The sequence below is a fragment of the Maniola jurtina genome, chromosome 7 (genome assembly GCF_905333055.1).
Source record: "Maniola jurtina chromosome 7, ilManJurt1.1, whole genome shotgun sequence".
NCBI classification, from domain to species: Eukaryota; Metazoa; Arthropoda; class Insecta; order Lepidoptera; family Nymphalidae; genus Maniola; species Maniola jurtina.
The window spans coordinates 5,746,696-5,818,784 of NC_060035.1; the positions used below are offsets into that span (position 1 = coordinate 5,746,696).

At 36.8% G+C, this 72,089-nt stretch overlaps 2 protein-coding genes, 3 long non-coding RNA genes and 1 pseudogene across 6 annotated transcripts; 4 read left to right on the top strand and 2 right to left on the bottom strand.

The window, feature by feature from the left end:
* Window positions 1–7,073: 7,073 nt before the first annotated feature.
* Window positions 7,074–38,257, bottom strand: LOC123867036 (annotated as a pseudogene).
* LOC123867038 lies at window positions 23,625–25,319 on the top strand. The gene is made up of 2 exons (XR_006796314.1): window positions 23,625–24,439; window positions 25,181–25,319. It is a non-coding gene; the product is annotated as an uncharacterized LOC123867038 (long non-coding RNA).
* LOC123867033 (mpv17-like protein 2) lies at window positions 31,429–33,471 on the top strand. 2 transcript variants are annotated; one of them, XM_045908873.1, is made up of 4 exons: window positions 31,429–31,585; window positions 31,890–32,125; window positions 32,549–32,787; window positions 33,256–33,471. In XM_045908873.1, exons 2-4 carry the CDS (start codon window positions 31,900–31,902, stop codon window positions 33,406–33,408), a joined length of 618 nt encoding a protein of 205 aa, XP_045764829.1. In that variant the 5' UTR covers window positions 31,429–31,585; window positions 31,890–31,899; the 3' UTR covers window positions 33,409–33,471. The 2 variants fall into 2 exon arrangements, with proteins under 2 accessions (XP_045764829.1, XP_045764830.1); XM_045908874.1 differs by having other exon boundaries at window positions 31,446–31,589.
* Window positions 36,527–49,883, top strand: LOC123867040. The gene is made up of 3 exons (XR_006796316.1): window positions 36,527–36,543; window positions 48,082–48,086; window positions 49,577–49,883. It is a non-coding gene; the product is annotated as an uncharacterized LOC123867040 (long non-coding RNA).
* On the top strand, window positions 38,787–41,729 carry LOC123867032 (GTPase Era, mitochondrial). Its single transcript, XM_045908872.1, has 5 exons — window positions 38,787–39,066; window positions 39,305–39,429; window positions 39,899–40,073; window positions 40,425–40,610; window positions 41,261–41,729. Exons 1-5 carry the CDS (start codon window positions 38,881–38,883, stop codon window positions 41,645–41,647), a joined length of 1,059 nt encoding a protein of 352 aa, XP_045764828.1. The 5' UTR covers window positions 38,787–38,880; the 3' UTR covers window positions 41,648–41,729.
* LOC123867039 lies at window positions 39,560–57,817 on the bottom strand. Its single transcript, XR_006796315.1, has 3 exons — window positions 57,559–57,817; window positions 47,403–47,412; window positions 39,560–39,569 (listed from the first exon to the last, which is right to left on the bottom strand). It is a non-coding gene; the product is annotated as an uncharacterized LOC123867039 (long non-coding RNA).
* Window positions 57,818–72,089: the final 14,272 nt, after the last annotated feature.

Genomic DNA, 72,089 nt, shown 5'->3' on the forward strand with positions numbered 1-72,089 from the left:
ACTAGCAATTTTGACATGTCATGACCCTCTATTGACAATTAATCAAGCAGACATTTCAATCTGCGAAATTTACGCGGACTTTTAGTATTTTGACGTAGGAGGGTAAAAGATCCAGTACATGAACGAATAAGGATTACCCTGACTTTCACCTAAAATTAAGATATATGAGAATTGTTCTATATATAATTTTTATTTTTTGTGTATCTGTACACAGTATATCAAAAAATCAAATAAAATGCGTGGTATTAATTATTATAAATTATTTTATTTAACAAAAGGATAAATTGCCAGTAAATGAACTGGAAATTTCAGTGAATGAACGAACTCTATCTAGTGCATAAACTCTCGATTCCTATTAATAAATTCTTAAGTATATTTTCGGCTTGGAATTTAAAAAAAAATGTCAGATTTTCAGTTTTTGACTTATTGTATATTTTTTTCTACATTTTGCGCGATAAATCAAAAACTCTTTTACATAATAATAATAAATAAAACCTGTTTTAGAATGTATAATAGAGCCCTTTCATATGATATTATCCCCTTTGGTATAGTTATCTCAGTTTGAAAGTCACCTAAATTTTCTGGAAAACAGTCCAAATGACTACAGAGAAAATGAAACTTAACGCCCTTGTTGCATCCAAGTCGCTGGAAGTGCAACATCAGCTACTGAATGTGTTAAGAGTAGTGAGAATAATATACCGTAACACAAGTGTCTGATGTTATCAGATTTGTTCCTTTGAGCCGAGAAGCCACATGTTCTGATGCTTTTTAGACAATCTAAGATCTCTCATTAAGTGATCCAAATAATTTTGATTGAATGGTCTAAGTTGAGATGTAAAAAAGTCACTACATCGTCACTACCTTCTGAAAGTTCTTGAAATGGTAGATTAGAGGTACTGGGTTGGGGCTGAGGTACAGATTTATCACCAGAAGTCAGAATCGTTCAAATTGCAGACTGCAAGTTACAATAGAGCCGCTTGGAACAATTTTTTTGCTGTTTCTTCTGGTAATATTCACAACGCAGAAATAATAATCATCATGGTGTTTAGATGGTTCGCGCCAAATAATAAAATTTTTTTTTAGTAAAAGTAGTTAACTATTCTTATTTGCTCATAAACGCAACGAGGAAATACAGCTTCCACATATAAAAATTGGAGTCCAGGCCTTGCTGTTAGCTGCTAATGGGTTCTCAAAGTAGCCCGAGTATGCTTGTTTTACTGGGCACAAAAGGAAAGAATGAAAGGAGCTTACCCAGTACATCTTAAAAGATCCGTTATAGATACATGCATCCTGCCATGCCTTACCTATGCCAGCCAAACATGGGTCCAGACAAAGAATATAAAAAGAAATAGTAACTTGCTAAAGGGCGATGGCAAGTTGCATAAATTAAGCAAAAAATATTCAAAGTGAGAATTGAAGACATAAGAAAGAAGACAAAGCCTACAGACACCTTGAGACATGCCCTAAAACTGCAATGCAAATGGTCATATTGTATCGATTTTTACAGATGAAAGAAGGACAGGTAGGTAGACCGAAGACGCGTTGGTCTAATGCTATTGTGCAAATCGCGAGAGAAAATTAGCTTGATAGTACCAAAGACAGAGAGAAATGGGGATACCCAAGAGGGATCCATATCCAAGAAAGAAGAATACCAGAATAAATATAAAAAAAATTCAAAAGAAAAATAAAACCGATTTCAAAATCACAAACACTAAAAAGTAAAAAATAATTTAAGTTATTGTGGTTTTTGAAGTCGGTTTTATTTTTCTTTTGAAAATTATTTATTTCAAAATTTTTAGTGGCCCCACTGTACTATAATAATATGCCATGCCCAGCTAAAACCCTACTGTTTACTAAGCAATTACACTGATCGCGAGCAATTTGCTCTTATCCATTGAGGAGTTCTGTTCTCCATCTCAGAAGATATTCATCAGAACTTCATCAAATTTATATGGGACCACCTGCAAAGTATACCTAGCTTTTCAAAAAAAAATAATTTCCAAATCGGTCCAGGCGTCTTTGAGCAATCGGTGAACATACATTAAAAAAAAATTGAATTTGCTCTTATCCATTGAGGAGTTCTGTTCTCCATCTTCAAAGATATTCATCAGATCTTTACCAAATTTATATGGGACCACTTGCAAAGTATACCCTATCAAACAAAAAAAAAAATCCAAATCAGTCCAGGCGTCTTTGAGTAATCGGGGAACATACATAAAAAAAAAAGATACCGACGAATTCAGAATCTCTTCCTTTTTTTAAAGTCGGTTAAAAATATACTAAGATTTACTAACATGGTGTTATACCACAGAGTAGCAAACAGAGGCAAAGCTTCTAAGAAGCGAGCAAATTTTATAACTATTTTGGTAGGGTTGGCACTGGAGGATACAATTTAATTAACAATAGTTATTTGTTCAACAAGATGGTAAAGTTTGTTTTTGTTGTGATTGCCTAGTTTAAATATCGATCAATAGATCTAAATATCGATTTTGAACGAAATCAGTCAATTTAGAAAGAATTATAAATGGTGCCAACTTTTTTAAATTTTGGTTACAGTTTCCTATTTTGTGATCCCAGGGAGCTCTAAATATCGATTTTGAACGAAATCGGTCAATTAACAAAGAATTTCAAAATGGCGTCGACTTTTTTAAATTTTGGTAACAGTTTCTTATTTTGTGATCCCAGGGAGCTCTAAATATCGATTTTGAACGAAATCGGTCAATTAACAAAGCATTTCAAAATGGCGTCGACTTTTTTAAATTTTGGTAACAGTTTCTTATTTCGTGATCCCAGGGAGCTCTAAATATCGATTTTGAACGAAATCGGTCAATTAACAAAGAATTTCAAAATGGCGTCGACTTTTTCTAATTGTGGTAACAGTTTCTTATTTTGTGATCCCAGGGAGCTCTAAATATCGATTTTGAACGAAATCGGTCAATTAACAAAGAATTTCAAAATGGCGTCGACTTTTTAAATTTTGGTAACAGTTTCTTATTTTGTGATCCCAGGGAGCTCTAAATATCGATTTTGAACGAAATCGGTCAATTAACAAAGAATTTCAAAATGGCGTCGACTTTTTTAAATTTTGGTAACAGTTTCTTATTTTGTGATTGCAGGGAGCTCTAAATATCGATTTTGAACGAAATCGGTCAATTAACAAAGAATTTCAAAATGGCGTCGACTTTTTTAAAGTTTGGTAACAGTTTCTTATTTCGTGATCCCAGGGAGCTCTAAATATCGATTTTGAACGAAATCGGTCAATTAACGAAGAATTTCAAAATGGCGTCGACTTTTTTAAATTTTGGTAACAGTTTCTTATTTTGTGATCCCAGGGAGCTCTAAATATCGATTTTGAACGAAATCGGTCAATTAACAAAGAATTTCAAAATGGCGTCGACTTTTTTAAATTTTGGTAACAGTTTCTTATTTTGTGATCCCAGGGAGCTCTAAATATCGATTTTGAACGAAATCGGTCAATTAACAAAGAATTTCAAAATGGCGTCGATTTTTTTAAATTTTGGTAACAATTTCCTGTTTTGTGATCCTAGGGATCCTCAGATATTGATTTTGAACAAAATCTATGACAGTTCAAGAAAATAGATTTTAAACACTATTTAAATTATTATCATTAACATTAAATTAAATGAAAACACGACGCGCGACGTGTACTGCAGCCCCTGAACTTGAGCACAGGCCGAGCCGGTATAAACCGATTTCTCTCCGTACGCGACGTAGCGCCTGTGCTCACGCACACACGCGCCTCAAGCTTGTAGTAGTGTACCTATCGTAGCGCGCTTGTATGAAGCTTTGACTCTGTTCGCTACTCATGTGGTTATACAACGCAATACCACACTCACAAACACTCGTACAAACATACAACACACTCACACACACACATGGACGCACGCACACGCACTTTTGAACGGTTTGAACGGAACACGGTTTTGAAATTGAAATTGAAAAAAGTGTAAGAATTTGTAAGAAAATATTTAAAAAAGGTGTATCAGCCGGTTTTTTATTCCAGCTCTTAATACATGTAAAAACGTCCAATCTGTTCATTTACTCGAGCCTTTACCCTAGTACCTAATTATATCGACCGCCCCATATCAAAACAAAGTAAATGTCATTTTTCCGAAAATCGTTTTATGTCATAAGCCTAACTTTCATAGTATGTCCCGTTGTATTGTAAGGACACCCACATTAAAGTAAAATTAAAAGCTAGTAAGTCGCTTTGACCATTTTAAAACATAGTAAGTCTTTGAACTGGCTAGGTTTTTATAGATTAATGCGCCTTACTAAGTTTTTAAAAGGAATTAGATTAAATAAAATAAATATCACCCATTATCTAAATACCATGTCAAAACAGTAAATACTTAATAATGCATTAAAACTTAAAAGTAAGATAGGAAAAGTCAATGACCTCTACATGTCAACTGTTAAAATATGGTTTGCAAGGGAAATACTTTGCATACTTACATAATGTTTTTAGGGTTCCATATCTCAAAAGGAAACACGGGACCCTTATAGGATCACTTTGTTGTCTGTCTTTCTGTCCGTCTGTCCGTCTGTCGTGTCTGTCAAGAAAACTGATAGGGTATTTCCCGTTAACCTAGAATTATGGGCAGGTAGATAGGTCTCAACTCTCATAGCCCAAGTAAAGGAATAAATCCGAGAACAAATTTCGTGATTCTAGATCAACGGGAAGTACTGTATAGGTTTTCTTGACGGACGGACGGACAAATGGACAGACAGCAAAGTGGTCCTTTAAGAGCTCCGTTTTTCATTTTGAGGTACAGAACCCTAAAAAAGAAAATGATGCACATGTAATGAATAAATGTGTTGGCCAGTCTTCACACTAAAATATTTAAACCCCTTTAATTTAAGAACTGTCATAGCCTAGTGGTTAGAACGTCCGCCTCCTAATCGAAGGTCGGGGGTTCGATCCCGGAATCACGCACTACTAACTTTTCAGTTATGTGCGTTTTAAGCAATTTAATATCACTTGCTTTAACGGCGAAGGAAAAGATCGTGAGGAAACCTGCATACCTGCAAGTTTTCCATGTTTTCAAAGGTGTGTGAAGTATGCCATTCCGCATTGGACCAGAAAGAACTACGGCCTAAACTTCTTTTGAATTTAAACCACTTACTAGGTTTTGATCTGAGAAAGAAATTTGACATTAATTGACAATATTGAGAGACCTAAGCTTGTATAAGAACACGGAAGTGTCATAATTCGTGTTCACTTTGCCTAACGTCTCTCAGAGAGCAGAGAGAGATTTAAACTGTTTCTTATAATCACTGGCCATATTTCAAATGCGAAAGTGTGTTTGTTGGTTTAATATTCAATCACGCTGCAACGGAGCAACCAGTCGACGTGGTTTTTTGCATGGATACATTTAAAGACCTTGAGAGTGACATCTCTCTCCGCATCGTATTCTTTATTGCTGAGGGTTGTGACCTCTTTCCATTATTCCTACATCTAATGGTAGGTTTTCTTGGGATAATAATGCAGTGGGTTCAAAGAGCCTACGGAACTCGACTAGAAAAACGAGATTTTGACACTTAGGTTTAACGGTTATGAATTAGTTATTAAGATAAAATTGATTAGGGCTGTCAGGTAAAATGACATTTATCTCGGAAAATCAAAGAGTGTCCACGAGATTTTTTTCCAAGTTTGCGCTACTAACTACATATATTATGAAGAGGAAAGGTTTGTTTGTTTGTTATCGATAAACTCTGAAACTACTGAACTACTTGCACTAAAGACATAATCATCAACATCAACCGACAGACGTCCACAGTGAACATAGGTCTTTAATAGGGTCTTCCACATGCTACGGGTTTGCGCCGCCTGAATCTTTGCGCTTGCGCTTGACGACAATCATGCTTTAAAGAAAGCAATGATGAGGTCCAAGTTGGAGCACGCTTACCTAGAAGATGCCTATTCACTCTTGGCTTGCAGGTATCTAAGGTATATATGGCAGGAAACACGGCCGCCGAAATGGCGTTCCAACCTTTAGGCTCTCCCCATTGCCCGCAGCATGAATCTGAGCTTTCTTATGAGACCCATGGTTATATTATGTACATATAATATCTCATAAGAAAGCTCTAACACACAATCCAGCTAAGTAAGTCCAATTTCGAAAAAAGCTAGCTAGCCGACAAATCTAACTCAGGCAGCCTTCGGGAACCTTCGAGATGTCTCTGTCCAAAATTCCTCAATGCTTGAAGAACAGTCTTTGAATAGTGCATATTGTCAGTGATGAAATATGGATCCGAAATATAGGTCTTTTTTTTGTACACAGGAAATGCCTGACGCATACCCCTCCGTCATGTGGGGCTTGCACCAAACTTGCACTACTACGAAATCCATTTCGGAACACGGCACCCGGAACGAGGCGCGCTATCTCCTAACATAGGTATAATACCTATTTAGAACACTTACTATCTGTCATCATAATCTATGACAACCTCCGAGTATTTACCTGGTAAAACCGTAACTTTAGAATAAAATTTAGTATATAAGCAGGCTTCATTTAGAAATGAAAAAATCCCTATTTTATTTTTCAACGATTATAAACACAACTTTCATTCAAAAATAATAAGCTTAAATTCATTTTAAATAATATTTTGCGACGAAATGACGCGCACAGTCCTTCCGCCATGACAGTCCAGTGGACACTGAATTCCATAGAGCGCCTGCAAGAAAATAAATAGCACAGGAAGTTTTTTGGTTAGTTTTAGATTATTTAAGAAACGAAAAACATTTAGTATAAAACTAACAGTTAAAATTGATTGCTAAACCTAAACATATCATTTTCTGGAGGTTGGCTTCAAAGTATCAAGATGTTAAAGAAAACTTTTACAGAACAAGTTGCGAACAGCAATGTTTTCAACTTGGTTTTTTTTTTTATTGGGATAATGTATACTAAATAAAAAGAGGCCCTTATAATCTTCACAAACTGAAGTTTTTAATTGCATGTATTTAATAGCTGTTAATGCTTTAGAAAAATAAACAATTTACTTCAAAGTACAGCATTTTTGCGATTTGTCAAATAGCAATTACCTTAAAGAGAATAATTTTATTATACAAGCAGAATGTAGAACTTCCAGGTGGTTTTCACAAAACAATTTTTAGAATGGCACAGAATCACTGTTAATACATAATATACAAGAAATATTTGCGCGTCGCAATGTTGCTCCCTAATGTAACAGCTCCTAATAATAATACAAAAATCGCCAGGCTTTTACTGTATTTTCTAATAATGACGACTTCCAGTATCTAGTAGTACTTAATTATAGTCAAATAACAATTATTATTACTATTACTTAGTGATAATTTGTTTATTAACATATTAAATAATAAATGTAACGGTTAATTAAATACATACGATTGTAAAAAAATTGCAATTTTAAACAAAAAAATAATCTTTACTAATATCGGTAGACGACGGACGGGACGATAAATAGCGAGCATTGCCGATTTTTATTATATTTTATGGTTCGCGATCTCCCGAGTCCGGAATTGTGTTATCAGTTATATAACGATCTTATATAAATATACAGCATTACTATTGATACTAGTAATAGTTGTTATTTGACTTTAACAATAAATAATAATTATTATCTAGACACTTATTTGCATTGAATATGAAATGCACACACTATGGCTTAACAAATATTTGTCGAGTAAAATAACAAAACTTCTAAAAAAATTTAAAGAACTACTTATCACAAACAAAAATAAATTCGTTGAAAACCTTGTACACGTCTCCATCAATGATAGATCAGAATAATTATACGATAACGCTACTAAATGTTTTATAAAAATAACATTATATTTTTTCAACATACATATTTATATTATAAAATAAGCTAATTCACCTATATATCACAATAAATATATATATTAATAGCAAGCATTTAGTAGACGGAGTATGTTTGTCAAAGATAAAAAAATAAATAATAAAAATGGATATTTAACAAACTATATTTAGCAAACTTTAAAAACAATTGAAAATATAGTATGCAGCTATATTATCTCCGGACGGCAATAAGGCATGTCTAAGATACATAAATCGCTAACAAAAAACATCTAACAGCATTGACTAGTTTAATAAAACGTTAGTAAAGTAACAGTACCTATATAAAACGTTACCATCTACTTGCACAAAACAACTAAGAGTAAAATTACTAGGTACTACACATAAGGGTCCAAACGCATTTGCGCTGCGCTGCGCAACGCGGCAGCACCTTGTTCCATACAAACTCATATAAAACTACATTTTGCCGCGCCGCGTCGCTTAAGTGCGCTATGCTCCGTACAACTCATATTTAAACTAGAATAGCCGCGTCGCGCAGAGCATCTCAAGTGCGTTGACACCTTAAACATTAAATAAATTACCCTAAAATACAAGTTACAACGAAGTGTGCTAAAACAAATATATGGGTTATGACAACATAAATATTAAAGAGCTGTCATAACCCGAAATATTTGTTTATTTATTATTTTAAGTACCTACATATCTGCTGAATATAGTGTCATGGTCATGTATCACGCACATGTATGTATAAGGACAAAATTTTATAATAATAAATAAATTACCATATTACAGGTACACATACATAACTTGTTTTAAAAGAATAATCGACACATTTGACCAAGTTTACTAAAGCTATGCCCAGATTTGCAAACTATACTGATAATAATACACATGAAGATAAAGTTAGCAGAATTATAAAAGGACATTAATGAAGTCCCACAAAATGTCAGCAGACTTTTCGAATGTTTGTGTTCAGTCATGTAGAGAACGTTGTTTTCTCATCAATAGCAGACTTTAGACGGCTGAAGTCGGCTGTTGTTTTAGATCCATTTTATTAGTATACACAACTTGCCATAAAAATTCAGAATTTTTCAAAAGTTCGCATTGTAGAGCAAATAAAGCATCTGACTGACGTTATATTAACGAATGTTACGTAGATATAGGTGTTGCGGGGTCAATGACGCCTCGTAAGCGGGGCATTGGCCCAGACATTACGGGTTTGAAAAATACTAAATAACGAAAACTATAAGGCAAGAGGTTATTGGTATTGGATTGACTATAAGGCAAAAGGTTATTGGTATTGGATTGTGATAGGTAGGTATGGGTAGTATAATAATAGTGCTAAGTTTTCGATAACGTTCTAATCACACCCTGTCTAATGAGCCACTAATTTGCAACATTTTGCGCGATAAGTACACAGTTAAAAAGTATATCTGCATGTAAAATACTGAAAAGGATGTAGTTTTAATCCTCCTATCATAATAAGCTTATCGAAGTTTCTTAAAAGAAAGAGTATTAATTGTTAAGTGAGCCACTGTAGCCACAAGTAGAGCATTATAGGTGTAGTAAAAAGGTTCACTCATTATTTCTATTGAAATGCCTATTTTCGCACGTGAGATGTTATAATAGGCAAAACTAACTATAAATTGACACGAATATTACTCGTTCTTCAAAACGAGCTATTTAAATAGTGGAAAAACGTTACGTAGTATAGCCTCAAAACGCTACTAAGTATAGCGATTAAAAAATCTCATAATTCTTCACAAATGTGACCTCAGTTTCACATCTTTGACACTAACTTATATTCGCGTTCTTTCCTCCATTTTATTTTTATTAAGTCCCACGTTATACTTTGGGCAAATGTTAAAAAGAGAAAAGGTTCCTTTATTGAATATTACTTGAAGTTCAACCCCAAGTATCTAATATTTCGCTACACATATTCAAATAGAACTTAGGTGACAATATTTCACTGTACTGAGCACAATCGTTCGAATACATGATCGCCGCCGCCATAGTATTCGCGTTGGTCTCCATATATTTGCGCAAGACCGCTTCCAAATCCTCAACGACCAAATTGTTTTCCAAATAAAAATCTTTCGCAAAACGGAAACAGGATTCCCACAGCGCGCTATCGACGGGGAAAATACTAATGCATTTATCTATGGTCTGTGCCGCTTTTGAAGACAGATTGGCTTCTGTAATATTCGGTACAGATTTCGGGATGATTCGTTTAGTTGTATACTTGAGTTCGTCGCAACAACACGGCAAGGATTGGAATACGTTCGGGTCTATCAGTGGATAGGCTTCCTCGTTCAGAATCGTCATAGATATATCCTTGATACGTTTGGACATAACATTAGTTATGATTATCTTGAGCTCGTCTTTCTTTCGTGAAACGTTAGCGTCGTCTAGATCGGCATGATGGGTCACATAGAACTGGTCCTCTTGAACCCCACGTTTCAGGTTATCGAGCATGAACCTCAGGCAATCCGCGTACATTTTTCTGTGGTAAGCCAACTTGGCGGCCATGTTTGGATTGTGGTAGAGGGTCTCCTCGTTGATCCAGGGTTTCAGGAGTAGAATGACATCGTCGGCCCAGGATTTCTTCTTGAAATCGGCGAGACAGGTCAGTGGGTTCAGCCTAGGTTCGATCGGCTTTCGTTGGATGTCATCGATGTCGAATGGGAACATGATGTCGATCCAATCGACCGCTTGGAACAGGAATTTGTTGTTGCTCCGACTGGCCGGGATTTTTATGACCCGTTTTGTTGTCTTCATCATTATTACGCGGTTGTTCGGTTTCTCCTTTTCGCTAGTACCCTATAACAAACAATAATAATTAGTTAATATGAAATGAAATCTGTAACTGTTAACGTGTTATCAATACAAAGATAAAGTACGAAACCAAAATAATCGGTCAAGTGCGAGTCGGACTCGCAAACGAAGGGTTCCCTACAATCGTATAAGAAATAACAATTTCAAATATTTTTTAATTTTCATGGCGGCCACTTTGATATGTTTACATATTTTATTTTGTTGTTATAGCGGCAATAGAAATACACATTTTGTGAAAATTTCCACTGTCTAGCTATTACGGTTCACGAGATACAGCTCGCTGACAGACAGATAGACGGACATCAGAGGCTTAGTAATCCATACTAATATTATAAATGCGAAAGTGTGTCTGTCTGTCTGCTACGTTTTCACGGCCCAACCGCTGAACCGATTTGGATGAAATTTGGTACAGACATGGGCTACATCCCGGGGAAGGACATAGGCTACTTTTTATCCCGGAAAATCAAAGAGTTCCTGCGGGATTTAAAAAACCGAAATCCAGGCGGGCGAAGCCGCGGGCATCCTCTAGTTAATAATACTTTTGAGATTGTGACCAACCGAAAGTCGATTTTTGGCCATGGCCAATACCTTCCCCCTTTAGGTTTAATAACCCTAAGAAATTCAGGTGTAGATTCGTTAAAAGTGAACCAAAACATGCCTTACAACATGACAATGCATTATTATTTAAAACTAAAAAATATGTCTTACTTGCAAATGCATATTCCCAGTAGCATACACCCGTCCGTCGTCATCTATGAATATGGTGAAGTCTCCGCCACACGCGACGAGCGCCTTGGACCTGGCGTCGGGGTGCTCCTTGTCGGGCGACTTGTTGGGCCGGACACCGTCGGGCTGCGTGTCGGTACGGATCTTCACCTCCGTCGGTATTTGTACTTGTTTGCGATCTCCACTGCCTATAAAATGATTTTATTGGTTTTATTGATTTTACTATAGTGGTTTTAGATATTGAAAGAGAAATAGAAAGGTTTAAAAAAAAATGGGTGTCAGTGGGAAACGCCGGCAGAAGTCATAGCATAACTATGAAATAAGGCTAGTGATTTTTTGGATTTCAAAATTAATTGTGGGGTCAAAAATTATAGGTATAAAATTATTTATGGTACAGTAGTGCGTAAATTTGAACAAGTGTAAATTAAAAATTTATAACACCCCCGACGATCCAAAGTATTTGAGTTTTCCAAAACATCATTTTCAAATAAATAATTATGTATTTAGGCAACGTCCATCTTGATAGCTTGACATTTGTCTATTGACATAATATTATGAACCTAACGGTTATCTAACCTTCTTTTCTACAAGAAAACTAGAAAAGAGCTGATAACTCTTAAACGGCTGAACTAATTTTTTTAGATTATAGCTAAGAACACTCTCGATCAAGCCACCTTTCAAACAAAAAAAACTAAATTAAAATCGGTTCATTCGTTTAGGCGCTACGATGCCACAGACAGATACACAGATACACAGATACACAGATACACACGTGAAACTTATAACACCCCTCTTTTTGGGTCGGGGGTTAAAAAGGACTCGCCATGTTTGCTCTGTGTCAACTGTCATGTCAAAAGGTAGTCTAATGTACAGCGAACCGTATTTTCTCAAGTTTTATGCATTTATTTATAATATGTCAGAAAACTTTCAACGATAACTGTAGAAAGTTTTATCGCAATCAAGAGACAAACAAACAAAACAAGATGATTAAACTTAAAACTTACCAAGTTGGCCATCAAAGTTAAGACCCCAGGAGTATATCGTGCCAACGTTATTTACTATACATGAGTGATGCCATCCTGCTGCCATCTGTAAGAAAAATATTACAAGTGTACATTTTAAATGATTGTAAGTATATATGTATGTAAAGATCATCACTTGAGAATGGCTCGACTAATATGGTCTCCCTGGCACAGTAGTAAGCACTAGTCTTATTCTCTATCTGTACAATATGCCCGTGTTAATAGTACAATGTTTCCTGTGAGAGAGTGAACTCTACCTGTACAATGTTACTTGTGAGAGAGTGTAACTGCTATGCTATGTTCCCTGTGAGAGAGTAAACTGTACCTGTACAATGTTACCCGTGAGACAGTGGAACTGTACCTATGCTATGTTCCCTGTGAGAGAGTAAACTGTACCTGTACAATGTTACCCGCGTGAGAGAGTAGAACTGTACCTAAGCTACGGTCCCTGTTGGAGAGTAAACTGAACTTGTACAATGTTTCCCGTGAGAGAGTGGAACTGTACTTACGCTATGTTCCCTGTGCGACAGTAAACTGTACCTGTACAATGTTTCCCGTGAGAGAGTGAATTGTACTTGTACAATGTTACCCGTGAGAGAGTGGAGCTGTGCCTAAGCTATGTTTCCTGTGAGAGAGTAAACAGTACCTGCACAATGGTTCCCGCAACGTTAGTGGTGTCCACCAGCTGCGGCACCAGGTGCGGGTCGGGCGCGAGCGTGGCGGCGGGCGGCGCGTGCGCAGCGCCGGGGCTGGCCGAGCGCCGCGCCTGCGTGGCGCGCACTTGCTGCGGACTCGCGCCCCAGCACCACAGCTGGCCTTTGCTCGACAACGCCAACTGTGACACACAGCGTTACCCTATATTATCACACTAATATAATAAAGGCGAAAGTTTGTATGTACGTGAGTGTATGTTTGTTACTCTTTCACGAAAAAATTACTGGACGGGTTTGAATGAAATTTGGGATGCAGATAGATTATACCCTGGATTAACACATAGGCTACTTTTATCCCGGAAAATCAATGAGTTCCTAAGGGGTTTTTAAAAACCTGAACTAAGTCTTAAAAACTTCGTATCAAACGCTGAAGTTCTGAAAAGAGCTAAGTGTAACGCAAGGCTAATGACAACCGTTGCACAGAGCGCACGACCGTTGCACAGAGCGCACAGTTGCGCTTTTCGGGCATCTTCAAAAAGGAATCCCTATTCGAGTTTTCAAAGTTGATCTTGGAAGGGAAAATTCTCTTAGCTACCCAAACAGGCCCGTGCCGTTATTCATCACTATAAGCTCACATTATGGAAATAGCCCACGGCGATGGTGTCGATGGGGTCTGCAAGGCGCACGCGCAGCGGCACGGCGCTCTTGTCGCGCGCGCCGCTGCCCAGCTGCCCGAACACGCCCGCGCCGCTCGCCCACACCTCGCCATTCTTCATCAGCACCACCGTGTGGCAAGCACCACAACCGACATTCAGTACCTAAAAGTTCAAGCACTAGTAAATTAAAAAAAAAATCTAGCCGCCACTGTGAATTAATTTTTTCAAAATCGAACATCTAGGGATCCCTGTGAGGGAATTTCGTGTTCGCAATTTTGTTCTTTTACTTTCACTGAAAAATGCGTATGAGCTTCGCTTCTGACGGGCGTTCCCAGCCCCACACCTGGTTTTTTTAACATTATAATTTTGACTGACCTAATCCAGCCAACATGTTACAATTACGATAATTTACTAGTTCATTAAATAAAAAACATATGGTACTTATAAAATAAAATTCCAACTGGAAACTTGCCAACTTTCAGCTGATGACCAATAGACCAGATAAGCACACATAAAAAGTGCATTTTTGAAAATTTTCAGTAGTGAATGATTTCTATTTTTGAAGAAAAAGACAAACTTGTGACTTACCTTCCGTCCTTGAAACTTAGTAACCAACTGAGGCGTAAACTGATCACTAATGTTGCCCAAACACAACTGCCCGTGCACTCCCCAACTGCAGACAAAAGCACTGCTATAAAATGGTTGTTCTGGTTTCTAGCTCTCTAGTCGTGTTCAGCCTGTCCATTTAGGCTCGGATTTAAGCTGCCCCCCCCCCCCCCCCCCCATAGTCTTTTTGATAACGTTTTTCTCAAATGGTAATTAATAGCTGATGCCCGCGACTTCGTTCCCGTGGATATAGGGTTTTAAAAATCCCGTGGGTACTTATCGATTTTCCCGGGATATCCAGGGTATAATCTATCTCCATTCCAAATTTACGCCAAATCCGTCCAGTAGTTTTTGCGTGAAAGAGTAATAAACATCCATACATACAAACTTTCGCGTTTATAATATTAGTACTCATACTTCCCCACACTCATTTATGCCTTCCCATGCTCCTCACCTCCTCACAGTCTCACCGTGAGCATTTAGCCCCCTTTTCCCCTTTTTAAGTAATCACTTTTCCCCTAACTAGGTATATTCCACCCCCAAACTGTCACTTGCCCCTCAAATAATTTATTCCTCCCCATGTAGTCACTCACCCCCAGGTATAAAGCCTCCCGCCGACATCCACAGCAGCGGAGTGGTAATGCCCGGCCGCCACAACGGCGAGCGGCGCGGTCCACTCAAACTCCACGTGCAACAACGCACCAGAGGGACTTGCCGAATCCCCTATAGCGCCTGGCCAGCTGCTACCCACGCCTAGCTGCCCGAATGTGTTATCCCCGGCGGCATATATCTGTTAAAATGGTAAGTTATACATTATCGATGTGGAGTCAGATAGAATCCAATGTTTCACCATCTAACACAGCCATCAACCTCTTACATAGTGGTTTTAAATAAAAGCAGGGACCACATTTGTTCCCTTATCCTGTAGACCAATCAATATCGACGATAACTAAAAATTCAACAACATACACAGCACAATTAATGACTTTTTTTACATTGTTTTTTTAAACAGCAACAGTTTATACAAAAAATTGTTGAGCAAACCTTTTCAATTCATCCAAATTAATTGGCAAACAGTTTGCTATAAAATTTAACAACATTATTGATTTGATATAAAAAGATTTTGAGATTTTCGCCATAACATTGAAGATTAAGTACTTTCATTTGTAAATAACTCGGTAGATACATTCTTAATTATCAATATCACATGAAAATGGGTTGGGGTAAAAATCTTCAATCTTTCACATTTCAATTTTGAGCAAAATTAAAATAGTTCAGAATGATAAGAATTTACGAAACAGCGGCGGACCGTAAGGTGATACAAACTTACTCCATTTTCCGTCAGCAAAAGCGTATGGTGCCTCCCACACGCCACATCCACGACCATTCCAATCAACTCAGTATTGACGGGCGTATTCGCCACCATTATTTTCGCGTTTCCGTCATCAGCTACCGCCCAGTGGCCCAGACCACAAGACACAGACCTTCTGGGTGTGAATTGATTCTTCCACGTTTCCGGCTCTTGGGTTATGTCTGTGTGGATGTCTAGGCAGGGGTTACGAGATTCTATGACGCATGCCACGTGCATGAATGTTGATATCAGTTGGAGCATTCGCGTAGCCTGTAACGTGTAAATAGCTTTTAGATATACACGCGCGCAGACTATCTTATTAACAGGGAACTGAGGAATTACTGTGTTAAATATATACACTATACTTTATCCATGGAGAGAAGTTAATATAGAGTGCTCTCTGTTGCGTAATCCGATACAAATGACAAATACAAAGAAGTAAATGGGCGTTAACCATTTTGAGTGACCAACCAATCACAAACGAACCTATGTTTTCTGTACTACCCTTTTAGAGAATCTATATTTTCAAAAACATTCAAAATTCAATTCGAAAACTTCTCTCCGTGGAACCGTCGCTCCTTGAATCTTTTCCATCAGATGGGTTAAGTTATGAAAATGAAGTAATTTAGTCAGTTTTAGACTTAGCAATGCACATCCCTGCTAAAAAAGGAGCCTAAAATGTCTTCAGAGCCACCAAATTGCAATAAAGTAAAACCCATAACTATAGATCACACGATAAAATCAATACAATGGCATCACAAATCTTTTGACCTTGTTCATTCTTACACTTCATTAACTTACATAAATGGAAGTAATTCCTTGTTTCAAGTCGCGTAATATGGGTCGCAGTTGATCTTGTAACGGATTTAACCATAAACATAGTCTCTGAAACCATAATTAATGTATAAATACACAAATCATTATTCATTTATCTTAATAATTATTTTTTTGACCATGAATACCACCAGTGTGACTAGTTCTGTTGTGCACAATCTATAAACCATTGAAAAATCTAAATCTAGTGCTATCCTTTTCTGCAGGAAGGATTATGAAAGAGATAGCGATATATTTAGACCTGTCATTTTAGTTTAATTGGTTGAATTAACGCTATTCTTGCTACAATAGTGCATGATATCTAATAGCAAGAAAGATGATTGCAATCATCACTCTATAGCTATCAAACTTTGCTGTTGCGCTGTCTCATCTTACCTTTAGTATGATTGTGTCAAACTTATTACATTTTTCAGTGATGAAATCAAACAACCACTGTCCGTTTTCCTCCAACAATATTGGGACGAGACATTTCTGTTTCAGCAGGCAAACTATGGCGCCTCTGCAAATATCATTCCTGAATTTTATGGCATTCAACAGCAAATTCGGATGCCCTCTGTGGATGCTAAATATTGGAACCAACTCCCACAGTCCTATTGCAGCTGCTATGGAAGTCAGCTCTTGCAGCTCCAAGGGATTTAATGTTGTGAATTTGACATCCCTGAAAAGATTTATCATATAATTTATAAAATATATGAACGTTCATCTTTTTAATTGTAATAAGAATTCCTAAAATTTATGTTTGAAGCATTCTTATTACAATTACTAGCTGATGCTCACGACTTTATCCGTGTAGATTTAGGTTTTGAAAAATCCTGTGAGACTTTGATTTTCCAGTTAGGTAAAAAGCTATGTCACTCTCTATATCTATGAACTATATCTATGCATAAAAATCACGTCGATCTGTTGCTATCTTCACCACGTAAAGCACTTCTTACCCAAATGGCAAATTCGCGGTAATTCCTTCCTCCTTTTCAAAATTCCTTCTCGGTAGAAATTGGTGCTTTTCATTGTGGATATAGAAGTCAATATTGTCCGTACATTTGAAAAAATTCGCTTCAGTTCGCTGCTAATGTAAATCGACCCTTACAATAATCTGATTATGTATATGATTTACAGCATAAGAGAATTGTATAATACTAACACATCAAAGTTTTCCTCGCTATTAGTGCCTATTTTCAGCAACAGAGCCAGTAGCTTGGCCGTAATGGCGGCATTGCCAAGGCTGCCGGTATTGCCTACTTGCTTGTACATGGACAGCTCGTGCAGGCGCCCGAACACGCCCAGCCGCGCAACCCAGCCGTCCGGCTGACTCTACGACAACACAGAACATTTTTTTTTAAATAATAAAAAAGCGAGAAAACGAGCAGGCGGGTCCACCTGATGTTAAGTAATCACTTCCGCCAATGAACATTTGAAGCACCAGAGGTACCACCGATGCGTTGCCGGCCTTTCCATACGTTGTAATGTAGTGGGAACACCGCCGATGGGAGTTGATTCCAGTTTGCTTGTGCTTGGAAAAAGGATCTGGTAGAACGCGCGGTCGAACTGCACCAGGCCACCCAGGTGGTGAAGGGCAGCAACATTTGAATTATTCCATTTATCCACTTTTTTTATTAGTATATCGTGTCACATTATGCATAATGTCATCTGCGGCCTTAATAAAGTTTTGTGCGATCAAGGGTTCACCTGTGATAGGGAGTAGAGGTACTGCGCGGCGGCGATCTTGCCTCGCGACATGAGCATGTCGGCCGACGCGCGCAGCAGCACGGGCACGGGCGCGCCCAGCGCCGCCGCCGACAGCTCTGCGCCCGCGCCGCCGCGCATGATCAGGCTCACCAGCCACTCGCAGGGCTCACACCTGAACACATTGTAAATTAAATACATATCCATCCATACTAATCCTACTTAATATTATAAACGTGGAAGTTTGTGAATATGTATGGATGGATGTTCACGCAATAACTACACGACGGATTGTGCTGAAAGTAACGGAGATAGATTATACCCTGAATTAACACATAGGCTAGTTTTTATACCGGAAAATCAAAGAGTTCCCACGGGATTTTTAAAAACCTATATCCACGCAAACAAAGTCGTGGGCATTAGCTAGTATTATAAATGCGAAAGTATGTATATCTGTCTTTCTGGAACTGATTCCACTAGCTGATGCCTGCGTCTTTATTTGTGTGGATATAGGTTTTTAAAAATCCTGTGGAAACTCATTGATTTTCCGGGATGAAAAGTAGCCTATGTGTTAATCCAGGATATAATCTATCTCCAAATTTCAGCCAAATCTCTCCAGTAGTTTTTGCGTGAAAGAGTAACAAACATACACACAAACTATCTCCTTTATAATATGAGTGTGATTATGAAACTTACACAGTATTTAACACATAAGCGCCGCGGGAGGTGACAATCAGGCAGGGCTCGAGTATGAACCGCGGTAGCTGCAAGTCGCACATGAACGTGGGTTCCTTCCATCCTCCACCCGCTGAAGGCGGCTCTTTCGCGGACATGAGGTAGGCTCTTTGGACGTCACCTATTAACTCCGCAGACCAAAGTTCCGAGAAGTCTCTCTTTGTTCCCAGTAAAGTCTCATTCTAGAAAAAAAAGGTCAAGTGCGTGTCGAACTCGCATACGAAGGATTCCGTACCATCGTACAAAATATTTCAATATTTTTATGTGCAACACAGCAAGTTAATGAAAACAGCGCCATGTGATTTAGTAAATAAATTTTTTTGTTAATTTTTTTTGTGATGTAACCACATATTCTGTTTTCGAATTTATTTCTTTACTGGTGCTATAAGACCCACTTTCTTACTTTTCGTGATTCTAAGTCAACGGGAAGTATCCTATAGGTTTTTTTTGACAGACACAACAGACGGACGGACGTACAGACAGACAGACACACAGATAATAAAGTGATCCTATAAGGGTTCCGTTTTTCCTTTTAAAGTGTGGAACTTTAAAAACCAATCATATCATATATTTTTACCACATAGTCTCATAGACATAGTGGAGAAAGATAGAGGTTACCTGTGACCCAAATGTACTAATGTGCTTAGATGAACTGGTTTACAAGAGCATCATAAGATCTACGCAAAGAACAAAGCCATTCCGCCAAACAATTTAGCATTCCAGTATGATGCCATGTAGAAACCAAAGGAGATATGGGTTAAATAAAAACTACCATTCCTCTTCCAGGTTAGCCGGTTTCCATCTTAACTGCATAGTCACTTACCACCAGGTGAGATTGCAGTCAAGAGCTAACTTGTATCTGAATTTTAAAAAAAGCAATATGGAAGTGACTTAGCAAGAAAGTGGACCCTAGCGTAAGCTGGGATAAACGCCAGGAAGAAGATAATTCATAGCTGGGTTCCAGCTTTTCACTATCATATGATCACAGTAGGTAAAGGCTGCAAAAGGCTTTGGTAGACCTAGCTTCAGCAGACTGCAGATTAGTTTCACTTTATATTTACCTGAAACTGTGAGAACTGAACACTGTGTATTTCCAATTCATTATTTCGTAATAAATAAACCAATCTCTGCGACCATAGACCCTGTGTATACAGGCCATCTTTCTTAATTTGGGGTCTCAGTGTTCTTGTTGGTGTCACTTCTGCAGGGCTTTCAAGCTTAAATAAACCAAAAAATCAGTCCATATAAGAAATAACTTTTTTTTCTTTTTTCTGTCATGGCAGCTATTTTGAATGTTTTATTATTTGTTGTTGTAGCAGTAATAGAAATAAATACAACTTGTGAAATTTCAACTTTCTAACTATTACAGTTCACGAGATGCATCCTGTTGACAAATAGACAGATGGACGGACGGATAAACGGAGCGTGGAGGCTTAGTAATAGCATCCCGTTGGCACTCTTCGGGTACAGTGCTTTAAGAATTATATTACGTGTTGACCATAAACTGACAAAATTGAGGTAATTTTAAAAATGTTTTGGGATGAAGGAAAAAGCTTGTTTCCTTTAGCTAATTATTATTAGTGATCTTGACAGACGGACAAACAGATATGAGAACAAACGAAAAAGGGTTCTGTTTTTCCTCTTGAGCTACGGAACCCTAAAAACTGTAACAGCTAGCACAGCAGCTCAATCTGCTGGATCTATAAAATTGATGTGTATTTGTTATACTTAATAGGTTCTCTCTAAGAAATTTCAAAATAAATTAAAAACTTAAATCCACACGGACAAAGTAACAGAAACTAGCTAGTTATGACTAGCTTTCTGTTTCTGTTACTTTGTCCGTTATTTATGAATAATATAGTCAGTTCAAATCAAATGTGTAATCCTAAATTACAAAATGAAGTGTGTATTTTTTATTTATGGAAACTTACAGTAACAATGCCTTCATTAAGTTCAAAAGCAGTCAAGAAGTGTCTTCCATTGACATACTGTGCAGTCAGCGCCCAGCTGTTTGAGTTCTTACGATAATTGGGCAAATACTCTGTTGGCTTCAACACATATTCCACTGTTTGAGGTTTTTCATCTAAAAAAAAAGTGTTTTCAAAATATTTTTGGACACAGATGAAACTGTGCAGATCTGGTCTAGACTTTGATCTAGCATTTATATTGCAAATCACAAGCAAAATTGCAGTTGCATTGCAGTTTTATTACAGTTGAAATAACTGCATTACAACTGTTGACCTACTGTGCAATCCAAATGAAGACCATCTGTCTTGACTTAAGCTTAATAAACATAATATATTTAGACTAACATACTGTGCAACATTTGATTGGTTGAATAGAACCCAAGTCTATGTTTTTTATATTTTAATTTGGTATTGGCAAAACCTTGACTGCAGTTTCTCCTGGTAGCGTAAGTCCAAGATGGAAACAGACTAACTTGGAATGTGTGTGGCACTTGCACTACTATGCTAAATACCCTGTATAACCTGTAGACTGGTGTAAGTGTGGCACAGCTTTCAAAAATAAACGTTTTTTTCTTTCTTTTCTTTTTTTCTAAATTGCTTGGTGATTGTGGTGGTTTTTTGCCAGTAGTGACTGAAAGTGGGTGGTTATGTGCCATAGCTAAACCTTACTTCTAGAGAGATTAACCCCAATTTCATGCAGCAAGAAGCCTTAAAAAATCATTTTTGCATAACACATGTGTAAACTAATAAACCAACAAACAATTACAGTATCTGTAGGGTAGTAGAAGTTATCAAACTAACCTTTGGATCCGCTCTGTGTGAAGAATGTGATTTTATCCTTGGACAATTGTTTTATATAGGACATGAAACCATCTTTCTTCTCTTTATCCGTTTGAGCTCGCATTTGTTGAAGCCAATTATAACCAAATGATCTATGTTCTAATACTAACTTCCATTGTTGAGTAGGGCCTTTTGATATCTAAAATATTCAAATAATAGTGAACTTAAGTAAGGTTATGAAAAAATTATCGAATTTTTCAGATTTAAGTAATAGTAAAAAGAGTTTTGCTATATTAAACTTGTGAAAGTATGTTTGTAAAACTGCTACCTTTTCATGACCAATGGTCTAACCAATTTTAACGTTTAGTATCCAGGAAGCCTGCATATCCAGGATGGACAGGCTTTTTTTCATCTCAAAAATTAGTTTCCACTGAATTTATACTTACTAGAAGGGCTAGTAGATCTAGAGAGTCATCAAAACAAATCTGCAAATCAACTATTTCCTCAGAAACTTTTGTCTCACCAACAACACTCTGAGTCTCCAAAGAGTAAAATATTATTGTTCCTGACTGAAATAAATATGAAGTACATTTTAGAAAACACTTGCTTTCAATTTTCATAGGAAGTAGGGCTATATTTTTCTTTATCATTTTCAATAGTTAGCTGATCCACTGCCTCTTGCTGGGGTGGAATTTCTTGAATTTCTTAGAGGGCTTCTAGATTATAGAGAAAACCTACATGCAATACCTTAAGTTTCTAGATCCAGCAGTTTGAATTGTCTGTTGATGTCAATCAATATGTCCTTTTATTTATATTTATACTAGCTTATGCCCACAACTTCATCCGCATAGACTACACTATTTTCGAACCCTATTGTACCCCCTTAGGGGCAGAATTTTTAAAAATCCTTTTTTAGCATCTACACCATAATAGCTAGCTAGCTGTATGCCAAATTTCACCTCAACCCATCCAGTAGTTTGAGCTGCACAGTGGTAGTTAGTGTTTTTCTTTTAGATATATGTATAGATAGATAATTCTTAAATTAGGTATTCTTATAGATTAAACTGGGTTCTTTTTGAGAACTTACAGACCTTGGAGGCTATGATGATTATATTTTCAGACTCTTTTGTCAGCCACCACACAACCGATGTAGGCTGTGGCAAGTCAATGAGAGGCAAAACTGTAACACTTGACAGGGACCACTTGCAATCAAATGTATCTTGTGGGATGAATCTTGGCAAAAACGGCACAAGTAGTACTTTTTGGTCACTGACTATTAGAACCCAGGTCCCGCTCGGCTCAAAACACATACAATACACCGGGTTGTCCACGAAATCCCAATCGTAAACATTATCGAATCGTTCCGATTGAGAATTTATGTAAAGAAACACCAATTCCTTGTCACTTGAAAGTGATAAAAACTTCTTCAGACCCACTTCATAAAAACTGTGATTCACAATTTCGTGCTGAACAAGAACATCTAATTTAAATAAACCAGAGAAATCTAAATTTTCACCCTGTTGAGACATTTTAATTTTTGCGACGTAATTTAAATAAAAGTTTTATTTCATTCATTTAGGTTTGATTCATGAAACGGATTTTGCTTGTTTTAAAGTAAGTAAATTGGGTACTTTTCTAATTGTTTTTAAACTGATAAATTAGCTGTTTATTAAAAAAAAGATACTTGTAATTTTAATATTTGATCACCCATCAAAAAAACAACATACGTCCAATCCAGGGCCGGCTATCCTATGGTATTTCAAATATGCTTAGGTACATTGCAAGTACATGTCTTCTATCTCACATAATTAGTATGGGTAGACATTAAGCTTCTCGCTTCACTACCACAGCTATATTTTACGCACACGTTTGAAATTTTTTATTACTATATGTATTATAGTTATATGGAATGGTCGCACAAGGAGTGTGACCAGCTAAGGGTTTTACCCTAAAGGTGGAAGAAAAACGAGCTTAGATTTTTATAGAAAAAAGTATAATATTTTATTGGATTTAACTTTAAATTTCATGTTGCCAAAATTAAAGGTTTTTAAGAATCATAGAGCAAATTTAAGTAAAATAATATATTTAGGTTTGAAATTACAGTGATATAACATGATAACCATTTTTTGAATAAAGTAATATAAAACAGAGTAGCAGTAACATACAAAATATAAAAATGTTCAATGTCGTTCATTGGATTTCTCATTTCAATAGGTACGATTAAAAATCTGAATTTGGGGGAAATAAAATCAAATGTCGACAACACTGTAAAAATGGCGTAACGTAGAAATCAATAAAATACGAAAACTTTTTAGCCAATTTAAATCACTGTTTCATATGTTTTTCTTAGAAATTTATCGTCTTTTTTTCTTAAATTGAGTATACTTGTTTTGTATACACTCGTATAAAGAATCAGTGAGCGCTAATAACCATAACCGCGATTGAGAAATGTATTCCTTGGTTTGGACTTGCATTTTGCGTTTTCACGAAGATCAAAGGAAGGTGGCCCACATCTAGCGAATGCCGAAGATGCACCAAACATCTTCTGGGGGTTCTGGGGACTTCTGGGGGTGTTCTTACTGTGAAGGCGATAAGGGTATGTAAAACAACCTCCAAGTGCAAGCTGCTGGAAAAACTACCTCAGGAGAGTGGCTGGACGAGAACGACTGGATGGAAAAGGCTAAAGGGACTCTCATACATGCATGCAGTATCATAACTATATAAGACTGCAATTACGGAGGTGGAAAGCATAGTTTTGTCATCACAGAGTAAGTATTACTAGATGATGCCCGCGACTTTGTTCGCGTGACTTAGATTTTTTAAATCCCATGGGAACTCTTTCATTTTCTGGGATGAAAATTAGTATCCTATGTCTCCTCCAGGATGCAAGCTATTTCAGTGCCAAATAGATGATGCCTGTGACTTCATCCACGTGGAATTAGATTTTTAAGAACTCTTTCATTTCATGGAACAAGAAATAGCCTGCATCCATCTCCGAGATGCAAGCTATCACCACAAAATTTCGTCAAAATTGGTTAAATGGATAGGCTGTGAAAAGTTACAGTTACACTTTCACGTTCATAATATTGGTATGGATTAATTTCAGATGAATTTCTTCATTAAACATGCCAAATCCAAATATATCCATTATACCAAATAAACAGGGATATTCTCACTGATGAGTGGCTAAAAATGTTCATTATGTTGTTCATTGTGAAGTATGAACTCTTTAATACACTTCAAAGCTTCCTATAAAATAAACACTTTGATACTCATGACTTTGTTTCGGTTTTTCAAAATTCCTATCTATGAGATGGATACTCTTTAATTTTCTAGGATAAAAAGCATGGCTCTTAAAATGCCTATCTTTGTCTCCAGATGCAAGCTGTTTCTCTGTGGGATTTCTCCAAAACTGGTTCTTTTGTTGAGCTAAAAAAAGAAAATTTACTCTATTAATGAATGATAATATAATTTACCATTTACTTTATGTTTCTGCCTTAACTTTCCAGAATAAGGAGTTGATCATCTGAATTTGTGTTTACACTGGGAACACAGTGAAATCCTGCACCTGAGGTGCTGTGTGAGAAGCAACAAAACTGATAAAGAAACATGTTGGAACTATACCTGCATTCCTATGAACAAATTGAGGCAAGTAAAACAGTGGTTTATTAAATATCATACCATATATCTATACATATAAAAATCACTGACTGACTGACTTACCAATGCACAGCTCAAACTACTTGACGGATGGGGCTGAAATTTGGTATGCAAATAGTCATTATGGTAGACGTAGCTAAGAAGGGATTTTTGAAAATTCAACCCATAAGGGGGTAAAATAGGGGTTTGAAATTTGTATAGTCCACACGGAAGGTGGAGAACCGTGTTTGGTGGCCCACTCTTGGAAAGGCCTATGTCCAGCAGTGAACGCATACAGGCTGATGGAATTGAATGTCATAGACTAAGGATTAAATACACAAACTTGGCTGATTTCTGTTTTTATACAATGTGCAGACTATTGTCATACACCTCATATTAAGAATCTGTACTACTTATTTTACATTCACTATACAAGCTTACACCCGTCATTTTGTCTGTAGTAAAACAATAATGGCTTTATTTAGACTTTATTTAATTTTCCAGTATAAATAGTATGGTATCCATCTTCAGGATGCAAGCTATCTTTCTGATATACATCTAAATTGGTTTTATTGTTAAGCTATGAAAAAGTGACATGCACAGGTAGCTAATTACAATTTTAGTAAAGATCTCTAACTTTTTGAAAATAAAATATAGCCTATGTCACTCATGAATTGCTCAGCTTTCTACTGGTCTAAGAATTTTAAAAATCGGTTCAGCAGTTTCAGATGTCAGATGCACATGAAGATATTTTTTATTTATTTGTTTTTTATAGCAATTCCATAAATACTTTCCTTAAATCTAACATCCATACTAATATTACAATTGCGAAAGTGTGTCTGTCTGTCTGTCTATCTGTCTGTCTGTCTGTCTGTCTGCCTGCCTGCTACTTTTTCACCGCCCAACAGTTTAACCGATTCTGACGAAATTTGGTATAGGGTTAGCTTATATCCCGGGGACGGACACAGGCTACTTTTTATCCCGGAAAATCAAAGAGTTCCCACGGGATTCTTAAAAACCTATCCGCTTTACGATTTGTATGAAATTTGGTACCAAGGTAGATTGCGTCCCTGTAATTGACATAGGCAACTTTTTATCCTGGAAAATCAACCAGTTCCCACGGGATCTTTAAAAACCTAAATCCACGCGGACGAAGTCGCGGGCATCCTCTAGTTTGGAACAAAATACTATGGTAGTATTATAGATACCCAGTTTTGGGTGTTGCAATTTGGTCTGTGCAGCGGGCCCTAGCAGGGAGACCCATATTTTTATTTATATTATATTTAAGTCGTTAAGAAGATCATTTATGGCATAATAGCACTTTTTCTAAAAAAAAGTTTACCAATCTCCTTCGCAGTGGCAAAGATGGGTTGAATGTTTATTATTATATTATGAATGGCAAAAAAGTATATCATAATATTATGTGTGATGTTCCACATCTACTAAAATGTCATTTAAACAATTTCAGAAAAAGGACCTAATCATCGCTAATCGCCGTGCTATTTGCGTGTCAGATCATTGAAAAAATATATGCGGTAGGTGGGATTGGTGGCACTGTAAGGAATACTCGACTAACAGATAGACATTTGAAACCAAATTCTGTCGATAATATGAAGGCAAGTAAAGACATCTTACCATACCAAACTGAAGTTTTACAAACATTTTATGAAGAAATAGGTGTGAGCACCCAAAAGTATTTAGCATTGCAACGACTCGTATCAATTTTTAGGGTTCCGTACGTGAAGGGTGCCAATGAGACTCTATTACTAAGCCTCCGCTGTCCGTCCGCTTACACGTCCACCTGACCATCCGTTTGTCTGTATGTCTGTTTTTCAGCGTGCTAAATAGTGTTATATCTTGTGCGATGGTACGGAACCTTTTGTGTGCGAGTCCAACTCACACTTGACCGATTTTTATTTTGGCTTATTACACATTGCCCCTCCAAGTAGGACAAAGTAGATTGTATAACATTTTAAAGTTCAATTTGTCCCACTAATTATTGGTTTGACCAATTGGTGCATAAAATAGCGGCACCAGTGGCACTATTTTTAAGGTCCAGCCCAAAAATTTCTTGAATTATGTATTAGCATTTATTTTAATTCATTTAGGTCTTTTATTTTTAGGGTTCCGTATCTCCAAAGAAAAAAGGAATCCTTATACTTCGTTTTCTGTCTGTCTATCTGTGTCTCTATCAAGACAAGGGAATCAAAGCTCTTGAGATACTTCCCGTATATAATCCATGACATTTGGTAGCTAGCAATGTCCTAATAGCACAATAATTAATAAAGGGAAAAATCCGAAACCATGAATTTGTGGTTACATCACATATCTAATCAAAGTCAAAGATTATCATGAAATGTTGTGATTTATGTCTCATAATATTATAACTAACAATTTGCTCGAATTTGTGTAATTCATTGATAATTCATTTTACCTTTCAGGTCAAGCTTTAAGAGAAGCTTTTGCTGTAAGAGTCTTTAGCAGAGAGGTGGCCCTCACTGTGTCAATGCGGATGAAGACATACATGGACATTTTAACAATTGACGATTATTGTACGATACCTGTAAACATCGATGATGGCATTTTCATTACAGAGATAATTTTATTTATAAATAATTTATTCGATTGCTTAAACGGTTGTGGTCATTCTAAAAGTGGTTTTAAGAACGCATTGTCCGGAAAATTGCAACCATTTAGCGTTTTGGAATGATGACGAATTTAGTTGGTCAGGCTTTAGGTATAAAAAATCCGGTCAAGTGCGAGTCGGACTCACCCACGAAGGTTTCCATATCATTATACAAGATATTGGCAACAGCGCCATCTATATCTGATTTAGTAAACTTAATTTTTTGTGAATTTGTAAACTGATCATGATTTTCTAAATCCACATAAATAGATTTTGAAAATTTTTGTTTTATACATTTTACTAGAATATATTTTGGTTAATGTACCTAGTTTAATGGAAAAGATTTACATTTGTCGAGGGTTTCATACCTCAAAAGGAAAACAGGAACCTATAAAGGATCACTTCATTGTCTGTCTGTCTGCCCCCCGTGTCTGCCATTTTGGGGGAATCAAAATAGGAATCATGACATTTGGCTGGTGGCAATGTCTTAAAGCACAATTGAACGAAAAAATTTGAAAACCGTGAACTTATGGTTACATCACAAAAAAATTAAAGATTTGTGTTCCCAATCAAATAATTAGTTTAACTAAATCACATTCGTCATTAATTTGCACAGTTTTATTACACTGGTTTGAGATTTCTTGTACGATCGTGCGGAACCCTTCTGTGCGAATCCGACTCTCACTTGAATGGTATTTTTAGAATCAAGTACAATTATTATTGTTGAAAACATGACTACATCACACTAATATTATAAAGGCGAAAGTTTGTATGTGTGTGTGTGTGTGTGTGTATGTTTGTTACTCCTTCACGCAAAAACTACTGGACGGATTTGGCTGAAATTTGGAATGGAGATAGATAATATCCTGGATTAGCACATAGGCTACTTTTTATCCCGGAAAATCAAAGAGTTCCCACGGGATTTCGGAAAACCTAAATCCACGCGGGCGAAGTCGCGGGCATCGGCTAGTAACTGAATAATAATGACATACTTTTGTGTCATAAGACACAAAAGTATGTCATTATGTAAGTATGTATAAGTATCAGTATAAGTATGAGATAAGTCATGTTGTTATGCAAAATTCTTGTTGCATTATCTGGTTTTGTATTGTATTTCCTGACAATGTAAATTTTATTACTTAAATCGGTTGATACTTCTGCCGTCCTAACGAAGAGAGCAATAACTAGGTTTCGACTACTTTCGAGATATTCGCGGTTATGATTAGCTACTTACAAATCGTAATATTACATATTGCAGTTTTGATAACCAACAGAACCGAAACTACTGAAGATACAAAAAAGACGTCTAAGGCGAAAATATAGAGCATTTTCGTGATTACGGATATGGTCTTAAGTCAATTTGCCCAAAAACTCGACTTATTGCACTCTTTGTTAGGACGGCAGACTTGACCTCAGTAACTTTAAATGAATAATATCTTTATGAAGACTACGATAATTTGGCATTTGCGTCTTGTATAATTCGTCCAAGACGTTCGATTGTGTTAAATATAAAACGCTGGTCAGAAAACTACAATTATTACACTTATAGCAATTCATTTTATGATATTTAATTGTTATACAGTTTATAATAATCTCTCAAAACAACGTTTTGGAGATGTATCTTGAAATCTAAAGTTTTTATTTTCTAAAAGATAATGATAAAAAAATAGTATGATTAAATTGCTCTGACTAGTTTTAAGTGTGATTGTGAGATGGCAATAACAAAAAAATACCCAGCTGAGTTTGTTGTGGTGCATTGGAACCCTACGAAGGTTTAGTTTAGGTACTTTAAGGGCCGGCGCACATATGGGGGAGCGCAGCGCAGAGCATTTTTCACAGTAAAAGTATTATCGACTTTGTCCTCATTGAAATAGTATCTAAATTTAATTGTGCGTCCGTGCGGATACTTGCGCAGTCCCGCGCGTGCTCGCGCATTCTATGGTAGAAATTCGCGTAATGTGTCACGCGATTAGAAAACTTTGCGGGCATGCTCTGCGCTGAACTCCGCCGCACTCCGCCATGTGTGCGCCGGCCCTTAAGGGCATGAGACGGGTCTGCCCGCGAAATTCAATTTTAATTTGATTTTTCGCAATTTGTAAACTAATACAACAACCTAGGCTTATGGCATTTTAATTGCTCCAATGGCAGTAGCATCCTCACAGGTTTATATAAAAACCTTTACTTGAAAGGGTCCAGTTTAAGAAATTAGCTCTAGTATCGTCGACTAATTTGTGGGTTATAGTGGATACTAGAGCTAATTTCTTAAACTGGACCCTTTCAAGTGAAGATTTTTAAATAAATAGTTGGGGATGATACTGGTATTGTCGCAAATAGAATGCCATAAGCCTACGTTGTCGTATTAGTTTACAAATTGCGAAAAACCAAATTAAATTTGAATTTCGCGGGCAGACCCGTCGCATCCATCTTAATTTTTAAGCGTGCTAATATTTATCACCATCACGTCATTGAACCAAAAATAGTTAATAAGATTTTTAAATCGTTAATAAATTATTTAAATTATTTTATTTCGTTTTATTTTTGTTGACCAAAAAAAGTTGAATAAATCGGTTATTTGCCGAAAATCGGTAAATGAAAACCGAAAAACCGATATTTTTACGATAAAGTGCGACACTATATTTAATTTACGATTCATTACGATTTTCGAAGCTCATCCCTAAAATTACTAGGCTGTCATGACGTCATCGTGACGTTTCGCCGCAACCGTTTACATCTATATTATATTGTGGGAAAGAGATGTGTAATGTATAGTGTTAAATTGCCATAAGAGGGTGAAATAGAAAGACCATGATACAAAGAAAGTTTATTATAGATAGATATTGATTTTTTCCATATATATAATCCGATATTATCGGTATGTATAGTACTCGCTACTAATCATAAACAGATCTATGGAACTTCGTCGTCTATCTCCGGATTCGTGGTCTGTGGTCCAATCCATGACCATAACATTTAATTTGTTAAATAATAAATTTTTTTACGGCTCTGGACTCTGGAGCATAATCTCGATCTCACGATCAAAGTATGTAATCACTACGCTATACTCACGATCAACTCACGATCTGTGACCAAAGAGTACAATATATAATCACTGTTCACTACGTTTTACCTAGGTCATCATACCTTGCTCATAGTCTGTGTTGGTAAACAGCGCTGCCATCCAAGAGAATAAACATAGAGTAGGTATAGATCATAGAGATATATAGATCGTTTCAACGAATAGTTCCTATGGCGTTAGGTAGGCTCCCCTGTCTAAGTCATTGGCACCATATTGGCATGAGAAGGCGCAATTTTGTTTATTTTCATTACATTCATTCATAAAAATCAAATGCAAATAAACAAAATCTGCGTCTTCTTATGGAAATATGGTGGCAATGACTTGGACAGACAGGGGAGCCAACGTAACGCCATAGGAACTACCTATTACGTTGAAACGATCTATAGGTACCTTTGTACCAAGAGCACAGTCAAAGAGTATGTACATGCCATACTGTCATTGACAGTTTGCCAAAAGTCAAAAGAAAATCCGAGAAAGCTTGCTTGAAAGGATATTTTGCGGGTGTATTGAGCGCAAATTTTAAACGATAAATGTTTTATTCTTGTAAATCTTAATTTGGTTCATAAGCAAAAAGTAAGTTCAAAGTTTTAAAATTTTAACCTATTTATTTGTTAGTTTAGTTACAATTTAATAAAGTGATAGATACACAAGACATTAACATTTTATTCTATAAAATGAAAATATAATAAAAGTATTTTACTCTCATTTATTTATTTTTATTATATAAAAGTAATTATTATGTAAGTTAATCATACAAACATGTTTGGAAAAAGAAATTCAAGTAGGTAAATAGTTTTAAATACATACTTGGAGAAGAAATTAAAAATAGGTTAGTGTTCCTTTCATAGCCAGCTGACATTTTACAACTTTTTTTTAGATTAATTACTATGTTTCGTATCAGTATATTGAAAAAGTTGCAGCCATTGGTTAAAGTGGGTCACCATAAAAGAACAAAGTCTTCCTTTTACCGAGGAGTGAACTTCCTGTTTAAAAAAAATTTGTTACTAACAAACAGTATAACGTCAGGAGGATTTATGGCAATTGGAGATTGGATTCAGCAAGAAATAGAAATACATGCAAAATTGTTACCTGCTTTTGACTGGCCTCGGGTAGGTAGGTACTTAGGATTTAAAATTTTACATCTCTAAAAATTTTTATAGAGTAAACAGAATTATCTATTTACTTTAGATTCTCTAATCTAAAATGAATAAGGTGCAACACATACCTACAGAGCCAAGGCGCGGCGTCTACTTGATAACAATTACTATGGCATAAAGGTGCACCGGAAGAGTGTGTGGTCCTGTTTTGTTTTCAGTATGCCAAATTTAACCATAGGTAGGTTTACTTTTTATTTTTTATTGCATGATAGGCTGTGTACTGTTTTCTTGAAGGAGGAACAATTGGTATGCCAAAGAACAAAAAGTTGAGTTAATGCATCAAAAACAGGTTTAAGTCGGTATCTTAAAATTCTGCTCCACACCATTCTAAGTGTCAGTACTCATATTTGTAAATAAAACTTATAATTTTATTTTTCAGCAAGGATGTTAATAGTTGGAACTGTAATGGGACCATTACATCACTACTACTATATTTATTTAGACAAATTATTGCCTCTTGCAAATCTGAAAACAGTTGCAAAGAAGATTGCTTATGATCAGTTGTTTGCATCTCCTGCTACTATTCTGTGTTTTTTCTATGGAATGGGTATTTTAGAAAAAAAATCTTTAAGTCAATGCACAGATGAGATAAAACAAAAGTTTGCATATACTTATGTGGTAAGTGTAAAATATAATTTGAATATTATTTACGTATTTTTACTCCTAGCCAAAATAGTCTGAATTCAGTACTATATAAGCATACAGTATAGTGAATTGTATTTCTAATTTACTACACACTTTGTCTCGATTGCAGGTGCTGCTAAACTTCTTGAATGCTCTGATCTAGTGACGAATAGCATCACTTTAGCAATTAGCATTAAATATTTATCGGCGGGAAGACAGAGAGCTGGAGTAAAGCATACACTTGCACTCGTTACAGGGTTTGTTTAGGTGATTTGTTCATTGTACCGGCGCAAACATACGGTTGTTGAGTTTCAGAGCCATCAAGAAGTTTGGCGTCACTTGTACTGAACCAATTTTAAGTTTTAACTTTGTACTTTAGGGTTCCTTTTATCCTAGTTAAGAGTGGCATTGGATTATAATTTGTGTATAGACTTATTTATAAGTTAATGTTTTTTTTTTCAGGGTGATTGCTTATTTTGGCCACCGGTGCAGTTTGTAAATTTCTATTATCTACCAACACACTACAGGGTATTTTATATTAATTTCGCAACAATGATCTTTAATGTGTTTTTATCATTTATTAAGCATTATGATCAGCACAAACATGATAGCTAACTGTGATGTATATAAAATATTAGTTAAATGTTAATGTACATTAAATATACACCTTTAGTATTATTATTCTGTTATTAACACCTTGAGTTCTGAAATTAGTTCACCTACAAAGGTATAGGAAAAAAATCTTTAAAGTGTAAGATTCAATAAAAAAATACACATTATATAAATAATAAAAAATGTATTTAACTAAAATACATAGGTACTAAGATCACATAAAAATACTCTTCATAAGTATTGATTAACATACATGTTAATGTGTTATTGTAGTTTTCATCCCCAACACATTGTCCAGTCATCTTTTCTTGTCTGTAGTTTCACTACAATTCTATAAAGGGCTAACGCAGGGCCAAGCGGCAGTCCTAAGCCTCTAACAATGTCTGCTCGGCGAGCCATACTTAAAGCTTGACCATCAAATTCCTGAAATGAAAAAAAATACATTGTGAACAATTATTTTGTCAGTTATGAGGACAAATGAAATCCTCTCACCAAAAAACTGGTCGAGTGCGAGTCGGACTGAGACGTACAAGAAATAATACTTTTATTTTTTTTGTGATGTACCTAACCACAAATACACGGTTTTTGGATTTTATAAGACAGTGCTTATCCTCAGAGTATAGGGGTGGGCGGTGGCTCTTCCAACATCAATGGTGTTGCCTGTTCTAGGTTAAAGGGAAGTATTCCTTAAAGGAAGGGAAGTAGGCCTTAATTACCTTGATGACATAACAGACAATCAACAAAATTATCCTATAGGATTCCTATTTTCTCTGGAAATACAGAACCTTAAAAAGAATGATTTTTGTACATTATAACACTAATTATAAACTTACCTGTTCTCGTAAGATCGGCGCTGCTTCAGGAAAATGCTCAGTAAAATACTCATACACATCATCTACATTCCAGTTACTTATATCTGGTATACTTGGATCTATGGGAGCTTCTTCAGAGAGTTTAGTGGCAGCCCTATCTAATTCATGTGGTTTTAAAAAGGGGTCTATTGCTGGAGAAGGTTTTCTATTGTATTCTATACTATTTGTTATGATAGCAGGCGACCCTACAACTGTAGGACGAGATTCTAGACAGTTATTGCATTCCCATTGGTCCCATGCTTTCAGCCTTTCTGGTATCCTTGGGGTGTGGCACAGGGCATGATAGGCATCAGAGCAAATGCTGCATACAGTCAGTGTGCCCTGAAATAAAAGATTTTTATTTTTTAGGTCCTTTCTATTTTAAACGGAACTTAGGCTCTTTACGCAGTGCATCTGAGTCCGAGAATTTTTAGAGTACTATTTGTATGTGGGGTTGTGCGTTAGATCCGAATTTTGTTTTCCAAAGCAGAGAACCCATTCGGAACATTGTTCTTGGAACGAATTAACCATAATATTACTTGTAATAACCTTTGCCCACTGCTTTCGATCTGAATCCGGGCGGTGATGGCGGCGTCTTATTACGCAAACATCCCTCAAACCTGACGCAGTGTAAAATCGAAATCCGAATTCGATCAGAGTTTTTTAAATCTGAATTTCAGATGCAGTGTGTAAAGAGTATCATGCTACAAAAGATATGAATTAAAAATTCAAATATAAGGAAAAAGGATCTCATCTAAAGAATCAATATTATTCAACTTACAGCATCATTAGTTTCACAACAGACTACACATGTTTTGCAGTGTGGGCACTGCCATGTGTTATCTGGCCGAGGCTTCAAAATACCAGAACCAGACTGCAAACAACTCAAATGAGCTTTATTATTACAATCGCGACACTCCACCAGGCGGTCATTTGAACCTCTAGGTTTCTGTACTCTGCAAACTGAGCAGACACCGGATGTTTCGTGAGGTGTTGGTTCATCTTGTTCTATTTCATCTGCACTGCCATCTAGCGACCGCTGGCTATCAGATAATGGCATGTCTTCTTTATCTTTGCCTGCTATCATAAGTCTTTTCTTTATTGTACTTTTGTTGAGAGAGCCTACAGGTCTACCTCTTTTGCGTTTGCTTGGAACATTGTTGTCAGAGGGATCGAAAACTTTCTTTGCCATTTTACGCCTCTCACCAACTCTTACGCCTGCATTGTTTGTGGTGCTACTATGTGTACTGTTACTAGACGCTCCGCCGCCACGTTTCTTTGGTCTTCCCCTCATGCGCTGTGGTGATGATCGACATGATGAATTTGCTGATGAAGTCATCTGAAATAAAATTTCATTTAGTTACTAGATGAATACCTTTTCATTTGCATAGTAATAGGTTTTAAAAATTCTTTTGGAACTCCAAATTAAAGTAGTAAGCAGCCTGTTACATTTTAGGTACCGTTTAGCTATTTGATCTGTTGCGGCGTGATTAAGGACAAACAAACACTTCCACATTTATAATATTAGTAAGATTTACTTACTGTAATATAATATTGTACGAATTTTGACTTGAAGACTTCAGAATGTGGTAAGTTTTTATTTAGTTAAATATTTAACAGAGGTATCATAATTTACATAGATAAAGTATCAGTTGAAGTAATTAAAGAGGCCTTGCGTTACTTATCTTGTTATAGTAAAGGAAGTTTATATTGTGATAATTACACAACAGCAAACCGTTTTGGCAACAAAATTAATCACAAGGTACATAGTGTTTTATACTATCCTCACCTTTCAGGAATTAAAACTTGAAAAGGTTTAACTACCCTCAAATTTTTCGTTATACTTTCCACCAACACTCTCTAGCAGATACTTTAATATCTTAGGTAATATATGATATGGAACGCCTTTCTGGCGTCAGTTTTCCCTTCCACCTATAATATGGGTACCTTCAAGTCAAGAGTGAATAGGCAACTTCTAGGCAAGCGCGCTCCATCTTAAGCTGCATCATCACTTGCTAGCAGGTCTGATTGCAGCCAAGCGCTAGTCTATATAATTTTAAAAAAAAATGTAATTGATATTCTGTGGTAATATCCAAGTTTGTATCACCAACATTTTTAAAATTTTGTTGCCACAATCTGGTAAAAAGGGGGTTTCAAGTCTTCAGACAAAGTCAGTAGAGAAGGACCATGATAGTATAAGAATGATAATTCCTTATTAGGAAAAAGCAGTGATAGCAGAGTGATTAACAGAGGTCTCTCCACCACTCCCTTCATACAAACATAGTTTGTATTAACTAATCAAAGTAGATGTATTTTCCACTCAATTAAATTTTTTTTTCATACTGGATAAACATGTTTACTATCAATTCTGACTAAACAGTTTTTTAATAGTAATGGTGGCTAAAAAAAATTCTTATTTAAGCTCACTCAAATAATTTTACCTTTGTGTTAGAATCATTATATTCAAATTTGAAACTATCAGAGCTGTCACCATCATGATCGGCCGGTCCAAGAGCCAATGTTCCATTTGGTAACTTAACCAGGCTCCCAGATGACAATTCTTTATTAATTATAGTTTCTAATTGCTTCTTAGAATACTTGGACTCCTGTGAAGCTGCAACTCTTACAAGATCATCAAACGCAATTCCATTTTCTAAATAGCTTTGATCTTGGTATATTAAAGTTGCGATAGCAGATGTTATAATTCGACGCTCACTTGTAGCAATTGCGCTATTATTACTCATCTCTGTAAATATTTACAAATCATTATTATTATAGTTCTTGTACTTCATTAATCCTCGCATTGGTATAAGTAAAGCATTTGCGAGTGCTTGTTCATGATTGATTAGTCTGACAGACACACACATTTATGCAATGTGCTTGTATACAACGTAACCACAAGTAAAGAGCATGCACACTAGTGAATTGCAAGAACTATATCAAACAGCAGAACATAAGTGGCAGCTTATTCTAATCAGTGAATGAATGAGTTCAAACAATAATTATTCTTCAGAAATCTCCTAATTGCATGTCTTTTAGAGATAGCACACTTTGTAAGGAGGCCCTAAACACTAGGGCCATGACAGCCTCTGTCAGTGGACCACATTGAATTTTATTTTTAAGAATGTTTGTTTTTCAAACTTTCCTAAACATTTTTAGAAAATATAGTGTGATTGAGCTCTAGAAATAATTTGAATGAGAGAATTAAATTCTCCAGTTGTGGGACTTACAACTTTACAAGAGATTCAATTCTCTTGCTCAATACTTTATTTTATCAAGCTCTATGAAAAATAATACATACCTACTCATATTATTAGTTAGCTGAATTGTATAATAAAACAATTTTATTTCACAATGAAGAAAAAGTTTTATTTTGGTTTCACTATTTTAGCGCTCAAACTTATAAAACTATTTTATAGTACTATAAAATAATCATGATTACCTAATTTTAATATCAAATAGGTAATGATCATTTTAATGATAACTTACTGTTATGTTGTGTTGACTTTTTTCGCCACTTTGCTGCGTTTCTGTAGCTTACATTATCTTTATAATCAACTTTAAATATGCTTTTTTCCTTCAGGCACCGTTTAAGATCCGCCTTAGTATCTTTTGGAGCTACTTTATAACACTTAAGCATAAACTTGCAAATTCTGTTTATATCTGGTCGTGATTTTCGGGAACGTAAATGATCTATTGCTGCTAGAATTTGATTTTTATACTTTATCTCTGACATTTCTAAAAGAAAAATAACTTTTTATGGACTTCATTAATTTTGATAAAACAACAGGACAAACTCAAACATTAATTAAATAAATACCTGAGCAAATTCATGCCGATAAATAACACTTTCGCCTAAGTATTCTGTAAGAAATACTTAACATTTTACAATTACACTGATCAAAAAAAAACGTCAAATATTAATTTACAAGTTTTTTCTGCTTTTCGTCTACTTCTCTTCTTTTCGTAAACAAGTACCTAGGTACCTACCTATTATAAAGCTATAGCCTGTAGGTATTTAACAGTACCAACCTACAAAAGAAAAAAAGGAAAACAGAATGGTAATGTTGCCAGACTTTTAGTAAGTAACATCCTTCCCTCCGCCCTTGAGTCCGTACAGCAGTTATGGGTAACATTCATATAATCGCGGCAACTATGGCAAGAGGTGGTTTCGACAAACGTTTCGACATCAATGAAGGTCGATGATAGCGGCGGCTTGATATCTTAATTTTTTTTTGCGTAAATACCAAAGATACAGGTATTAACAAAAGGTTAGTCCAAGCTCGGTCCAAATGGGTCCAAGTTCCTCATTACGATCCAATGTTATGCGTTTGTGATTGCGATTTCGATTGTCATGTAGCTGTCAATTGTCAAACTACCTATAGATAGACTGCTTGGAATCATAGAGATATTATATTATAATACGTCCATGCTTGGAATACTATCGCTATGGCAGACTGATCCATATAATCCTACTCTATGGACTGATCAGATAAATTGTATTATGGCCCTGTCACCTGTGAGGTTAATGTTTTGATTACTTAAATAGCTACCGTGTGTGTTAAAAAGTATAATTTGTTTTGTATTTTGTGTCGTAAAGAGATATAAAATATTAGAAACAATAATGGCCACATTGGTTTTAATTTCATTGCGCAGAGGTCATAATATTAGAACCTTGGGAACATTGTCGTACTCCTCACAGCCTAAACGTGAATGTAAAAAAGACCTTCATAAAGTGGTTAACGTTGCAATTATAGGAGCTCCAAATGCTGGAAAAAGTACTCTAATTAATAAAATTACTGAGCGAAAGGTAGACGGTTATTAACCATATCCACAATAATTATAATATATATCAGCTTGCGATACGACGGTCGGTTCTATAAAAACAAATTCGTCTTCCGACCCTCGGTCGGCTAGACACTTCATAATTATAAATAGCTGATATAATTTTAGTAGGTAGCATGTTTCATTCATCCATCTCGGGAAAGGCAAAACATACAGCCTGGTTAGTCCGTTACATTTTAACTAAATGTGAAATTTGACTTCAGATATGTGCAGCATCTAATAAAGTACACACAACAACAAAGTTAGTGAGAGCAATATGTTATGAACAGGATACTCAAATTGTATTTCTGGATACACCAGGAATTGTGACAGAGAAAGAACAAAAAAAGTAAGTTAAGTGTTTATTAGTCTCGAAGTGGGACTTCACGTGTGGGCATATTTGTCCTGTATATGACTTAAAATTTTAAAAACTGTTAAATGTACTGTTAAAGAATGTAAGACTTCTTGATAAATGACTTGCTGTCTGTACTCTACACGCTCAACAAAGCAACGAAACACCTTTCCAGCATCAGTTTTCCCCTCCGCCACTTTTAATATGGGTACCTTTAAGTCAAGAGTGAATAGGCATTTTCTGCTTCCAGGCAAGCACGCTCTATCTTAGACTGTATCTTCACTGGTTCATGAATTAAAAAAAAAAACTACACTAGTATGTAGTAGCATCCACTAGATGGCCATTCCAAACAAAAAAATTTGTAAGCTGCAACTTGTTTTTATTACTTACAAGGCAGCTTCATAGAACACAATAAGTGGTTTTCATATTTAATATGCTGTATAAGAATCTCTTGTACATATTTCAGATATAACTTGCCAGATTCTATGCTTGCAGCTTGTGAGAAAAGCTTAAGGTGTGCAGATGTTGTCGGAGTAGTGCATGATGTCTCTAATAAGTGGACAAAGGATAATCTGCATAGTGATGTCATCAAAATGTTGGAAATGATCAAACATATACCAAGTTTTTTGATACTTAACAAGGTACAACATGGTGTAATATTTATTTTTGAACTAGCTGAGCCCCCAACTTCATTCACATGGATTTAGGTTTTTAGAAACCTGGAAATTCTTATTTTTCTGGGATAAAAAGTAGCTTATATCACTCTTCAGTTCTTTAACTATATCCATGTAATAAATCACATTGATCTGTTGCTCCGTTGTAGTTTTGCATCCTGGAGGATGCAAGCTGTACTAACAACCTTTTTTATCCCAGAAAATAAGAAAGGTTGTCAGTACAGCTTTTTTATCCCAGAAAAACAAGAAAACCTAAATGCAGTAATTTTATAAAGAATTCATCAATACAAGAGCATCAGCTGTACACTTTGGTTCTAGGTGGATATGCTGAAAACCAAAAAGCAATTATTAGCAATCATTAGGAACCTTACAAATGGTATGATTGCTGGAAATCCAATACCAAATGCAAACAAAAACAAGAAGATGGAAGAAAGAGGTTACAGTCATTTCTCTGATGTTTTCTTAGTATCAGCACTGAATGGAGATGGTGTTAATGATATAAAGGTAATTGCAAGTTTTGTTTAAGAGTTAAATAGCTCAGTAGGACCAAGTCTCATACATTTAACTTTATCTGAATAAAGTAAAGGTTTAAACCTTTTATGTATACTAGATGATGTCTACAACTTTGTACCCATGGATTTAGTTTTCTTTGAATCCTGTGGGAACTCTTTGATTGTCTAGAATAAAAAGTAGCCTATGCCTGTCTAAAAGATGCAACTTGCAAGCTTTTTCTGTAGCAAACAGATGATGCCTGCAACTTCATGGATTTAAGTTTTTTAGGAATTCTGTAGGCACAATACTTTTTCATTTATAATATTAAGTATGGATTTTTATTGATTCTGCTGTAAGCAAGATAAAGTCGATCTGGACACTTTTCTGTTCAATTTTGTATGTGGCTATATATCCATCACAAACATGGCATATCTAAGATTTTAAGCGTAAAGAATTGCATCGCGTTTGGCGTGTGTGATCTATCTTATCAGCACCATGTTCATATATTCATCTTTCAATCCGGGTATCTTTAAAACAAGACTGGATAGGCAACTACTAGGTAAACGCGTCCCATCTTAGGCCACATCATCACTTTCCATCAGGTGTGATTGTGGTCAAGCGCTTGCCTATAATGAATAAAAAAAACTTTTTTGTTTTCCCAGAAATATCTCATTGGCAATTCAAAACCCCGCTCACTACATTACTCAGCAACAGACTGGTCGGATCAGACGCCCGAGACGTTAATAGAAGAGGCTGTGCGAGCTAAGTTTCTAGATTTCCTTGCGCAGGAAATCCCATACAACTTGAAAACGCAGCTAGAATACTTTGACGATATAAAACACGAAGATAAGATCATTTGTTCTGTTTCCGTAGAATGCCCTACAGAGAGACTTGCTAGATTGATAAGCGGCGCTGGCGGTGGGAGATTACAACAGATCAAATCACATGTTAGAAATGATCTAATCGACATGTTTAAGAAGACTGTTGTTATAGATATCCGGTTAAAAGTGAAAAGTAAACCGCCATCGGAAGAGACGTTGCGATTTTAGAATTGGTTTGGACTTTGTAGGTATTTATGTTACTATACGTTTTCCTACCTAAATGTAATAAGTTATATCAATAAATGTTTACTAAAAAGCTTAGCTTTTTTTTACCCGACTGCGGCAAAGCCAAAAGGTAGGTTTATGATATTAGCATGTATGTATGTATGTATGTTTGTATCCAGATTTTGTGTGTTCCATCGTAGTACCTAAACTACTGGGCCGATTTTCATGAATTAGGTGTCAATTGAATCGTAAACCATCACTGCAGTCATCATCTTATACGAATCGATTCGAATTTTTCGTGTTAAAAAGTATCCATGACCGTTCCCAGGGCACAGCGAAATCGGTTCAGTGATTTTTGTGTGAACAGGTAAGAAACAGAGTTACTTTCGCATTATTTTACTTTTATTATTAGTATTTTGATATAATGATTCAATTACAAATTATAATAATATAGGTACCTACCTATACTTATTATAAATCGAATTTCTGTCTGAAAAAGTCTGAACTTCCAAAGCCTCTCGAGTCTCGATATACTTCTTAACCCAATAAAGATTTTACGTCTATGATGTAACCACGTAATATCGAACTCCTTCATTGATAAGGTTAAGACTAATTACGACACAAGTGACGCTAAAGTGCTCTCTTCACACGCGCGAACGAATGGGTGGGGTGCTATTTGAGAAGGTTATTGGTTAATAGATCGATAAAATAAAGTGTACCTATTTAATATATTTATGTGATTAAATATGAATAAAACCCGTGATAGCGTAGTGGTTAAGACGCCCTCGTAATCGAGAGGTCAGGGGCTGGATCCCGGGAACGCACCTTTAACTTTTCGGAGTTATGTGCAATTAAATATACTTTAATGGTGACGGGAAACATGGTGAGAAAACCAGCAAGCCTGAGTGTTCTGAAGGAGATGTGTGAAATCTGTTAATCCGCACTTGGCCAGCGTGGCGGATAGTGGCTAAACCTCATTCTGAGAGGGGACCCGTACACAGTAGTGAGCTGACGATTGGTTGATGATGATGATTTATGTACTTTGCCGCTGTCCAGAATCATGGGGTGAGCAGTGAGTCGTATGCTACCAGAATCATGGGGTGAGCAGTGAGTCGTATGCTACCAGAATCATGGAGTGAGCAGTGAGTGGTATGCTACCAGAATCATGGGGTGAGCAGTGAGTCGTATGCTACCAGAATCATGGGGTGAGCAGTGAGTCGTATGCTACCAGAATCATGGGGTGAGCAGTGAGTCGTATGCTACCAGAATCATGGGGTGAGCAGTGAGTCGTATGCTACCAGAATCATGGGTTGAGCAGTGAGTCGTATGCTACCAGAATCATGGGGTGAGCAGTGAGTCGTATGCTACCAGAATCATGGGGTGAGCAGTGAGTCGTATGCTACCAGAATCATGGGGTGAGCAGTGAGTCGTATGCTACCAGAATCATGGGGTGAGCAGTGAGTCGTATGCTACCAGAATCATGGGGTGAGCAGTGAGTCGTATGCTACCAGAATCATGGGGTGAGCAGTGAGTCGTATGCTACCAGAATCATGGGGTGAGCAGTGAGTCGTATGCTACCAGAATCATGGGGTGAGCAGTGAGTCGTATGCTACCAGAATCATGGGGTGAGCAGTGAGTCGTATGCTACCAGAATCATGGGGTGAGCAGTGAGTCGTATGCTACCAGAATCATGGGGTGAGCAGTGAGTCGTATGCTACCAGAATCATGGGGTGAGCAGTGAGTCGTATGCTACCAGAATCATGGGGTGAGCAGTGAGTGGTATGCTACCAGAATCATGGGGTGAGCAGTGAGTCGTATGCTACCAGAATCATGGGGTGAGCAGTGAGTGGTATGCTACCAGAATCATGGGGTGAGCAGTGAGTCGTATGCTACCAGAATCATGGGGTGAGCAGTGAGTGGTATGCTACCAGAATCATGGGGTGAGCAGTGAGTCGTATGCTACCAGAATCATGGGGTGAGCAGTGAGTCGTATGCTACCAGAATCATGGGGTGAGCAGTGAGTCGTATGCTACCAGAATCATGGGGTGAGCAGTGAGTCGTATGCTACCAGAATCATGGGGTGAGCAGTGAGTCGTATGCTACCAGAATCATGGGGTGAGCAGTGAGTCGTATGCTACCAGAATCATGGGGTGAGCAGTGAGTCGTATGCTACCAGAATCATGGGGTGAGCAGTGAGTCGTATGCTACCAGAATCATGGGGTGAGCAGTGAGTCGTATGCTACCAGAATCATGGGGTGAGCAGTGAGTCGTATGCTACCAGAATCATGGGGTGAGCAGTGAGTCGTATGCTACTTGCCACGTGACCTGTAGTACTCCAAAATATGCCTCGTTTCTACTAATGGGCAGGTAGAGTAAGACAGTGAGACAAGACAAGGCCACTAAACTTAGCAGCGCATGTGGGCCTATTATACCTACTTAGATAAAGCAAGTAGGAATTATTGAGGTAGCTTGTAGGATATGCCCGGCACGTTCGTTAGTTTCATTCACGCAGCTCTAACGGAGCTGATAATAGAGACTTACTGCGCACTTTACGCCATCATCGCCACTACAAAGCAATAATTCTCTGAATAAAGATTGAAACAAACAGAACGCGAGACCGCAGCGAACGCCCGTGCGTGTCCAACGCGGTTCCTAGCAGTTGTAATTTTTAACATAAGGAATGAAAATTGAAAATGAAACGCCTTTGAAAATTGCGAAACGCGTGTAACTGTAGGTATTCCCTATAAATACCTATCGTCCAACTAGTGAAGTGTAAAACTTTTTCTATCTAAGTAGGATTAGTTGGGACAATAGTGCAATGGGCTTTGAATCGTCGACATTTTATTCATATTGAGGTATCAGTTAATACTTATACTTAAATATCTTGGAGACTGGATAGTAGGTAACTGTCAAACGGTCAAACTTATTACCGAATGCTCATTCGGTTCTGTCGCGTCGCTGCCATCGCGCGTTTTATTTCTCTCAGCCTAGTTTTCGCTGAGCAAAACACCCAGAACTAATTTTCTCTGGATGTGATGAAAAAATTCGCACCTATACCTAATAGGTACACGGTAAAGTCTCCTGATTCTCTCTTTTAATTCAAGAGAAAGTTGAGAGTTTGATTCATCTTAATCAGGTTTAAATCTACCTACTAGATAAGTAGGTAATTAACTAATTGTCCGTTAGAAATATCTACCTACCGACCTCTCGTAAATAATAGGTACCTATCTTATCTACTTACATTTTCATCATGATCAACCCATTTCCGCCCCACTACTGATTACGGGTCTTCTCTCAGGGTTTAGACTTTAGGTCATAGTCTGCCACGCTGGCCCAATGCGCATTGGCAGACTTCACACGCCTTTGAACAATGGAGAACGCTCAGGCATGCAGGTTTCCTCACGATGTTTTCCTTCACCGTTAAAGCAAGTGATATTTAATTGCTTAAAACGTACATAACTGAAGTTTAGATTAGTGGTGCGTGCCCGGGATCGAACCCCCGACCTCCGATTAGGAGGCGGACGTTCTAGCCACTAGGCTATCACACTATAACATTTTATACCCACTTATTATTATCTGGCTGGTTTTTAAAAAAAGAGAGAATATAATCTCAAAATTCAGCCACGGGTACAGATAAAGAATAGTAGATACCTGGTTTCGACATGAATGCCCGCCTAGATCTAAGAATACCTACTCGTAAACTTATCTAGCCCTAAGTCAACTTAAACACACCTATGTGCTTTCAACTGCTTTCAACATCTAACTAATAAAGTGCCTGACACCCACTAGAGCTGAGAGGTTATTCTGTGGCACGTTCGCTAGATCTGTAGTGCATAGCTCGTAAAACGCTCCCGTAGTACGCATTAGTCACGGTCGTAGCATACCATCCTTTACAGACTAGACACGCTATTTGATCTACGGCAATTAGGCTTATTCCTGTGTAAATCAAATAGCCATTTGCTAATTCAATTAGAAAATAGGATCTGTTCTGGATATTATTATGTGTGTGGAAGTTCCAGGTACCTATTGAGGCTTCCAATATCCATCGGTTTTAAGGACAATTAGCCCTGACCACATGTCACTTTGGCTTTGCATCTCGTAAAATTCAAAAGGATACTTAGATCCTTTAGAACTTGAAAATACCATCACAGAATACCTACTCATATCTTCCAGGTCACTCTGCAAAGACGTTTAAATAAATTGAGACTCTTGGTTCGACGCAATAAAGTGCAATTAAGATATTATAAGAGTTATTGAGTGCCGTCGAAGGAGCGCACCGGATAGGATACCCGACATTATTAAACCTAAGGTCACATAGCCAAGTGAGCCAGGTTTGAATCCGTAAAAAACTTGATTAACTCTTGATAAAATAAAGTGAAGTAGGTACCTACTGACTCAGAATATCTATAGGAAAGCATAATAATATCTGTTTGTAGTAAGAGTAGATGACACAGCGGTCTCACTTCGTCACGCGTCGCGTGAACTTAATCCCTCATTAAATCCAGAATAATTAAACTGGCGCCAACCACCGATCCCAGCCTGCAGCCACGATACGCGAAGTTTCTACCTAGATAGGTACAGTTGCAAATTACTTCTGAAGCGATAATATAATATTTTTTATTCAATACTACCGACCCGCCCCGGCTTCGCATGGGTGCAATGTAGGTACATACTAATATGGTGTCAGTGTGGAGAGATCAATTATTGTATAGGTACTAGATGCCCGCGACTTCGTCTGCGTGGATTGAGGTTTTAATAAAACCTGTGGGAACTATTTGCTTTTCCAGGATAAAAAGTTACCTATCTCAATTTCCGGGGTGCAAGCTTCCTCTTGGTTGTCTGCGTCCCGGAAATTGATATAGGCAAGTTTTTCTCCCGGAAAATCAAGGAGTCCCCACAGGATTTAAAAAATCTAAATCCACGCGGACAAAGTCGCGGGCATCATCTAGTATATAATATAATATAGATGTAAACAAATTGTGTCGGAGACGCCATGAAAGTTTAATCCGCTTGAAACCGAAGTAGACAGGAGCATTGAGCTGCTCTGCGCTCTTATTCCGGCGCTATTCCGACACATGTTGTGCAAACTTAATCCTGTATCAAATCCAGATTAACCGGTGCCAATACCTGTCCCACGCGATAGAAAATTAAACAAACTTTACACGCTGTTATGTTATGGTAGGTACTTAATTAAATTAACTGTGCAATAACAACTAATATAACTATACCGAAATCTAATTACCTAGGTAACAAAAACTTGCATCTTTCAGTTTCAGTCTTTACACATTTTTTGAATACGTGGTACAAACATAGAGCCGTGATAGCCTAGTGGTTAAAACGTTCGCTCCTATTCGAGAGGTCGGGGGTTCGGTTCCGGGCACGCTCCTCTTACTCTCAGTATGTGCGTTTTAAGCAATTAAGTAAATATCACTTACTTTAACGGTGAAGGAATATATCGTGAGGAAACCTGTATGCCTCAGAGTGATCCGTGCTCAGTAGTGAGCCGGCGATGCGTTGGTCATGATGATATATTATAGAGCTCCTTGGTCAATTAGGTTGTTTGTGTTTCCTATTGTGAACAAATTAATCTTCACTAAACGGCCCTTGATCAAAGATACGAAGGGGTTCATCAGATTACATTTTGATATGGAGTTAGTAGGTAGATATTATGAGTTTAAGCAGGTATAACATTATTCGTACCTTTACTTATCTACTTAAGATTTTCTATACCTATAAACGACGTCTCACTTCAGCCAACCCCTTTTAACCTGCTTTTAAACAGTAAAATTATTCTTGACGGGATTTTGGCTTCATGGTTTAACATTTTTATCCTTTTACATTCGTAGTACCTATCGTACTAGGTATTAATTACCCAGCACGATAGAGACCGCTAAATTTTTTTTTGCTCTAGTTGCACTAGGTGCCAAGAAAACAAAGTTATTTTAGAACTAGCTGATGCCTGCAGCTTCGCCCGCGTGGATTGGTCAGATCCCCTGCAGCATCAGGATTGAGGAGTTGGACTCCAAATTTTTTATGAAACAATGTCGCAAAGTTCCTCTATCGATTAAAAAAGAAATGACGCAAATCGGTTCAGAAATCTCGGAGATTTCGGTGTACATAGGTAGAAAAACACAACTCCCTTTTTGAAAGTCGGTTAAAAAAGTAGCCTATGTTACTCCCTGGTCAATTTTCTACTTGTCTGTGAAAATCCCGTCAAAATCGGTTCAGCCGTTCCCAAGATTAGCCTTTTCAAACAGACAGACAGACAGACAGACAGACAGACAAAAATTTTAAAAACGTGTAATTCGGTTATAGTATCGTTCAAATAACCATATGACCTTAATATGCGGTAGTTATTTCGAAATTACAGACAGACACTCCAATTTTATTTATTAGTATAGATAATATTTTTAGCATCATCGACCATCGCGTCGTAGCACTCGTGCTACGCCGCACGCCGCCTATGGATTAAGATTTTTAATAAGTATATAAAAGTCCGTTTCCGATATGCAAGCTATTTCCTTTCGTCAAAATTTCGGCATTAAAAAAATAACAGGATAGACAGACACTCGCATTTACAATATGGATAATAATTACTTTCGTCTTATTCGATGACAAGTTAAGTCTTGACTAGAGCAAGAGTAACCGCCAAGTTTCTTGCTGGTTCTTCTCGGTAGGAAAGGCATTCCGAACCAGTGGTAGATGCTCTTGACGATTCAAAGTACTTGTAAAGGTCTAATTGAATTAACATACCTATTCGAATTTGAATTTGACTGCGATCCACCATAAGATAGAAACGGGTAACTTGGAAAGGATATGCCGGAACGCTAAATCGCTAGGCGGCACGTTTTTTCTGGTAGGGAACTAGATACGGCCGAAGCCTCCCACCAGACCAGATCTGAGCCAATTTAAAAATTATTAATTTCTTACATAGATGGTAACTTACGTACTATTTAGTGTTTCACCAAAACTAATAGAGTAGGTACGAGTTTACTCCTAGTCATCTAAAAAAAGTAAATTGCTATAAGAGTACAGGACCGAAATTGTGGTCGATCCATAAAAACGGCCATAGGAATTTCTTCATACACATACATATTTACCTACTCGTATCCTAAAAGCTGGCCACATAAAAATGAGTGCCGTGATGTTAGTACGGAGTGAACGGAAGAATTGAGTTAGCTTGTACATTCCCTCCACGTTCGTCGCCTTCATTCACGCGGCTCTAACGGCGCAGATAATGGAGACTTACTGCGCACTTTACGCCGCCATACCTAAAGCAATAATTCTTTTAGAGTAGTTTTTCCACAGAAAACGTCCGGATCAAAAGCTCTCGGGACGCCGCAAAAAGTTTACTGACGCCGTTGTGTAAACGAGGTGTTAACTATCCCCGTCATATTGTTCTGACTGATGGACTATTTAACTGTAACTAGGTAGGCATTGGAGTCATTTATCATCATTATCACTATCAACCGCTAGACGGTCGCTGCTTGGCATAGCTCTCTTGTAGGGACTTCAACACGCTATGATTTTGCACACCGCGTGAATCCAGTGGCTCCCAGTGACAGACAGACAGACAGACAACAAAGTGATTTTATAAGGGTTCCGTTTTTCTTTTTGAGCTACGGAACACTAAAAATCGCGTAAATCTAATGTAATTTATACCTTCTTTTTAATACCATTAAATAACCGCTTTAAATTGTATTAGACCATTCCACATACTTACGTTAATAAAGTAATATACAAGATAAATTGATAAATTGGAGCAACACTATACGCTGCGGCAGTTGGTGCTTAATTGGTGTCTAGATGATAGATTAAGGGCTGGAGAGCCGTGACGTAATTGACAGCTCAATCTGAGCCGTGGTTTAGCTGATGGATACCTTGGATATGTCCAAAACACAAAAAGGATTATAACTGCATACCTGTTCCCAGTTATTTCCTATTTTAACCGACTTCGAAAAAAGGAGGAGGTTTTCAATTCATCGGAATCTTTTTTTTTATGTATGCTCCCCAATTACTCTAAGACGCCTAGACCGATTTGGATTATTTTTTGTTTGCAAGGGTATACTTTGCAGGTGGTTCCATATAAATTTGGTGAAGATTTTATGAATACCTTCGGAGACGGAGAATAGAACTCTTCAATGGATAAGAGTAAATTGCTCGCGATCAGTGTTATAGCTTAGTAAACAGTAGGGTTTTAACTGGGCATATAGTACAGTGAGGCCACTAAAAATTGTGAAATAAAAAATTTTCAAAAGAAAAATGAAACCGACTTCAAAAACCAAAAAAAATAAATTACTTTTTAGTGTTTGTGGTTTTTGAAGTCGGTTTTATAATCCTTTTGTAAATTTTTTATCAAAATAAAAATATAAATTATGTCATCGTTATCATCATAATCGACCAATAGCTGGCCTGCTACTGAGCACAGGTCTTCTCTCAGAATGAGAAGAAACACTAAGTTTTTTAATTTTCTTCCCAAAGTCTTTAATTTCGGGTACAGCTATCAACTTCGAAGACAAGAAAAATTAATGGAAACAGCAGACCGTTTAATAGTTTAAAGGACCATCATGGCTAACCCGGAGGCCATAACTGCCCAAATAAACGCTTCATAAACGTAAACGGGGTATTTCGCAAAAATATTTTGTACAGGATGATAATATGACGCTTTTTAAAAAGGCACTTTCATTTTATTCTTTTTACGAGCGACGAAAAATAAACGTGATAGAACGGTGTTATAAACTCTAGCAATTGTTGTTTAGAGCTGTTTTTAACCCCCGACCCAAAAAGAGGGGTGTTATAAGTTTGACGTGTGTATCTGTGTGTCTGTGTATCTGTGTATCTGTGTATCTGTGTATCTGTCTGTGGCATCGTAGCGCCTAAACGAATGAACTGATTTTAATTTAGTTTTTTTTTGTTTGAAAGGTGGCTTGATCGAGAGTGTTCTTAGCTATAATCTAAAAAATTGGTTCAGCCGTTTAAGAGTTATCAGCTCTTTTCTAGTTTTCTTGTAGAAAAGAAGGTTAGATAACCGTTAGGTTCATAATAATATTATGTCAATAGACAAAATGTCAAGCTGTCAAGATGGACGTTGCCTAACTAAATACATAATTATTTATTTGAAAATGATGTTTTGGAAAACTCAAATACTTTGGATCGTCGGGGGTGTTATAAATTTTTAATTTACACTTGTTCAAATAAAAATTAATTAGTAAATGCATAAGGTAACTTTATGATAATAATTATTAATAATAGGAATGTGCCGTACAAGGTATACGGGTACAGATACTAAGCAGTAGAGAATGATCTGGATATTACTATAATACATTCTGCAAATTGCCTCAGGCATTCCCATCATTAGGCCTAGTCTGTCTGGTATTCTGTAACCGTACCTACCTACTGGATTGTAGTTGATCTGATTACATTATAAATACTTTACGTTTGCGTGATTTGGTAAACCTTACCTACCTACTACCTATGTAAAATATCTTAACTAATATGAGCTTAATTACTTAACTAACTTAGATTAATAAGCATACATTATTTGCTTCGTCTTTCCTAATTCGAACAGCTAGGATATGGAATGCCCTTCCGGCGTCAGTTTTCCCTTCCACCTATAATATGGGTACCTTCAAGTCAAGAGTGAATAGGCAACTTCTAGGCAAGCACGCTCCATCTTAGGCATCATCATCACTTGCTAGCAGCCAAAAACTCAAATCAATTTTTAAAAATAACCTAATACAATTATAATGTGAAAATGTTAAAAACTTGTGCACTAATAAATAGGTAGGTAGATACTAGAGTTTATCTTAAAATCGAAATAGGTAAGTCAGAAGCGACCGCAGTAAAGTTTCGCCCTGTCACGCTTCGTTTGTACTTAATCCCTCATCAAATCCACATTTAATTAACTGGATCCGACCACAATTCCAGTCTCTCAAACAAACCAGGCGGGTGTACAAACGCCGCGCCTACCTATTTATTTAAATTAATATAAAGATTCGAAGTGAAAAATGCTATGATAAAATTTATTTGGTGACATTTTTATCAACCCCCGACGCAAAAAGAGGGGAGTTATAAGTTTGACGTGTGTATCCGTATATCTGTCTTTGGCATCGTAGCTCCTAAATTAATGAACCGATTTTAATTTAGTTTTTTTGTTTGAAAGGTGGCTTGATCGAGAGGCGAAGAAAATCGGTTCAGCCGTTTGAAAGTTATCAGCTCTTTTCTAGTTACTGTAACCTTCACTTGTCGGGGGTTTTATACATTTTTAATTTACACTTATTACTGAAAGGGTAACACCATGCATTGATATAATTTGATTTTATGACCTACCTATACATCGGTGCTACCTACCTATATGACAGGGCTCTATCCATCCTATATGTGCGGGCGAGCAGTATGGCAGAGACAATATTCGTATCCATACTGGTATGGCGATAATTTAGGAATCCTATTTTATTTTCTTCAACAGAAAGCGAACTTTGTATCTCTGGACTGTTAAAGTTGACACAAAAGATAAATTAGGGCTGAAGTTTAAAGATTAACTAGCATTTAAGGCTGGATAAGCGTGATACAATCAAAACTTCTGATGACTTTCTTGCTGGCTGTATTTGTGACTTGTTGCTTGTGTGATAAGTCGCTTGTTTGAATAAAAAGGGGATTCATTTTGATGAATAAACAAAACTCTTTCAATATACCTAAGTAGGTACTGCAGAGGTTTGTGACAAAATTGTCACTTTGAGAAAGGAAACACCCACCTGACATTTCGAAAGTACGATTTTAGTTGTTAATCGAAGGATAAACCTAAGTAGGTGTAAGGTCGGAATAAATAGGCGCCTCGGTTCATCATACAGCAATGTATATGAAGTATATGAGTGCGCGCACCTGAAGCAATTTTCCCCCACATTTCTGTGTGATAAATCAAGCGCTATTTTGACCACAGGTCATTGCGTTCCGATACTTACAGTGATCATAACTCGTGTAGCTAAGTACCACGAGAGTCATGGAACAGAGCGATACATTAGGGTTTTGGCTTGGTCTTGTCTTAGTTGTACCTTGGTCGTTTCTTCGTCTTGTCTTGTTCGTATCTTGCTCTTGTCTTGATCGTGTCTTGATTGTGGCTTAATCGTGTCTTGGTCTTGTCCTGGTCTTGTCGCAACTTCATACATGTGGAATTAAGTTTCTTATAAGTAAACGCCATGAGAACTCTTCGATTTTTCGGAACCAAAGGTAGCCTTGTCCTTCCCTTAGATGCAAGCTCTCGAACCAAATTTCGTCAAAATCGGTTACATGGATGGGCCATGAAAAGTTAGCAGACAGACAGTCACACTTTTGCATTAATAATATCAAGTATGGAAGTATGGATTTCATTTTCTTTTACATTATAGTTCGCGTCAGGTCACCATGTGCACAAACTAGTGTTTATTTTTCACAATATCGGCAATATTCTAGATCGAAGAAGATTGGATCCGCACAGTGATAAATTGCGTGAAACAGAGTGATGCAGCGGCGCTGACCGCGGGTTCCAAATAACAATGAATCACGGATCTTTCTCGTTAACATTCACGTCGCGGCAGTTCATCCGCGGATCAACGTGAAGGATTTATTGCGGGTGTGATGCAATGGATTGTTAGGCGAACACGGTAGAGAATTACCCATGTAATTCTCTTTTCAACAAACCTTGCCTTTCAGCAAAGGTTGCCTATCACACTTCACACTTCACACTAATATTATAAAGGAGAAAGTTTGTATGTGTGTGTGTGTGTGTGTGTGTGTGTGTGTGTGTATGTTTGTTACTCCTTCACGCAAAAACTACTGGACGGATTTGGCTGAAATTCGGAATGGAGATAGATTATACCCTGGATTAGCACATAGGCTACTTTTTATCCCGGGAAATCAAGGAGTTCCCACGGGAATTTTAAAAAACCTAAATCCACGCGAACGAAGTCGCGGGCATCAGCTAGTTACTTATAAGAATCTAGATGATGCTCGCCACTACGTCCGCGTGGATTTAGTTTTATAAAATACCGTGGGGATTTTTAATTTTTCTGGGATAAAAAGTAGCCTATGCCCGTCCCCGGTATGTAAGCTCTCTGTATCGTCAAAATTGTTTAAACTGACGGGCCGTGAAAAGCTAGACACATTTTCGCATTTACGAGTGTAATATTAGTGTGGTTAGGTATTGCTATCAGCAATATAACCGCTTTTGCATGCCCTCATTTTCTTTTACCAAATGGTACTATCTATTCGACCTCGCATGTGCCCTAAGTTATTTTCTTCTTTATCTTGGGTTTTATTATTATTTATTTTCAGTAATTATTTATATGATAGACGTAACTTATTAACTCAGACATTTATTCATTCATTTATGCAGCTACAAATTACATGGTACCGACTTTGCCAGCTGTCGTATTGCCTCCTGTTTATTAAAGCAACACTAATAGAAAGATTACTTTATAGATTTTAAAAATCATCCACGCAACCGATTTGGTAAAGTTTCCTCTCATTTAAACCTTACCTTCTCATATTAAACCAGCGTAGTATTTTTGTTTATTAAATCAGCGTAGTGTATTTCGGAGTGCGAAGTGAGTGAATTAATTTATCTCTTGGGAAATGCATAAGAAAATAATATATTTTAAACGTAAATGTACAACCTTCTCGCCATCTTTGTACGGAACTCTTTATGTAATGTGCTGGCGACGACCGCTATCTTTTAGATTTATCGCAATGCCTTTTCCAAACTTCGTATGGCTTTTAAACGAAAAGGGCTTTTAAAAATTATATAAATTGCTTTCTGTAGGCACCTACGAGTATGTTTATTCATCATTTACTCGTCGCTACTTTATCCAGTAAATTATTGCACCGATACCTATTATAAAATGCAGGTTCATTTAAGTGTGATAGGAAACTAGCCACGGCCGTAGACTCCCACATGACCTGACCAGAGACAATTTAAAAAATATAAATTCCCAATTTGTACCTGCCAGGAATTGGACCAGGGACCACCCACTTATAAAACCACAGCGCTTACCGCTGGCGCTGCGCCAAGGATGTCGTCAGAAACCTCCTGGGGCAACCCTGAAACCACCATGAATGGCGATGAACAAGATAGGGCCTGGAGCAAGGGTCCCATCCCCTAGTCTACCATGATCAACAGCAGATTTGTTTATTTCACCTTCTCACTAAAGCAGTTTAGGGGTTTGATCCAATCACTGACTTTCTTCAGGGAAAAGGAAATCAAATTATCCTTTTAACATCATCTTCAGTGATTTGATCATATCTCTGGGGGATTTGACCAAATCCCAGTTTTTACAATTTCCCGTCGACACAGTATAATACATACATTTTCGCAAATATTTATTATTTATTTATTGCAAATTTTATGAATCACAAAGCATTTTCTAAATATTTATCTGACATGAAAATATATAAATCGACAAGTTAGTATAAATGGTAAGAATCTGTGTGCACAACACAACGAATCGACGTAAAGAAGAATATCTACAATGGGCAAACAGCTTCCGTGAGCAAGACAATCGAGAGACGATATGATTCAGTGAGTTAGAAAATATTTCTTCATTTTTACATTTTCTGCTTCAATGCCCGACTCAACAAGACAAAGGCCTGATCAAATAGTAATCATTTGCTTTACTTCTGCAAGCATTGTAGGTGCAGACATGTAGATCAATTTTTAATTTTAGTTTTGACTTGTACAGCGATATTGATGGGTGAACCCCACCAAATTCAAAGATGTGAAACTTCTTCGGTTTTAACCTACTGCCGTTTCGTGGGGAGTCTATGATATCTATGCCGACATATCTATACATATAATAAAATTGTAGAAAAGTGGTGTCTGTACAATGGAAATATATAAAAAAAAAGTAGCAGGGGTTGTTATTATATCGATGCCGAACCCGAAATCGTAATTAATTTTTTTTTGTCTGTTTGTCTGTTTGTCTGTGTGTCTGTGTGTTTGTGCACGCTAATATCAGAAGCGGCTTATTCGATTTAGATACGGTTTTCAATAATATATTGTAGTAAGCTTCACTTAACATTTAGTGTTTATTTCAAGTCAATCAGTTCATAAATAAAAAAGGTATGTCAATTTAAAGAATCACGGTGAACATTTTTTACGTACAGAGTACGTACTACACGCCTCGCGCCTGAGCGTCCGTGGCTACTATATAAAGCGCGCTGAGAGCCGCGCCGCTGCCATATGTAATTCAAAATATGCTGCCCGAAAAGTCACTATTCCACGCGAACGAAGTCGCGGGCACAGCTAGTTTTTCAATATTTTTCCTCTCCTGTGCTCCGCGCATTTTAAAAAGACTGCGTATGTACTTACCGCGTTTTAAAAATATTTACTTTCTTTACTTTGAATTATTTCCTTTACTTTGAATTACGTCATCGTCACAAAAAAAAAGTTATCCAATTTTTGCCATCAAGCGTTTCATAATCGAATTTATCGATAAGCTATCGATTCAAGATTTGACTCATTTTCAATATTAGCGTAGTTGACGTGACAATATCGGCAGTGGAAGCACGTTGGGGGCATTTCATCCCTGAAATCACTCCGCTGCCATGCTTCCGCCCGCCCTCCGGACAGTGACGAATTATTGCGCTTCTTTGCATCGAGTTATAGAAGTCATAGAGACCTTATCTCATACATCAGGGGATAAAAAGCGTTCCCACTTGTATAGTTCATAATGGAAGTTGGAACCCAAAAATTATTTGAAAACATGAAATATTCTATTTAACCGTTACAGAAAGAGTTGCGCCACATGATAAATATAGGAATATTGCCCAGAAAAAAGGGGGCTCAACGCTTGTGGCAAATGTATGGTAAACGACTGAACTCAACTGTTGAGACCGTTTTGAGGAACATTTCTGCCTCTAATACGAGTATATGGCACCTCTATGCTTTAATGTAACGGATTTTGTTTTATGTTGCGTAAGTTATTGCGTATTTCAACATACGCGAATGTTAGCTCGACGCTGAAGCATTTATTGCCAAGCCTATTGTTTTAAAGTACCTAGTTTTATATTATGTTTATATGCCGTGATGAAGTTTAAAATATAGTAGTAGTTTATGCCAAGTTACAAAATGATACCTACATTTTGTAAGTGTTATGAATGTGGTAATTGCAAAGAATAAGTGCTACACTAAGAGTATTTCATATTTTAGACATTATACAGACTATAAAATATTATCTTTTGCCCTTGCAAGAATACTCGCATCAAATTTTTCATAATGCTCCGAGGATCAATCTAAGGAACATAAAATGAAGGTTTATTTTTAGAGGTACGTAGGTACGTATTAGACTTTTTAATTGATCGAGTGAATTCAATTATATTAACTTATAACATAAATATACAATATTTATTGATGTCATTTATGTTTTTAAATCTTACTTTTTGGTGCGCATTGAAATAATAATAAGTAGAGATTTTATAGAAATACCATAACAATCACTTGATTCTTAACTTCGAATTCGGGCAATTTGAACACAATCAGCACAACTCAAAAAACTGTTGCGTCGTTTATTGGTTCCTGTTGCTCGTTAAATGTTCCGCTGGAAAAGTTCTCACAATGACCCGAAAGTAAACTTTCTGTAGGCTTAGTACGAATTTGCGAATCTCGACAAAGTTAATAGAATCTTATCGGTCCTCTATCGGATATGCTTTGGAGAGTGTTCAGGAACTTCACAACCTTGTACTTCGTTCACCGTTCTACCACAGAATAGCGAGAAACCATGAACTTGGTATCCTTATGTGGTTGACATTCAATCTACTGATACGACGTGCTAAGGCGTGGATTGCCCTTCTTGCATCCGTGTTTCTTGCCACGTACAACCTAAATATTTTCAAGGCAAGAGTACCTACTTAAATAGGCATCTTCTAGGCAAGCGCGCTGCAACTGTCCGTTCACACAGACCGGCTCGGACTGGAGAGCAGATTTTGATAGCGATTAAAATAGAGTGTTGGGTAGTTGAAATAAGGTTCATTTTTACATATCACCTCTTTTGTTATTGAGAATGCCGGAGAGCAAACCTTACGCGGTTAGTGTGTAAAAATAAAAGGAGCCGACCGGCTACGTATGATTTCTGATGACACGCTCTTCCGCTCTCGCGCAGCCGAATAGCTCCGTTTGTTTGAACAGTGCTCTTCCAGCCGGTCTGTGTGATTATGTGAAACAAAGCTTGGTCGCTCCGGCCAGTTCCAACCGTACGCGCGCCGGAGGTCTGTGTGAAAAGAAGAGCACCGTCCGATTCTGTCCGAGCCGGTCTGTGTGAACGGACACTTAGACCTCATCATTGCTTTTTATTAAGCGTCATTGCCACTAAGCGCAAGCCTATTTCGCAAATAGGTTCTATATCAACAAATGACCTAGTACTAAATGAAAGACTTTAAAACAAGAAGTTTTAATAAGGTTCCGATACACGAAATGAATTAACGTTATGGAGTTGTACAAACCCGTGCTAAGAGTATTGCTCCATCTGGGGAGCTTTCGATACGGGCATTTACCCCGTAAAAACTATTCGGAGGGAATTATAGCCGTAGGTATTGTACCGTAAAGTGGGCAGTAAGTCTTTATTATCCGTATCATTAAAGTCGCGTGAATGCGGCCTATATTGTACGTGGTTGGAACTAATATAAGCTACGTGTATTATGGATTTAGATTTTTAACAGCAGGCCATGTTTGTGTTTGTGATTGCGCATTGGATTTGTGCAAGAAGGTCTACAATTTGAAGTTACTGATTTGACGCTTTTTAGGGTTCCGTACCTCAAAAGGAAAAACGGAACTTTTATATGATCACTTTGTTGTCTGTCCGTCCGTCCGTCCGATCGTCTGTCAAGAAAGACCTATAGGGTACTTCCTGTTGACCTAGAATTATGAAAGGCAGGTAGGTAGGTCTTATAGAACAAGTACATGAATAAATCCGAAAACTGTGAATTTGTGGTTACATCACAGAAAAAAAAAATTAAAATGTGTTTCAATTTTCAAAGTTAGACTATACCAAGTGGAGTATCAATTATGAAAGGGCTTCATCTGTACATTCTAAAACAGATTTTTATTTATTTTTATATATAATAGTTTTTGAGTTATCGTGCAAAATGTTGGAAAAAATAACCGAGTGCGGAACCCTGAGCACGCGAGTCTGGCTCGCACTTGGCCAGTTTTTTTTTGAGATAACAGAGCAAAAAAAAAGAAAGCCGAAAGCAGGAACAATTTTTTTTTTGTTTTATAAAAAGTCGCTATTTCTTTGTTGATTCTCAGGCAGACTTCACCTTTACCCAAGTTTAGATTCAGCGTAGTTGTATGAAATTCAACTGCAAATTTTATTATAGCAAGCAATGACAAGTATGAAGAGAAGTTCATCTAAAGTTTTGATTATATTACCTACGGGTATTTCGCGCTGTGAACTTGTTAATCTTTCGACTCAGGTTTGTGTTATCCGTTATTTTAACGGTAATAAGCTGCCAAACTTGCTGATTTATTTTCAAACTTACCTTAACTTTCATCGCTTTTGAAAAATTATGTCTTAATTTTTAGAGTTCCCTAGTCAGATAAGGAATCCCTATATTTTCAGCATACCTATAAATCTGCCTGTCCGTCTGTTAATAGGTATATAAGTGATAGTGATTTTATTTTGAAACTATTAGTACCTACTATAAAGTTCAAACCCAGTACAGTATTAGAAACTTGTTACCGTTAAATACACTCGCCGTACCTCCCGAACATGAAAAGATACTAAAAAAGAATTACTTATCTACCCCATCCATTGGGACCTCTATTTTTTAAAATTACTATGATGTTCCTTAAATACTTATTCCAAACAAATTATAGATACTGTACCAATTTGGGTGCATTTAGGTATAGTAGAAACAAAATATTTCAATGATAATAATTTATAAAATATACACTCTACTATTATTCATTCAAATATCATTCAAAGATAATAATTATTGCGAGATTAAATTTCAATGCTTCAGTATATTATGAATTTTAGACTACATGATACGGGATGTGCCTTGACTAGGATTGGTAGGTAGATTCAGCTCGAATTTAATTAATTTGGATTTGATGAGGGATTAAGTTGGCTTCGTTCCTGACGGCGCGAGACTTCGCTTTGTCTGTTTCCATCAGTTGCGGTTACGAACGGATTTGCCTTGCATATATCGTCACAAAATTAGATATTCACGGTGTTTGTGGACATTTTATTGGTTGCACGTAAACCGTTTAGATTTGATATCTAAGTGTCGGCCGCATCGCACATGAAAAAAGTCTTACAAGTTCAGGAACGAATTAATGGTCATGATTTGAAACTTTCGTAGGAGAACAGCCATTGTACAGCACTAAGCAAATACGTACAATGCACGTAATTAGTACATTGTGTACGGTAAATAATTTTCGCAATATTATCCCGAGAAATTCACTAGTATTATCACTACATAGGTTGCAAAGCAGAGATCATCACTACCTATATAATAAATGCGTAAGTGTGTTTGTTTATTGATATATTGGTTTGTGCTTCAAGCACGTTACAACGGAGCAATGAATAGACACAATTTTTATATATAGTTAAAAACCTGCAGAGTGATATAGACTATTTTTTATCCCGGAAAATCGAAGAGTTCCCACAAGACTTCTAATAACCTAAATCCATGCCGGCGAAGTCGTGGGTATCGGCTAGTGTTAAATATGTTTTTGGAACCGTATGCGTAGGTAGCCTGCAGTTTTAAAAGAGTCAGATGATGAGTTTATAAATTCATTTAATATTTGTGTTGAAGAATAATTAGTTATATCTTTCGGATCCATCGAAAGAATAAAGGATAGTTGTAAAACCTATTTCATAGGTTTTAATAGGAATCCTTTATTCTTTTCAGTTTCCACAGTCGACACTTCTCAATGAAATATGAGATAACTTTCAATACATTTACGGTAAAGGCGCGCGGGTAGTGAAGTGATTTCAGAGGCGGAAAATGCCCGCGACGTGCTCCGACTGCTGACTGCGACACGCCAAACACATTAATATTGCTGCGAAAACGTGACTGTCACCATGATGTGTCGAAATTATTATGACATTAATTAAGATAATCATAAAATTAAGGCAAAAGGTATTTAGTTCGGGCGACAGCAGGGTACGAAGCGGTATGGGTTTAATAAAAACTGCCATACATCTTCCAGAGCCCGCTTCCATCTTAGACTGCATCATCACTTACCACCAGGGGAGATTGCAGTCAAGGGTTAACTTGTATCTGAATAAAAAAAAATGTGATATCGATATGCCGGTACAAGACAAGTTTTTTAGAGTACCTAGTACTTTATTGTTTATGAGTACTTATTGAAATTTATATATTGCTCCAAATAGTCTACGTGCCAGTCATGGTCAAAATTATGAAAAACATGATGCTCGCGATTTCATCCGTGCGGACATCTTTTTCCAACGAAGTCGCAAGGAAAAGCTAGTAAACAAGTAATAATTATTAAAAATAAATAAAAAAACGACTACCCTGCCGTATAATATTATGTTATCTCGGGATGATGCAAGGATTCTAATGGTACCTCATACATCCCAACCTGTTCAAGCACTTAGAAGTTATGGTGGAGTTAAGAAACTCGCATACATGAACTCTTAAAATATTACATTCCATTTTTTGGGCGGTCGTGTAAAAATAAAACCTCACCGTCCAATCGAAATGTTATGGTAAATTGAACTTGTATAATATTCATCAGAATTGGCCTATAAAAGTAACAATTCCAAAATAATATATGAAAATATGTTGCACGTATATTTTATTCACATCGTACAAAAGAGCATAATATTTTGAATATGCTAAATACAGCGCAATAATGAAATTCAATCGTTTTTGATATCGCGCCAATCTCACATAATTATGCAAATAGTGGAAACTGGAAATATAATAATACTAGATCATGCCTGCAACTTTATCCGCGTGGACAAAAAAAAAATCGTGGCAACACATTGATTTCGCCCTTCCCCTGGATGTAAGCTATCTGTGTGTATAATATTAGTATTGATTTATCTACTAGCTGACTTTTATTTTCGTGAGGAAAATCCGTCATAGATACCACCGGCCACGGGGGAGCACAGTGGTTATGTCGGACTACTACCAACTAAAAACCTCTAAAGTTTTATCCCGCCGCTGACAATGGAGCACAAGGGACCGACAACGCTTCGTTACTCTGCCAGCAGATGTTCGCCGCAGATGACCCACCACTGGGACACTACGTGCCCCCAAACACAGTTAGAGGCATGGCGGAGCCACAGCATGCCAATCAACCTAAGGGCCACAATGTGAACGATGGACCGCCCCGTGTCCATCATCTACAGGTCCTCTCGAAGGCTAGGGTTCGTGGAGAGGGCAATTTCCTTTTCAAGTTCCCCATCCTCAACATCTCCCTCGCCCGTTACCAAAGTGGACAGACGAGAAACTGGTGGGGCAGCCAGAGATTGGATCACCAACCACCCATGATTGGCCACCATGATTCAGCTAGTTGATATTTTTAGTTAGTTTTTAGTTACTTTGTTGGTGATATGTTTGACTAGCTGATGTCCGTGACTTCATCCACATTGTTTTAGTTTTTATAAATCCGTAGGAATTCTTTGATTTTTCTTGATAAAAGTAGCATATATCATTCTCCTGGTATTTAATTATATCTGTACAAAAAATCACGCCGATCTGTAGCTCCATTGCAGCGTGATTGAAAGAAAAACCAACAAACAAACACACTTTCGCATTTATAAGGATAGTGACTACAGTATTATTGAAGCTTTACGTAGCATTAATCTACGGCGTAGAACTGCTACGATACCGTAGACTTTTATTGAAAAATTGACCCAGAAAAAAAAATTGTGAGTGCACATAGTACATTACCTTGACAACGAGCGAACACAGCGTATTTTTCGCAAAGGACACCAAAATTCATATTTTTACTAGCCAATATAAAATCATAAAACCGATTTTACGATCAACTACTTTTTCTTTATTTGCGTTTTGATATTGCTCTGCCAGCTGAAAACTTAAGTAAACCATTAATGTGGAGATAAAAAATGCTCAAAGTACTAAATCATGTCAGATTTTCAACAAGTTACGTAACTAATGAGGGAACTTGTAATTCAGTTCCGGGGTCCAAGCCAGGGCGAGCGTAATTAAATTAATGAGAAAACTTCATTTTAATTCAAGGGTCTCCTGTCTAAATCTCAGCTTATTTGTTAGCGGTCGAGTGCTTCCTAACTAGGGTTACCGTTTAGCTGTTAATAAACACAGGACACACAACTTCGCATCACTGAATTTCGTAACCTGCCTAAGTAATTTAATTTTATTACAGTAAACTCTGATCATGGTCAACCTATCACTATTGAGGACTGGTCTCCTCTCGGAATGAGAAGGATTTGATGCAGATTGGTAGACTTCACACTCCCTTGAGTACAGGCTTGCAGGTTTCCCCCCGATGTTTTCAACGGTGACGGAAAGTCTCATAGAATATTACATTTATGTGTTTATTTTTAATTTTGCAGTACCAAAAAGGTGACTATATATTAATTATAATATAAATTAATTAACTATCACCACTATATCGTACAAATTTAACAATTTCGACCATCAAAAAGAGTACAATTGTACCTACTTTGAATAAATAATTTTGACTATTAAATTAAAATAAAGCGGACAAAGCAAAGTTGAGGCTTATTACAATTTCTTCCTTCCTTCCAGATTCCGTCTATAGTAATTTGTAAACTTGTGAGTGTATTTGAGACTGTAGTACAATCATTTAGTAGGAGTAGGTACAGTGGGTTTTACAATCAAATAGGTCAATACCAAAACGGAAATTCAAATGTCTGATACGAACGCTACAAACGACAGACTCCCACTAAAGATAACAATTAGGCAAATGGTAACCCTACTTCTAACCAATCTTGGCATGTTGATTGTGCTTCACGGATCTAAGGTACTTATTATTCTTATCTTGTTCATTCACTTCGCTAATTTGAACCAGTGATTTGAGCAAATTCTTAGCGAGCGTCCAAGGTTGCCAAATCGAATCAGTCTGCCCTCATATTAAGATACACGAGTGTAAGGTTTCAGGGTTCATATAAGTATGCATATATCAATGGATGTCAAAGTCAAAGTCATTTATTAGGGTTCCGTACCTCAAAAGGAAAAATGGAACCCTTAAAGGATCACTTTGTTGTCTGTCTCTCTGTCTGTCTGTCCGTCATGTCTGTCAAGAAACCTATAGGGTACTTCCCGTTGACCTAGAATCATGAAAGGTAGGTAGGTAGGTCTTATAGAACAAGTACAGGAATAAATCTGAAAACCTGAATTTGCGGTTACATCATTTAAAAAAAAAAATGTGTTTCAATTTTCAAAATAAGATAACTGTACCAAGTGGGTATAATATTATGAAAGGGCTTTACCTGTACATCCTAAAACAGATTTTTATTTATTTTTATGTATAATAGTTATTGATTTATCGTGCAACATGTTGGAAAAAATACCCGAGTACGGAACCCTCAGTACGCGAATCTGACGCGCACTTGGCCGGTTTTTTCAAATTGGGTACTATTGTCATATTGTACACCTAGTCACCTAGTACACTTTTTGATTGTCATGAATCATGATGATCTGATGTTTATGAGTTACATTTATGTACGTATGTGAGTTTCTTTATACGGCCGTACTTTTGAATGCCTGAACTTTGGATGTGTGTGGAATCGTTAGAATCCTTACATTATTTCAACTGAAACAGGCTATAAAAAAAATTCAATATGGTGGCTGTTTTGCACCATTTGCAAATGTAGTTTAAAATTTTTAGTTTATTTTCGGCAAGGCAGTCGTGTTTTTTAATTACGATTTGTTTTAATTTAGTTTATTCAATGCGAGATCGCGCTTTAATTCGGCTCTATCGAACTCTCTAGGCTTTATTAGATGGGTAGAAAAAACTACTTTGATGGAAGGAACTAATTGATCGATAAATATCCTCATTCCTCATGATATACGAAGTATTTTGCGAGCCCACAATTCTTTGTTGGATGGTTAATCCGAACCAGTGGTCGATTCACTTATGATCGGCACTTTGTATATGCTTATATAAAATTATCTAGTCTTTGTATTTTACTCTATGTTTTGAAATAAAATAAATAAATTGAATCGAACATTATTTGGTCCATTTTACTGACTCGGATATGTTTATTTTATACACAGTAATATTATGTGCGTTTCACCTACGTTATTCAATATTCCTAGGGGGAATATAGTTCATAATGCAATCGAGAGCCACAACCTGTTGTTGTTATTTGCACGGGAAATAAACATACAATTTTATTCACCTTGTTCCTAGATGCATCGATGCATTTAATTTTGCATTCACAGCAACACAATATACCTATTTACCTGCTTTTGTACTGACTAACGCCGATCCTACTTGTAACACCAATCACTATCCTAAGTTCTACTGTAAAGCCACTGTCTATGAATCAGTAAGTCATGAACTATTTTTCGTACAGATATGAGCTTTTATGACGTAACATCAAGCCAATTTAGGTATCCATTTCTACTGGGTGGAACCCAAGATCTATTGATATACAGCACATAGTGGTTGTCCATCCGTTGATGGAGATCCGTTGAGACGACTAGTGCAGCTTCCCGCCCGATTACTCTACTCATCTGAACTAACTTCCCCTTTCTTTTCTTTCCCCTCCCCTTTCTTCTTTCGTTTTCCTTCCGCTTTTCCGCCTTTACAAGCCGTAAAATAAGGAAAAGAAGGGTGCCGTATATTTCATACAAAAATATCAAATTCATCTACCAGGACATGACTGTACTGAAAGACAAGTTACCACAATATTCCTCGCGTCTTTTCTTATATCTCCACATTTTCAGCGTCTGACTTAAATAATTATATTTACACCTGCAATTTATGTTCATAAATGCCAGTACATAGTTAATTAAGTCGCTTGTCGTCAACAACACAGCTCCCGTGGCTTTATACTTTAAGCTCTTAAACACAAACTACCAACTTCACTGCATTATATCCTCTCGCAGAGCTTTTCTGAGCTATCTTCAAATTTAATTAAAAGGTTTTATGAACCTCAGCGACATTATAAATTTCATCATTGCAGTAATTGGGTAGCTGACTTCATTATTTTTATTGCGAAGTTGTAATAGATTAAAGAATATTCGAAACTACGTCAGCTGAAGAATAAATTGAAAATTATATGGACTGAGTTATTTTTTGGTCTGAACAAAAAAGATAGGTAGTTTTGCTCAAAAATCTAAAGCTACATATAGACCTGCGAGCATATACACTGTAAACTACTCCAGGGTTGCTCTCTGTCTGTCTCTGTCACAGTCTGAACTCTGAACCTGTCGTTACAGAATCCTAATTAATAGTGCCTTCCAGGTGTTGCTCACATCGCGTGGCTTTTTCAGCTCAGCTGCGAGCATATATTAGTAGTATCTTATCCGAGCTCAAAGGGCACCCAGTTCGTTTTGTACGCTATTGTGTAAGCATATCTCGCAAGTGAGTATAGATGCAAGACACCTAATGGCTTTGCGCTTTTCTACAAGAGTCTTCATCACAATGAACGCTGTTGCAGCTGTACGTTTGAGAGCGACATGATTGCCGACGTGGATCACTGACTCACAGCAACCATGGGTGCTCAACTTGAGTCGTGCTCGTGCTAATATTTATGTCCTTATTTTGAGCGGCTCGCAACGCGCACGCTCGTGTGTCTGTACGTAGCTTTACAGATACTTTACACTTTTAAATGCTTGTTTTAGATATGATCTGTAAAAATCAGTTGCACTTGTTTGATATCCGAGCCGGCCAAATAAAATCACGCGAATGATACCTGCTTAGTTTTCAGTAACATTATTAAATAAGCATGATTTTTTATGGAAAAGAAAATATTTTACATAAATTGAAAATTAATGAGTAGGATACCAGCTGCTTTATTATTTTTTAACACAGTCGAATTCTTGAAATGAGTTCCAACGTACGAACAACGTTTTGTAATCAATCATTCTGTCAAATTTAATTATCTAGAAAGTGCCGTCTCGGCATTTTGTAGAAGTTTTCTTTTAAAAACTTACAATTTTCTTTAATGAAAAGTAATAGCAAAAATCAACTCAAGCCACATTGAAACCTTCAAGGTTTTTTTAAGTTGATTTAATTTTTTTTCTAAATTTTTGATCGGTACGTAGTACTTACTGTAACTGGCCAAGTTAGCGAATTATATCGCGCGTTTGTTGTCTCTACGCAATACGTACGGCTAAAATTAGTATAAAATATATATTTTATAGTATAAAACTATAAACTATTCTATATAACTATTTTATTGTAAAATTTAAACTAGCTATTAATATGTCCAGCATACGTTGCAATACCACGTTGATTGTACTGTATTAGAAATTTTCCCGTAATGCCCAACAACAACTGTACAAAAACAGAATGGTATACAGAACATGAGTAAAAGAACAGTAAATTAACGAATAAGGACAAACAGAGAAGGACACTTGATTTTTTTTTGTAAATTAAAGATATTGTTAAACTCCAGACTCCAGATAGGCAAAATTCATTCAATTGTATTGAAAAATATTAAGACAATTCATACGCTTGTGTGTAAGACCCATACGCATAGCTATACAGAGGCACGGGGTTTACGCACCTTTGGACACCTACGAGCGTGGTTCAAAAAGTCGGCCCGTCCGGTAACAGGGTTGTTTATTGTTATAAATATAATATTATAATACCTAATAGATATATCTTTGTAAGAATTGACAGAATCAAACGGAAGTAATAGACTTGCGTAGACATTGTTTAACCACCGCAATATTAAATACGCCGTCACAACTCTGACAAACCACCCTCAAAACCAACTTGCGGTAAACATGATATTGTGGATAAATACGGATGTCGTGCTGGCATGCTCTTCCTACATAAACATTTCATATTATTTGTATACTGCGCCGAGCTCTCTCGTCTGCACAAAAACACTTTTGAGACTGAGGTTTGATTTCAAATTCAAATTTTATGATTTAGACGCCTCGTTTCCATATCAAAACCATTTCGTATTTTGAATACACTTAGTGGCACCGCACCTATCTGTTGTAACGTTTATGTAAAATTTATTGAACACAAAAGTTGAGTGAGCTTTTTTAAAGGCAATATACTTAGATATTTTTTTTTTAAATAAGTGTGTCATGCATCGACCTTAAAGTAATCATAATCCATAGTCTTAGGTATATTATAAAATACGAAAGTGGGTCTGTCTGTGAGTTTTTTACGTTCATTTTATACGTTCAACTGATTTTCTCAAAAGTAACAGACATAGCTTTCATAGGCTACTTTTGGTTCCGGCAAATCAAAGAGTTCCCAAAAAAATCTAGACCACATGGATGAAGTTGCGGGCATCATCTAGTATTAATCATTGTCATAATAATCATAATCAAATCAATCAAAAATGTCTACTACTCCAGACAGTGTGCAAAAATACATATACTTAATGCTACTACATACATCCAATCAGTGGTCACTTTAAATTAATTTAAACTACCAAAGTTATTATAATATTTAAACTCTTTATACTTTTCATGTTATTAATTAACATTATAATTAATAAATTAACATTCTCATTATTGAAATTCCCTACCCATAAAATATATCACCATTTTTTGCGGAATACGAAAGGCGATGTTTGACAACGATGCGCCTTTGTCGACGGCAAGTCGATGGAGTCAAGTTGGCATTATTCCAAGCTTGAGAGGAAAGGTAGCATCACTCTTTATTCGCGATTTATTTACCGTGACAGAAACCAACGATCCATTCACACGTACACGATTTTATTCTTGCGTGTCACTACAATTTTTACTATAAAACTAGCTGACTCGTTCCGGTTTCGCACGGATCGACCACTTTAGACGTATGACCTCCCTGGCACAGTGGTAAGTAGTACCTAAGGTCTCATTAGTGGGAGGGCCCGGGTTGATTCTCGGCAGGGGTTTAGAATTTTGTAATATCTCAATTTCTGGTCTGGTGGGAAACTTTGGCCGTGGCCAGTTACCACCCTACCGGCAAAGCCATGCCGCCAAGCGATTTAGCGTACCGTACGATCCCGTGTAGAAAGCAAAAGGGTATGGGTTTAATGATAACTGCCATAATATTCCTTATAGATTAGCCCGCTTCCATCATAGAGTGCATCGTCACTTAACACCAGGTGAGATTGCAGTCAAGGGCTTACTTGTATCTGAATAAAAACAAAAATAAATTTTAGTCTTTTAGTGCTACTTAAATTACAGAATAGGATATAAAAATAAATACGAGTAGGTACTAAGCTAACGATCTAAGTATTTGAAAGAATAGCCTAATTCCGCTAATTAGGTGATATTAAAATAATATGTATCGCTTGCACAGTTTACATTCTAATACATTTCAGATATGCTTTATGGCTGTGGTACTCAATCCCTTTAATGTATATCCGTAATGTTTGTCATAAAATTTTACGAGGAATCTTCCGCAAGCTTTGATAGAGAGGCAGGTAGAGTACTGACCTATTTTATACGTATAAATATATTGAGAGGTTAATTTACCAGTCACTCATAGTGTTTAGAAATAAAACTACCTACAAATATGTACTTACAATGTTAGATCTCGGTCAATACTAGAACGCCACTTGAACATGACTTGAACTGAAAAAATAATGGAGAAGGCTTTTACCCAAATTTGGGATCCATCTCAACCTAACGCAATAACCAACACTAACTTTTAATATGTTATGTACTAAAACGACTAAAAAAAACTAATCACATGAAGTTTCTAAATATATACCTAATGTTAAGGAAAATATATGATAGAAATACGGAACGGGTTCCCGAGTACGGAACCCTAAGTGCGCGAGTCTGACTCGCACAATATATACCTAAATATACGGTCACGTCCGTAATTTTCGATATTACCAAATAATTAAGTACACAGGTACATAAATTCGTTCTCTGGCTAGAGCTTGGTCAATGATATCGTACATTATTATTAGAAACAATAATAACGAAAAATACGAATAGGGATAGGAAAATAAAATTCTCTTTGGGCCTGCTATAAAGAAAATCTCATGGGTTATTTTCTTTCTCGGTTGCATAAACATTTTCAATAAATTCCACGTTTTTATTTTAAGCGAATCCTTTTTACTTATGAAAATGGAAATAAGGTTTCAGTAGCAGCCATTTTTAAAGAAACGCTTTTATAATTTTTTGTTATTTTCTTGATTAGTATAACCATAATTGACATAATATAAACTTACAACTTAAATGCGGTTGGGCCTGGAAATTCGAGATTTTATACAACCTTACTCTAGACGTATATAAATCATTTGGTGCAGAGTCATATAAGTTTACCATTTTGATTAAATTTTATGAACAAAATGTAACCCTAACGAAATAAGACTCAGCTGCGGATTTTTACTTAGACTATATTAAATCGAGCGCAGAGGGGGATACAGGGTTTTATTTGAGAAATTCATCAAAAGTTTTGATTGTAATATGCACACTTTGTCTTGAGAGCTCGTTAATCTTTCAACTTCAGATTACATTTTACTCATTGTTCAACTGAAATAGAATGTTAAACTTAATAATTTAAATACAATTTTCAAATAAGCTGTTTCTGACGGCCTTGTGTGAAATACTAATACGTTTACATAGTTTTGTGATAAGATGCGATAAATTAAGATATATTTAAAAGGGAGGCCCAATCGTTGATGGGTTGGCGATCTTATGGCATTTGTTCTTCTACTTATCAACTATTCGTATCAACTAAAGTCAGAGATCACGCGACATGATGGTTTTGGCGAACCGTATTTTGATACTTTATTAGTTTTCCGCACTCAAACAACCCTTAGCTCAAATGAATATATTATATGATTGAAAAGCTATAAGAGAGACAGATCTAGACAGACATACTTTCGCATTTATAATATTAGTATGGATTGATTAAATATATTTTTCTACTCCATTCCATTCCATCAGCCTGTTTGCGTCCACTGCTGGATAAAGGCCTTTCCACCAAACACGGACCTCCGCCTTCCTCATCCCCGCCACCTTTTTTAGGTCATCGGTCCAGCGGGCTGGAGGTCAAAATATAAAAAAAATATATGAAAGTGTATTTATTAAGTTTTATTACATTTCAATTAATTATTGATATGAATAGTAATATGAGTAATTAATAATATAATCGGGGCGCGACTATTTGTCATTGTCTGCGGGACGCAGGCGGGCGCAGAAGTGATTTCAGTCGAAATGCCTACAACGTGCTTCGACTGCCGATACCGTCACGTCACCTACATTAATATTGTTATGAATTCGTGTCAAAATTCTGATTAGGCATTTATTAGCCATATTCTACAGTTGCTTTGAGCCACACAATCCATCGAATTTCAAGTCAAGGATACAGAAGGATACAGCGGGTATATAATATCATGATTAATTTGATGATTTTATTATTGTCGATATTTCGATCCAGTTGTATGGGTCGTAGTTACGACAGATCGTGGTAATTGGTGTGTACCCGTTACCTGCATATGTCGTTGAACCACGAAATAAGCTTAAAAAGGACACAGAGGAATTAAAACTAGCCCTTAATATCTCTAAATTGTACCTATTCGAAATTCAGAAATAACACTCATTGTAGCGCATTGACCGATCTATTCCTAGAGGATCTTATGGTCGCTTCAAGTCAAGAGCATGCTATTGTAATCAATACGGGTTTCATTTTCATTTTTTCATTCAGAACATTTCACGAGGAAGGTTTATAGGTACGAGTAGATTTCATTCATTAATACCTATTTCCCTATGAAATAGGTAGGCACCGCGTGCGAAGCCAGAATCAACTAGTATCTGGATGATCCTCTGCTCCATCAGCCTTGACTAACGGAGTTGACTGATGCCGAACGTATCGTCTAATGGTCCACTTTAGCTACTTGATATGACGTCAGCGACGCGAGTTATTTTGGTTTACGTTGCGGCAGGGTCCCTGGGAACGTGCCCTGGAATAACTCAGTCGTAATTCCGAGAACTTAGCTCCTTTGTTATCCTGCCAGGGTATTTTGTGTTCACAGCGACAATGCCTAGCGGAGCCTTAAACGCTTCTTCGATATACCTACTTCAGAAATAGCTCATTTTCTTTATAAGTGACACACCTCAGCCTCCCACGTTTTTCTATTCTATAGAATTCTGTTTGTGTATAAAGGTTTCTCGTGTATTCTTCCAAACGATGGTAGGTAAAACCGTATAAATTTAGACCTATATACATACAAAAAAATGTATGTGTGTAATAAAGTATTCAAACAAACAAACAAATAAAACATGTAATAAATTGGTTATCTAGGCGACCTCACTTGTCTCTTTAGGATATCACTTTTCAATAGATTACATG

What these genes read in the sequence shown, in the direction of transcription:
- LOC123867033 (XM_045908873.1), top strand. Translation starts at nt 31,900, where the DNA reads ATGTTTCGTATCAGTATATTGAAAAAGTTGCAGCCATTGGTTAAAGTG. An exon ending in TTTTGACTGGCCTCGGGTAG is followed by an intron (nt 32,126 to 32,548) that starts GTAGGTACTTAG and finishes TTTATTTTTCAG; the next exon opens with CAAGGATGTTAATAGTTGGA. An exon ending in AGTTTGCATATACTTATGTG is followed by an intron (nt 32,788 to 33,255) that starts GTAAGTGTAAAA and finishes TTTTTTTTTCAG; the next exon opens with GGTGATTGCTTATTTTGGCC.
- LOC123867032 (XM_045908872.1), top strand. Translation starts at nt 38,881, where the DNA reads ATGGCCACATTGGTTTTAATTTCATTGCGCAGAGGTCATAATATTAGA. An exon ending in ATAAAATTACTGAGCGAAAG is followed by an intron (nt 39,067 to 39,304) that starts GTAGACGGTTAT and finishes ATTTGACTTCAG; the next exon opens with ATATGTGCAGCATCTAATAA. An exon ending in GTTTTTTGATACTTAACAAG is followed by an intron (nt 40,074 to 40,424) that starts GTACAACATGGT and finishes CTTTGGTTCTAG; the next exon opens with GTGGATATGCTGAAAACCAA.